Source organism: Trachypithecus francoisi, unplaced genomic scaffold (genome assembly GCF_009764315.1).
Source record: "Trachypithecus francoisi isolate TF-2019V2 unplaced genomic scaffold, Tfra_2.0 Lachesis_group19, whole genome shotgun sequence".
Taxonomy (NCBI): Eukaryota; Metazoa; Chordata; class Mammalia; order Primates; family Cercopithecidae; genus Trachypithecus; species Trachypithecus francoisi.
Window position 1 is genome coordinate 22,500,380 of NW_022681464.1, and position 72,089 is coordinate 22,572,468.

Genomic DNA, 72,089 nt, shown 5'->3' on the forward strand with positions numbered 1-72,089 from the left:
GCCTGATGGTAGTCAGAATAGAGCTATGGGTATTGAAAACTTTTTCTATTCACCCTGATCTAAATTTTGCTCAAATTATTTTTAGTGCAACAGACTGTGTAGATAGAATGTGTGTGTGTGTGTGTGTGTGTACAGCTTTCTGGGTAGGAATTTTCAAATCATATATGCAGGTGTCAAATGTAACTTTTTGCTTATCAATTAAATAATCTCTGTTTTGAATACTTGGTTGATGGCTCACAATTGAATCTAGTATATTTCAATTGAGCTAATATATTTTAGTACATTTTATTTCAGTTGCACTTAATTAACTCAGAGTATACTCAAGACTCCTCTACTCACCGTGTTTTATGGAGTTCCTTGTCATCAATGGGTGTCGTATGTCCTCTATCTTATGCCATGCATCTGAGTAGGAGCCCACCCTAAGGTCTTTGGTTGTTAGCATCAAGTACCACTGGCATCTGAGGCCATGTTTAAGGTTCCACTGTAGCTTTTATACGTTGGTTTTTTGGGTTCCATAACTATTTAGGGGATTTCATCAATTCATTTCACCATCTCAGATGTCCTATGGCCCTCTGAAGAAGAGCAGTGAACATGGGAAAGATTCAGTCTCACTTTCTCTCTTTTCTGTGTCTGTGAGAGAGTTAAGCATGATGGAGACTTTCTCAGACTACCTCTACATGGAATTGCTCTGGCGCAGTTCCTAATCTATTGTTATAATACCATGCTGGTTTTATGGACTGCTCTCTGAGGGTCGGCTTCTTCTTGGGTTTCAACCAGAAAGTAACCCAGTGACTTCTGTATCCTTATCAAAACTATCTGGAATTTCTGCTATTCCCTATCATCTTTTATCCTAAGGCTAGACCCACATTAGCTCAGGTGGGTTTTGGGCACCCTCCTAGACATCTGTAGAAGCATTTAACACCCTGCTGGATACTTTTATTTGCTCATCTGAATCTATTTCTCCACTATTCACCACCCTGCTCTGTGCTCTAAATGGTTGAATTATTTGGAATAAATAAAGGAGAACCCTTGCTTTCTGGCTTCCATCTCTAATGGAGATTCCAGCATGAGATTGGAGGGCAGAAGAAGGGTGATATTTGGTGGAAACTGATTTTCCCGTTTCACTCTTACTACTCTACTGATGGCTAGAACTCCCTCTTCTAGGTATACAGTTGATACTTCTAGGTTCTGCTACCTCTATTTCCCATTACGCGCTCTGGCTATGGATGGTAAAAACTCACCATTTTGTTATTCTCAGGATTTTTCACCAATTATTTGATTTCCCCAAATCCTGCTTATATGTTGCATGTTATCCTTTTATTTAGCTCTCTACAGTACCTATTTTTAATGCCTTCTTTTTATTGATAGCAGTATTTGGTAGCATGTGTGGCCCCAAGAAACAGAACTTCAAATTGGGATTCTGAGATTGGTTTCTCATATAGCTAGGAAGCACATGGTCAACACGCTCACTAGAGAGAAATATAACACAGTAGTCTGAGTCAAGGGATAGCATCGTTACTCAAATCATTACGAGCTGTAGTGTGAAAGGAAGTCCATGCAGAATGTAAGGTGTTAGGAATCAGCTGGTTTGTAAATTAATCACTATTGCAACAATAATGATTATAAAGGCTGAGTGGTCAACTAACTTTGTCACATGACCCTGCATAGTATATACAGAGAAAATAACAAACTGAGGCCTTGAATACTAATTCAGAACATGAATGGAAAATGAGAAAGCTCCTATGTCAGCTTTTGTTGAAGTCCTCATCTCCTCAAGTTTCAGGACAAATATGATTAAGAATCAAGCTAATGGTTTGACTCTAATGAAGGCAGGGATTCAGCACCAATTCATTAATGGAGGCAGAGAGCCAGCACTTGGAAGAAACTTCCGGGTCTTTTATGCTAAGTTTAGGGCAGTGGTGGGGAAGCAGACTCACTGAGTGGTCAAAAGGGCAATATTGGGCAGAGATGAACAAGGCTATGCAATTGGAATGTCCAAATCTCAAGGAATTTCTATTGTTGACTGAGTCATCCCTTTTTCTGCAGAAGGCTGGTGGATGCACTTTACTGTCAGATATGAGGTTGGAACAGTGATCATAATGAGCTTCACAGACAGAGTGACAGCAAATGAAATGTCCCATGGGAAACTGTGATGATGTTCAATTGCTCAGGGGGTCTCTAGGAATAAAATAGTTGGACAGCCTCTGAGGTGTTTTGTGACATAAACCGAGTCTCTAGATCTGGTGAACAAAACATAGATCAAGTCTCCTTAAGGGATTAATATACTTTTACCAAGTTTCAGACCTCAGCTTCCCAGACAAGCTGACATAAAATACATTAACTGAGTAGCTGCTGGCAAAGGCTATGACTCTCTTTCTAAACCTTGCCTTGAAGGGCCTATAGCCTTTACCATATATATTGGGTAAAGGAATGTACCCAGAACTTCTGGTATTATTAAGTCCTGCCTCTGAAATAATGCTAATCTTCAGAGCCCCTAAATACCACCAAAGTATAATAGGGTGAGGGCAGTAGGGGATGTGGGGACTCTTGGTCCCCTTTCTCCTTCTACTGGATTCTTCATGACCATCCACGTGGTTATTTCCCCAAATCCAGGATGTGTATAGTGTAAATAAATATATCATATATTTAGCAGAATCCTCACGTCAATACTATGCCCCACGAAGTGTGAGTAATTATGTATAAAAGCCAATCCCACCTCTCACCAAGAAAATAAACCAACAGTCATACCATGTCACTGAGGGAATTTCAGAGTAGTGCCATGATCAAAGACTTAAAGGAAGCAGAGTACTGATTCCTATTATAACCCTACTTTACCTCTGTTTGGTGCAAAAGTCACTTAGGTTCTAGTGATTGCAGAATTGCTAAAAATTCAGTTGGTGAATCAGATGTGATAGCTTTGCTGCAATGTCAACAGGGCCCCTGGTTCGGGATATATAATGATGAACTTAGCAATGCTTCTTTTGTTGATTCACATCAGCAAATATAATCAGAAGCAAATTAGGTTTACTTGGAAGATGGCAATACAGCTTACCATAAGGTGTATTGCCATAAGAATATGCCAAATCTTTACCTTTCTATTCTCATATAGTCTAGCGGGCCCTTTAACATTTTGACATTCTTGAACTAATATGCAGGTTCATTATGCAGGTAAAATAGGGCTAATTTTACTGGTGATAGAGAAGAAACAATTTCTCTAGATGCCTTAGTAAAACATTAATTCTGGAGGAGGACCTACATCTTGCAAATGCTCTGAATTTTGCTATGCTTTTGAAATTTCTAAGGGCCCAGTGGTGTTGGGTACATCAAGATATATTTTTCTACAGAGAGATGCAAATGGTGGCACCTTATATCACTAATCAAAGAGGCAAAATACTTGGTGAGTCTCTTTGGATATAGAAGAATACATATACTAATTTTGTGTGTGTTGCTCTGACCTGTTTACCACGTAACCTTTAATGTGGTCAGTTTTGAGTTGCACCTGAAGCTGTAAACAGCTGTGTGGCATATTCAGGGTGTGGGGTGAACTGTTCTGCTTCTTGCCTTTTGTCTTACTAAATGCAACAGAATTAGGGATGTCTGTCACAAGTTGAGGTGTTTTTCAGAGTGTCTGGCAAATGGCACTAGGAACCAAATTGCATTTGGTTTGTCAAAGGTCAAGAACTGTCCTGCTGAAAAGTATTATCTATTTAAATAGATAACTTGATAACCAGGCTTCTTTAAAGGCATACATTTTCAATAGGACACCAAACTACACAAAATATAGTACCTTCAAAGCCATAGGCATGCCTAGCTCAGATCTCCTGAAAAAAAAAAAAAAAAAAGAACACACTACAAGTAGTATAATTAGTCGACAGCCTCCAGTTGATGCACCTTAGAGGCGCCTCATAGCATTCACACTGAGGCCATGATCTCTTTAGGCTTCTCCCAGTCAATGCCTGAGCATGGCAGAAACACTAGAGCCAGGCCATATCTACCCAACATGTGACTCCTATATTAGACATTTTTTGCTTTGGAGTTTTGCATTGGGTTGGCTGAGACATTCTCAGAGCTGCACTAGAGCCTGGGGTTCATCCTACTACTCTCCCTTCACAGGTATCAGACACGTACATAAAGTACCTGTTCAGATCTTTTGGACTTTTTTAAAGATTAAGTTGCTTGTTTTCTTATTGTTAGGTTTTAAAGCATATTTAGATAGTTCTTTGTATCTTTTATCACATATGTGTTTTGAAAATGTTTTCTCCTAGTCTATAACTTGTCTTTCCATGTCCTTAACACCATCTTTTGAATAATAGGGGTTTTTAATTTTAATGAAGTACAACTTATCAGTTTTTTTCTTTCATGGACTGTGCTTTTGTTATACATAAAAAGTCATAACCATAATCTAAGGTCACCTAGATTTTCTCCTATTTTATAGCTTTGTGTTTTACATTTAGGTCTATAATTTATTTTGAGGTGGCCTGTGTTTTACATTAAAGTCTATGATTCATTTTGAGTTAACATTGTCTAGATTCTTTTTTTTTTTTTTTTTTTTGCATGAGATGTCCAATTGTTCTGGGACCATTTCTTGAAAAGACTGTTCTTTCTCCATTGAATTGCCTTTGGTTCTTTGTCAAAGACCTGCTGACTATTTGTTTTGACCTTTCTCTGGGGTCTCTCTTCTGTTCCATTGCTCTATTTGTCTGTTCTTTCACCAATACCACAGTCTTGATTATTGTAGCTTTGTAGTTAAAGTCAGGTAGTGTCAGTCATATGGCTTATTTCTTCTTCAGTATTTTGTTGGCTATTCTGAGTCTCTTGCTTTTCCACATAAACATTAGAATAAGTTTGTTGATATCTACAACAAGGATCAAGTCATAATGAACTTTCATCTTTACAGTTGTGAATATTCTCATCCACAGACATAGAATATCTCTCCATTTATTTAAAATTTTTTAGATTTCTTTAATCAAAGTGTTATAGTTTTCTTCACATAGTTCTTGTATATACTTTGCTAGATTTATGCTTAAGTACTTAATTATGGGGACGCTTATGTAAATGTTGTTACACTTTTTATTTCAAATTCCAATCATTTATTCATGATATATAGAGAAGCAATTAATTTTTTATATTTTAATTTGGTATCTTGCAACCTTGCTATAATAATTTATTAGTTCCAGGAGTTTTCTCATTCACTGTTTGGATTGTTTTATATAGACCATCATAGCATCTGCAAACAAAGGTGACTGTATTTACTGCTTCACAATGTTCATACCTCTTATACCCATTTTTTGCAATAGTTAGGAATTCCAGGATATTGTACAGGAGTGGTGGGAGGAGGCGTTCTTGCCTTCCTCCTGATTTGGGGAGGAAAGCATCTAGCTTCTCACAATTAAGTATGATGTTATATGTAGGTTATTGTAGGTTTTCTTTATCAAGATGAGGAAGTTCCCCTTTATTTCTAATTTGCTGAGAGTTTAAAAATCATTAATAGGTGTTAGATTTTGTCAAATGTTATTTTTCCACAGGAAAATAAAATTAATGATAGGATCATATAATTTTGTTCTTTAGCCTGCTGGTGTGATGAATTATAGTAATTGATTTTCAAACGTTAAACCAATCTTACACACCTGGAATAAATTCCATTTGATATTAGCATAGAATTCTTTTTATAAAATTGTTGGATTGAATTTGTTAATATGCTGGAGGAGTGTTACGTTGATGTTCGTGAAAAATATTGGCCTATAATTTGCCTTTCTTATAATGTCTTTTTCCGGTTGGGTACTAGGTAATGCTGTCCTCATAAAATGAGTTGCCTCTGCTACTATTTTCTTGAAGAGGTTGTAGAAAATTGTATCCTGTTTTCTTATGTTTGGTAGAGTTCACCAGTGAAAACATCTTGATGTGGTGCTTACTGATTTGGAAGATTATTAATTAGTGATTCAATTTATTTAATAACTATAAGCCTACTCAGGTTATCTATTTTCCCTTATGTGAGTTTTGGTAAATTGTGTTTTTCAAGAAATTGATTCATTTTATCTAAGTTATCAAATTTGTGAGTATAGAGTTGTTTATAGGTGTCCTGTATAATTATTTTAATGTTCATGGCATCCGTAGTGATGGACTCTGTTTAATTTTTGATATTCGTGATTTATGTTTCCTCTTCTTTTTACTTGATTAGCCTGGTTAAAGGTTTGTCAAATTTGTTGTGCTTTTAAAATAACTAGCTTTAGGTTTCATTGACTGTCTCCATTATTTTCTTATTTCAAATTTCACTGATTTCTGTTTCAATTATTATGATTATTTTTTGTTCTGCTTGTTTTATGTATTAATATTTCTCTTCTTTCTCCAGCTTCCTAAGGGGAAAACTTTATTTATTTATCTAATATCTTTCATTTTTCTATTCTGTGCATTGCATGCTGTAAATTTCAATCTATGCACTGTTTTCAGTGTATCCCACAGATTTTGCCAAGTTATGTTTTCATTTTCATTTGTTTCAAAATATTTTTTAAATTTCTCTTGAGACCAATTTTTTGACCAATGTGTTATTTAGAAGTATATTGTTTAATTTCCAAATAATGTGAGATTTTCTAACTATTTTTTCTGTTATTGATTTCTAGTCTAATTTCATTGTGATCTAAGAACATACTTCATATGATTTTAATTCTCCTAGACTTGTCAAGCTATATTTTATGGCTCAAAATGTGGTCTATCTTGGTGAATGTTCCATGTAAGCTTGACAATAACGTGTCTTCTGTTGTTAGATGAAGTATTCTGTAAATGTCAATTAGATTCAGTTGATTGATAATACTATTTAGTTCAACTATATCCTTACTGATTTCTACTTGCTGGATCTCTCAATTACTGTTAGAAGTGTGTTGAGGTCTCCAACTATAGTCGGACAGCACATAACGATGGTTTGGACAACGCTGGACCACATATACAGTGGTGGTCTGATAAGAGTATAATGAAGCTGAAAATGTCCAGTGATGACATAGCTATCATAAGCTTGTAGCACGATGCATCACTCACGTGTTAGTGTTGATGCTGGTGTAAACAAACCCACTGCGCTGCTAGTCTTATAAAAGTACAAGAAGTACAATTATGTAAAGTACATAATACTTGATAATGATAATAAATGTCACTGATGTATGTGTGTATTATACTATTTATTGTTACTTTAAAGTATACTTCTTCTACTTATAAAAAGAAGTTCACTGTGAAACAGCTTAATGCAGGCCTTTCAGGAGCCATTTTGGAAGAAGGGATTGTTAGGGTAGGAGATGACAGCTCCATACATATTATTGCCCTGAAGAGCTTCTAGTAGGATGACATGTGGAGGTAGAAGAGGTGATACTGATGATCCTAAACCTGTATAGGCCTAGGTTAATGTGTGTGTTTGTGTCTTCATTTTTTAACTTGAAGAGTAAAAATAAAATTAAATAGAAAAAATAAAATTAAATAGAAATACAATTAAATAACATAGAAAATTAAATATATTATAGAATCTATTTTTGTACAGCTGACAACGTGTTTGTGTTTTATGTTATTATTACAAAAGAATCAGAAAGTTTTTTAAAAGTTACAAAATGAATAAAGTTAAAAAGTTATAATACCCTAAGGTTAATCTATTATTGAAGAAGGAAAATATTTTATAAACAAATTTATTGTAGCATAAGTGTACAGTTCTTAAAAAGTCTACAGTAGTGTAATGGCCTAGGCCTTCACATTCACTTACCACTCACTCACTGACTCACCCAAAGCAGCTTCCAGTCCAGCAAGCTCCTTCATGGTAAGTTTCCCTATACAGGTGTACCATTTTTATCTTTTATATCATATTTGTACTGTACTTTTTCTATATTTTGATAGACTTAGATACACAAATACTCAGCATTGCTACTATTGCCTATAGTATTCAGTAATGTAGCGTGCTACACAGGTTTCCATCCTAGGAGCAATAGATTATACCATGCAGCCTGGATGTGTGGTTGGCTACATCATCTAGGTTTGGGTAAGTACATGTGATGATGTTTGCACCATGACAAAATTGCCTAATGATGCGCTTCTTGGAATGTATTTCAATCTTTACATGACACATGACCATATAATAGTGATTTTTCTATTTCTCTTTGCAGTTATATTAGTTTTTGCCTTATGTATTTTGATGTGGATACACATCAAGGTGCAAGCATATTCAGAATTGTTATGTCTTCTTGCAAGATTTACCCCTTTATCATTATGGAATTCCTATCTTTATATCTTATAATATTCCTTGTTATAAAGTACGCTTTGTCTGACATTAATAAAGTCAATCAATTTTTCTTTTAATTTGTGTTAGCATGGTATATCTTTCTTCATCCTTTTAGTTTTATTCTATCTGTGTCCTTATATTAAGAATGTGTTTCTGTAGACAACATATAGTTGGGTCTGGCTCTTTAGTCACTCTGTCAGATTCTTTTTTAATTGGTGTATTTAGACCATTTATACTTGAAATGGTTACTGATATACTTGCAGGAATATCTAGCACTTTACTATTTGTTGAACGTTTTCTTAGTTTCGTGTCTTTTTAAATCTTCCCCTCTGATTCTGTCTTTTCTGATTTTAATAGGGCATTTTATATGATTTCATTTTGTCTTCTCTCTTAGGATATGAGATATATTTCTTAATTTTTTAGTGGTTGCACTAGAATTTGCAGTATAATTTTATAATTAATGTAACTGTACTTTCAAAAAATTCTGCACTGCTTTATGGGTAAAACAGGTAATTTATTCCTAATATTTCCCTCCTGACACTTAGGACATTGCTGTCATTATTTTTTCATTTATCTGCACAGTAAAATCATTCAATACGTTGCTTTTATTGTAATTTTGAATAGCTATCTATTAGACCAATTAAGAATACAAATAAATATTTATTTTACCTTTACTTACTCATTCCCTGATGCTCATTTTTTAAATGTAGATCTGCTTCTGAAATATATCATCTTTCTTCTCTCTGAAGAACTGCTTTTAAAATTTCTTGGCCAGGCGTGATGGCTTATGCCTGTAATACCAGCCCTTTGGGTGGCTGAGGCAGGTGGATCACAAGGTCAGGAGATCGAGACCATTCTGGCTAACATGGTGAAACCCCGTCTCTACTAAAAATACAAGAAAAATTAGCCTGGGGTGGTGACGGGCTCCTGTAGTCCCAGCTACTCGGGAGGCTGAGGCAGGAGAATGGCGTGAACCTGGAAGGTGTAGCTTGCAGTGAGCAGATATCCCACCACTGCACTCCAGCCTGGGTGACAGAGCAAGACTCCATCTCAAAAAAAAAAAAAAAAAAAAAAAAAATCTTCCAAGGCATGTCTACTGGCAACAAATTACCTCAGTTTTAATTTGTCTGAGAAAGTCATTATTTTCCCACTTTTGAAGGATAATTTTGCAGGATACAGAATTCTAGGTTGGTGGGTTTCTTTCTTTTAAACCTTCATGTATCTCAGTCTACTCTTTTCTTGCTTACATGGATTTTGAGAAGTCAGCCGTAACTCTTTGCTCCTTTCTAAGTAAGGTGCTTTTATTCCCTCTGCTTCTTTTATGACTAAAAAAAAATTGATTTCTTCGCAGTTTGGATATGATGTGCCTAAACTTGGCTTTTTTGGGGGCATTTATCTTGCTCAGTGTTCTCTGAGCTTTCTGGATCTATTGTTTGGTGTCTGACATCTATTTATGACAATTCTCACTCGTTATTGCTTGAAGTATCTGTTCCTTCTTTCTTCTGGTATTCTCATTATGAATATGTTACACCTTTTGTAGTTGTCCCACAGTTTGTGGATAGTTGGTTCTGTTTTTTTTTTTAATTATTCATAGTTTTATTTAAAATATTTCCTTAAACCTGAATTACAATAACACAGGTGTTCTGTTTTTTTTTTTTGTAAGTCTTTATTCTCCCAGATTTTCAATTTTGAAAGACATGTTATCAAGCTCAGAGATTCTTTCCTCAGTCATGCTCAGTCTAATAATGAGCCAGCAAAGACAATCTTTAACTGTTACAGTGTTTTTTATATCCAGCATTTCTTTTTAATTATTTTTAAAGATTTTCCATCTCTCTGCTTATATTAACCATCTGTTCTCGCACGTTAATTAAAGCCTCTTCAATTAAAGCCCTTAGCATAGTGATCATAGTTGTTTTAAATTCATGGTCTGATAATTCCAACATCCCTGCCATTATCCTGGTCTGGTTCTGATGCTTGCTCTGTCTTTTCACACTGTGTGTGTGTGTGTGTGTGTTTTTTTTTTTTTTTTTTGCTTTTTTTTGTATGCCTCGTAACTTTTTATTTAAAGATGTATTTGCCTATCACTCTCCAATCTGAGGGGCCATGGTTTTCCCTGACCTCACTTCTGCAATGTATGTAAGAAACTTGTCTTTTTTAGGGTAAAGTGGTGACTTCTAAGCTCTTTATGTTCCCGAGTCCCTCCTTGCTTTCTCAGCTCCCGGAGTGGTGACAGCTTTCAGCTATTGGTAGCCTTATACAGTAGACCACCCCTGAGGATTCCCTTAACTTTGTCACATTTGGTAAACATTGTCTTTATGAGATTTTGCTCAGTGACCTCACTTGAGCATTTCATCTATTTCTTTACAGAATCCCAACTAATGAAAACATTGTTCTTTATGACACTCGTCATCCACCTCCCTCATGATTATCATGACCATTTTGTTTGGCTCAATTTTCACAGGACAAATGGAGTAAACCACACTTAGTCGTTTGAAGATGATTTTTTATGTATCCCTATAAAACAGGCTGAGTAATATATTGTGAAGTGCACTGATTTGAGTCGCAGTTGGGTTTGAGTTTAATTCTACTCATTTCAAACTGTGTGGCTCTTGATAAGTCACTTAACTTGTTCCAAATCACATTTGCTATGAAAAAGAAAGATAATATATATTTTTTCAAGAGATAGATTTGAGGAGAGGAAAATGTATAATCTGACATGTGACAAATGTTCAATAAATAAATAGTAGTAAAACTACTGTAATTATTATTCAGAATTTTTTTGGGAAAAGTAAATCACCAATGAATAAACTTAGAAATTAGCAAGTGATTATGCTAATTGATTATAGAAATAGCCATGAGCAAAGATAAGTGTTTCTCATTTTCTTTTAGTAGTTTTTCAGTGAAAGACAATTCAGGAGACCTAGTCATGATATGTGTGTGTGTGTGAATATATATAGACACATATGCATATATATATATAAAGAGAGAGCGAGATAGATTCATGCATATATGTGTGTGTATATATATATATACACACATGTATCTATATGCATCTCTGTTCAAGTGTATTCTCTATTGACTTGTTTTGACAGTTAAAGAAAATTTTATACCAGAGTGCTAGGTTCCTACCATTAAGGGGAACAAATGAAAAGTCAAAGGAAATGAAGACTATCAAATATGAGAGGATGCTTGCTGACTAAAACGACTGTTGTGCATGGTAGTTGAAGTAGGATTTCTGTCATAGATAATAAGCTTAAGCCACCAGAATAATTTTTCACTACAGGATTTAGATCTATTTCCATGAGGAGTCAGAGATGTAGAAACTATGCCTGTAGCAGTTTGTGAGTCTGCTACTTTCCAAAATCATGAGAAATTCTAGGACAATAGGTTCAGTTTTACACAATGTTATCTTATAGGAAATATCTGGATGTGCTAAGAGTGTTATGAATCAAGTGACATCATGACTGTCTTAGAGAATAACAATTTAATTTTCCCCAAACAGTGCAGAAATAATATTGACAGCTTATTAAATGACATGAATTTCACAGGCTGTATCTTTATTGAGCATTCCCTTTATATTCACTTTTATTTTTACTTTTCTATAACTCACTTCTTTTCACAAAAAATTTAAGGCCAATACAACAAAAATATGTAATGAAATACTGATATAATGTAAGTATCAGTAGAAAATCAGGACCAAAGAGTTAACATAATTGCTTATATTAAGCTTAACATCTGGTAGAGAAGACATGGGGGATATTCAGCTATATAAATCTCACAATTTATACATGATTTGCACTAGTTTCTTGGGTTAAACAACTGCTGTCTGATTTGTCCTTGCACTCAACCTCCTTAAAACTTTCTCACTTTTTCCCTCTCTCTTCCCCTCACACTAGCCCATGCCCATGTGTGCACACACACACCCCAGTTTCTTACATAGAATTTTTCATGGGACCATTGAATGATATGATTGACAATAGCATTTAAAACTTTTTAAAGTGTAGTGGTATGTTTCATATGTCTTTTTAATATAGTGCTCTTTGATAAATTAGAAACAGTGATGGAACACAGTAAAAATGACTGTAATGTAGTAAGGTAATAATGTTTGAATCAATAATCTGGTGTTGGTTTCATCTGATTCAGAAAAAGAACTGGAAGCATGCCCAAAAGGCACAGTACTTTACATCTTTAAAACAACTTATATTCTGTAAATTGTATCCTTTCAGGCAAGCTTTATTAAAACTGCCCAGAGAGAGTCTGAGGCTGTGTTCTCTGATGAAGTGTTGGGGCCTAGGTATTCTAAAAAGCATACAGATTGAGAGCAGATCCACATGCTTTATGACAAGCAGATGGGATGAATTAAAGCTTATGATGAAACTTGAGGCACGCTGGCCTGGATAAATGACTACAACTTACTCACAGAGGGTGACAACAGGGATATCTGTAGGAACGTTTAGCATTTAGGATCATTTAACGTTAGCTTTAGGAAGTTGTAATGGTAGTCTTTAGCACATAAATGGGGTTAAGATTGTCTCCACATTCTATACCATTTATGAAAAGGCAAAATAGTCTGATTTTGAAATATTTGAACGAATAGGCCAATATAGGGAAATATCAGTAACACTCATTCAGAACTTCTTACTTTCGCATGGTGTATCAGTGTGAGTTACAAAATAAAAACGAATTGGTTGCTGTAAGAAGTAATCCGATGTAAGCAAATTGAATTTTGGAGAATGGCTGCCAAAGACAATTTTTAATTTAGAAAAATTGATTATCATGTCACTCTTTCAGATATAATTAGATACCAGCTCCAATTACCTACTGTGGACCCTTATGTTCTATCTTAATAAAACATTATTATTAGTAAGAGGACTTAGCTTATTCTCCATGACAGGTGTGATATGCATTTAGTTACCCTAAAAGTGGCTGCAAATAATTCTGACGTAAGTTTTAAAAGGAGCATAGAATACTCATTGTTAAATCTAATTCATGAAATGGTCTAGCATTGTCAGGAAATATATTAAAACATAAGCATGCTCAGGTCCTAAGGACTAATTGGATAAGAGATGGTTAGGAAGACAATTGTATGGCTGAAAATGTTTCATATACTGAAAGCTTGCTTAGATTTACCTATACGTCTGTCCAATGTCTTTACTCACTATTTTCTTTCTTCCTAAAGTACATTGTTCAGTGTAGGTCGGCTAATGGTAAAATTTGTTTTTTTTTTTAAATTTGAAAATAGTTTTAATTCTGCTCCTGAATGATAGTTTTGTAGGAAATGTATTTTTATTTGATTATTACCTTCTTTACGCATGGTTATTATATCACTTTATTCTGTCTTGTATTGTTGCTATAGAAACATTGAATATTTATGTTTGTTCTGCTTTTGTGGAAAATCTGGTTTGCTATTTGCTAATAAGATCACCTTGCCTATTGCACAGAAGGAAAAATATCCTTTCCTTTATAGATTTAGGTTCATAGCTGAGGCCCCTATAACAGAAAAACATATTAACAAGAGAAAAGCATACATACCGAAGTTTTACATGACCGTGGAGCCTTCATAAGGAAACAAATATCCAAAGAATCAGTTAAACCTGAGTGATTTTTCTAGTAGGTTTGATGAAGAGTGAATAATGGTGGAAAAATATTACACACAGAAAGGGTATGAGCTAATGGTAATAAACTAGGGGAAACCTAACAAGGCCTGTTTGGTTGGATTCTTCTCTGTGTCCATGTGTCTTCAGCAATAAGGAATAAGGATGCTCCTTTTCTCCAGGTATAGAGAGGGCACCTCCCATATGAGGGTCTTATGACCTAAGCCTGGGGAAGGTCAGAAAATCCTTTCTAGGTTTTATGACCTTCTTCCAGGGAGATGGATGGAGAGGAAGGTCAGAGTGACCTTCCTGCTTCTGCAATTTTCTAAAATTTCTTCAGGTTAAAAAATTTTAGGGTAGCATGTCCTAAACCCCATCACTACTAGATTCTTGTTTATGATGATAAGTCTGGTATTGATTTTTCAGTGTCCGATTTCTGTTCTATTTGAGTTTCAGCTACAATCCTGCACTGGGTTTACTGAGACACCCCTACATTTTTTTATTTTAAAATACCCACTTTTATGTGAAGTAAGTTAATATGTGTATTAGCTTTCTATGGCTGTGTAACAAATTACTATAAGTCTAGCAGTTTAAAACAATGTCCATTTATTAGCCTCATGGTTCTCTAAGTAAGAAGTCCAAGTGAAGTTGCCTGGATTGTCTGCTCAGGGTCTCATGAGGCTGAAATCAAAGTGATGGCAGGACATAATCTCCTTTTTTTTTTGTAAGATGGGGTCTTGCTCTGTTGCTCAGGCTAGAGTGCAGTGGTATAATCTTGACTCATTGCAACCTCTGCCTCCCAAGTTCAAGCAATCCTGCCACCTCAGCCTCCTGAGTAGTTGGGACCACAGGTGCGTGCCACCATACCTGGCTAATTTTTTCATATTTTGGGTAGAGACGGGGGTTCACCATGTTGGCCAGGCTGGTCTTGAACTCCTGGCCTCAAGTTATCTGCCTGCCTTGACCTCCCCAAGTGCTGGGATTACAGGCGTGAGCCACCGTGCCCAGCCAGGACATATTCTCATTTTGAGTTCAGTCTTCTCTTCCAGGCACATTCAGATTATTTGTAGAATTCAGTTCCTTGCAGTTGTAGGACTGAGGTCCCCATTGCCTTGCTCACTGTCACCTGGGATCATTGTCAGCTGCTAGAGGCTGCCTGCCTTCCTTGCCATAGGGTCTTATCAGTCTTCAAAGCTGACAATAGAGAACATTCCTTTGATAAATCGCTCTGATGCTTCAAATCTCCGACTCCAGGAAGAGGTCAGTCCCTTTTAAGGGTTTACCCAATCAAGGCCAACCCATCCTGGATAATTTCCCTTTTTCAAGTCAATTGTGTCATGTAACAAACTAATTAGGAAAATGAAATCCATCATATTTAAAGTCCTGAGGATTATGCAGGTGTAGGGTTCTTGGGGTCCATTTTAGAATTCTGCCTGCCACTATAGGGGTTTAGCAATTATCAATGAGTTCTAATTAAGAGAAACTTGTCAAGAATGAGATTTCTAGTAGGTAAAGTTTTATTTTATGAGAAAAATCTAGCTATTGTTTTAATACGCACATTTACATATCGTGAACCTTCATGAATACATATTTACTGGCAGGCAAATGATTCATTTGGTTTGTAATTTAACATTGTATTGAGAACAAGTCAAAGTTTAATAATTAATGGAGGGAGATGGGAAAGTGGAGTGCATTCTTGAATCTATTTTTTAATTACAAAAAGAGCTCTGCTTCTGCATATATTAATTTAAGATTAAGACCTTCCACCAGTTTGCTGGTTATTGCTTCCTTCTTTTCTTTTTTTTTTTTTTTTTTTTTTTTGAGGCGGAGTCTCGCTCTGTCGCCCGGACTGGAGTGCAGTGGCCAGATCTCAGCTCACTGCAAGCTCCGCCTCCCGGGTTTACGCCATTCTCCTGCCTCAGCCTCCCGAGTAGCTGGGACTACAGGCGCCCGCCACCTCGCCCAGCTAGTTTTTGTATTTTTAGTAGAGACGGGGTTTCACCGTGTTAGCCAGGATGGTCTTGATCTCCTGACCTCGTGATCCGCCCATCTCGGCCTCCCAAAGTGCTGGGATTACAGGCTTGAGCCACCGCGCCCGGCCTGCTTCCTTCTTTTCATCTGTGTCTGAAAGAATCACATTCCAGGTACGGACTTGCTGGTTTTCCCCTCTTAGAAAGGATTACTAATTAAATTGCCTCTTAAAGTAATAGATTTTGCTGATTTAACCTTGGCAGGCAATTGCCTGTTCTCAGTGTTGCCTGGAAAAATGATTTCTCTGGATGAGAATGTGAATCTTCATTCTGATCCGGTTTTTTTTTTTTTTTTAAAACTGTCTTCAGTTTATAGTCCAGTGTTTGTTGTCATTCAGGATGGCGGTGAGAGTAGTGTAAGACACGACTGTCCTTCTCTGAAGCCTATCTCAGTTCACAGTGTATATTAACAGATGAAGAAACAAAATGTAGGGGATACATTTTGTGCCACTGATTTATTTATTTATTAATCTGTCGCCCAGGCTGGAGTGCAGTGGCACGATCCTGGCTCACCGCAGCCTCTAACTACTGGGCTCAAGGGATCCTCCTGCCTCGGCCTCCCAAAGTCCTGGGACAGGACACGCCTGGCACAGGGATGTGCCACCACACCCGGCCTGCCATTTAGTATTTTGTCATAAGGATCAATGCTTCAAAAATTTGGTTTTGAAAGAAAGAGACCCTTAGACAAATGGCTTGAATTAGTCATTTTCCCCACTTTCAGACACTAGGAAAAGTTCTCCTTTCCTCCTTAACAGTTGAGGTTTCTCAATACTGAAGTCACAACCAAACCATAAGGGGTTATCGCATGGAGTCCTGGTTGTATCGTCCCAAGTGGCAAGAAAGACAGAGGCCCTGTGGTCCTCCCGAAGGTGGACGAAGTCTGTGATCACTTCATGTTCTAACCTCACTGTTGTACGAAAGGGCGTTGACTCTTCTCCACTCCTTCCCTCTCCGGTAAAGAGGGAAAGGAGTCGGCTGGCAAATCGGTTACAACAGAAACGGAAAGGCACCGGGAGGAGGCGGAGCGGCGGCGGCCTGGAGCGCTGATCAGGCGCGGAAACGCGGGGAGTCAGGGGCCAAGGGCTCCAGTCAGGAGGCCCGGGAGCAGCAGCCGCCCGCTCGCCACGCCGCCGCCGCTGCCCTCGCGGTTGCCTGGATACGGGATAACCGACTGGGGGCCTCGAAGGCAGCTGAGGCGGAGGTGTGAGCAGGCGCGGCTCGGGGAGACGGGCGAGGAGACGCGCGAGGAGACGCGCGGAGCCGGTGAGTCGGGGACGCTAGCCCCTCGGCCCGGGGAGCTGCCGGGCGGCGCCCACTCCGCCTGGTCGCCCGCCTGCGCGACTCCCGCGGGAGAACCAAACGCAATTCCCGGCCGCCCCGCGGGAGTTAGAGTCGCCTAGTTCTTCATCCCTTCCGGAGGCGGCGGGGAGTCCTTGCCCCGAGCGTTTGAAAACAATCCCCCAAATCGCCAGTCCCATAATTCCCCAGTCCCCTAGTCCCGCTGTTCCCCTGTTTCCCTGGCCTCCAGTTCACCAATCCCCCAACCCCTGTCCCAAGTCCCCTAGTCCCCTAGTCCCCAGTTCCCAGTCCCCAGTCCCCAGTCCCCCAGTCCCCCAGTCCCCACGTCCCCACTGCCGGGAAAGGGAAGCAGAGTCTCCCTCCTCTGGCCGCCTAGAGGAACTTCATCTTGTCTGTAACTGCGTCTCCAGCGTCTTTTCCATTAAAATAATTATTTCGACTTTTATTTTGCTTATAAGGCCGCCTTGTGGTGGCTCATGTATTATTCCTTTGAACTGTTATTGATTTCTTTTCTTGATATTTCATTTTCAAGTGTCTGCTCAATCAAGTCAAATAGTGAACAGCTTCCTGGCGGAGAGGCTGAGAATTGTATACTTGCTTGCTTTAAAGCATCCCAAATAAGATGATCCACTCCAACACCTCCCTTTTACAGGTGAGAAAAGTGATATTTAGAGCTGATTTATGACTTGACAAAAGTCAGTTCCAGCAATCTTCAAACTCAGGAATATAAGAATCTCCCGATTGCCAATTCAAAGCATTTTCTATTATTATTTTCTTGACATTCATCCACTACTCAATAAATATTTGTGAATTGACTTGGTAGCTTATCACTCCTATTTATCGTTAATCTGTTGTGTATTGATTGCTCTGGGCATCTTGACCCAAATACAGCATTCTTGACCACTCCTACCCTCAAAATATTGTTCCTTTGTCCTGCTGTAGTAATAGGTTTTAGAACACCACTTACCAAGTTTAAGAACTCAGAGACATGACTAGTTGCAAGACAAATCCAAGAATCCAGAGGATTTTCAGCTATTTGTGTTCAATTGTTATTTAGACATTCGTACAGAAACTAGTGTATTTCTATCTTGAATATATAATACTTTTCACTTTACTGTTGTAGTTATAAAATTTTATTATAAACTATATCTGGCTAATTTCCAGAACTATCGAAAATACGAGTTTGTTAGTCTACGCACTATCCCTGAATGGGTTGGGATTGCTGCCAGAGCTTTTATCCACAACCCAGACTTCTCTCTCCTGCTCCCACCTCAGATTCAACACAACCTCAGACTCAACTAATTTGTTACTACATCCTCAGAATTTTTCTTCCTGTTCTATATTCCATAGCAGTGAATGGGATAACTGCATATATTCTTCTTTCTTTTGTCTTTAGAATATGGACTTCATTCTCACACTGGCTTATTCCACCAGTCTAGAACCATGATTTCCAAGAGCACTGGACTCATAAATTCCCAAACTTGCACCTAAAAAGAAAATCTAGAAACACTCGATGGATTCTTCTTGACCTCAGTTGGTTCAATTTGTCTGTCCCAAGAACATTTCTGTTGGGGATAGGACTACTACAATTGGCAGCAATGTCAGACTATGTGGATGGAGTGGGAAAACAATTTCACAAAAAAAGGAGCCCTCTAGGAAAGAGAATTGCTGGGGAAAAATCCGTATTTGTCTACTCAGAGTTTATCTAGGCTTATGGGACTGAAGATCAATGAGAATATTGGTTGCTAAAATGCTAGACTGCGGAGTACAGACAAAATGGAAAGGAAGATGATGTATGGTGAATGAGCAGGGAAAAGCAGAAAGATTAAGCACTGGAATATTTAAAGTAGTTGAAGAATTTGTATTGAGGAAATGATACAGGGAGAGAATTGGATTATTTTATAAGCATCTGGGTTATATACCTGGTGGAAAATTAGAACATCTACAAGCAGATGGTTGCATGTGTGTGAGCTCTAATGGCCATGGTAACTTCTGCACAATGACACTAATTATGTGTGTATGTTTGCCGTGTGTGTGTGTGTATGCTGTATATGGCATTTTAAAATTGATATTGAACTTTTAACTTCATGTATAATGCTGCTGAAATAGAAGAAGACCACTCACATTAGAAGAAGCAGAGGCTATCTATTCAGATCTTGCTGTAGGAAGGGAGTCAGCCACTGTCACTTGCATTGGAGAGAGACTCAAAGGCAGACAAGGGAGTGGGAAAGCTATAAAGCTTCAGGTATGTTTTGATTGGAGGTTATTGACATGGTGATGCTGAAGGAGGGCTAACTAGAAGCAGGATATTTTATAGGACTAGTCTGAGGATCTTATTTGGCTTTCTCTGCTTGGTCTTGAATTGGAACCAGGAGCAATAATTAGGAAAGCTGGCAGTCATCAACAAAGTCCTGACTGTTCCAGGCTGATCAGTGTGGAAGTTATGGTTTGGCTTTCTGGACTGGTTGATGCAGACATGTGGATCAGAGTTTTATTTTCATATGTGGTCTGGCCATAGTCCCTTTATATAGTTAGTCAATGTTCATAAAAATTCAGTTAGGTAAATTTAAACTAACCTTCATATTAGAAAACTGATATTTGCATGCATTGTATTTATGGACATGTAATTTGTTAATGAACCCTAGTTCACTGAATTTAAATTATTACCATGTATTAGTGGACCTGTTTGTATTTTTTCTAATCTTTGTCTTCTGTTACTTTTTGGAAACTTGACTCCAGGTTGAAACTCCTTTCTCTTGTTTTCTATGATCCCATTCATTTTTTTTCCTTCAATTTCTCTAGAAATTGTTAATGTTAATTATTCTTGACTTTAATGTCTAAATTCCTTTTCTTCACTGCTGTTGTTATTGTATGCTGGTGACTGGACTAAATATTCTATACACATTATCTTATTTTACATTTTTTTTTTTTTTTTTTTTTTTTTTTGAGACGGAGTCTCGCTCTGTCGCCCAGGCTGGAGTGCCGTGGCCGGATCTCAGCTAACTGCAAGCTCCGCCTCCCGGGTTCACGCCATTCTCTCGCCTCAGCCTCCCGAGTAGCTGGGACTACAGGCGCCCGCCATCTCGCCCGGCTAATTTTTTGTATATTTTTTTAGTAGAGACGGGGTTTCACCGTGTTAGCCAGGATGGTCTCGATCTCCTGACCTCGTGATCCGCCCGTCTCGGCCTCCCAAAGTGCTGGGATTACAGGCTTGAGCCACCGCGCCCGGCCACATTATCTTATTTTAACCCTCACAATGACACTGTGAAATATTGTTATTTTCACCATTTTCCACAGCAAAGACTGAAGTTCAAATACATTAACTACCCTTCCCAAGGTCAGATAGCCAGCCAATAATGGGCCCGTGAGGAACTGAATTCTACATCTAACTGATTGGAAAACTATGCTCTTTGGCATTTGATTGAACTACTTTAATCGTGATATGTCTATTTTGTGTTAGTTTACATCTATGAACATTACCATCTGGCCTCACTTTCTGGGTACTTAATGTGTGTGTGAACAGAGATAATTAGGTCTTTCATGTGAACCGAAGGGATTCAGCCTGCCCTTAGATGCTGGAAAACCTTTGGATTTAACCACAAACCGATGAACTGGGTGAGATACCTGGGCATGTTAAATAGAAAAGCAAAGGTGGAGGGGCGACAATATGGTTGAATAGACAGTAAAAGAGCACAGCCAACAAGTTATAGTTTGTATGGAAATTAGTTATTTGAACATCCCTGTACTGATGGTAAGTTGTTTAATGGACAAACTAGACAATTATTTTTGTTTCTTTAAAATTTTTCTTTGTGTAAATGAGACTTATTTAAATTTATCTTCCTTGAGGTTAAAAACTATCCTCATAAATTGTAACTGTTGAGTCTACAAATTACACTTGTGACAAATTCTTTGAGAGGCTGCAAAAGCTGAGCATTTTTGTTGGAGAAGTTATGTGAGTCAGAGGTAATTACACTTTAATCACCCTAAGTGTTCCATTGCTTAGGAAACTCCATTTGCTCGGTTTGTGCTCCCAGAACAACTTGATTACAGGCAAAGGATATAGCATAACACAGAAACAACACAAGAAAAATATGCATGAAAAAGGACCTAGAGGTTCCAGGCACAGGTTTCTTTTGCTCTACCACCTCTGGGTCACACAGGTGCCCTTAGCCTGTACCAGACTATAACCACTACTGGTGTGCATGTGGAGCACTTCTGTAGCAGGAGACCCAAATCTCACAGTGGAGATCCCTTATACTAAGATTTTCATATAGATGTATTCTAGCTATGTTACCAGCCTTTACTTTGAATGTCTTCCTTCCCCAGACTCCACTGAAATTAGGTGCAATTACAAATTCAATTATTATTACTAAACAGTGCTAGCAGACTGATACTTCTTGCTCTGAAACAATTCATGGATCCATGGTTATAAAACATCATTTATCTTTAGTTAATACATTTTACAGCATTGGCCAAGGGTCAGTAGCTCTGGAAATAAACTGCAATCAATCCAAACCAGCTAAGATGAACCTATTATATGCATAGATTATGGATGCAGCAATAAATGCTCAATTCTTTTCCACATTAAAACCAGTAAACAAATAGCATCCTCCTTTGCATCTACATCTCACTTCATGTCTAGCTCTTTCCAGCTTGTATCTGCTCAAGTCCTAGAAAAAGTGGTCTATGCATGTCTTTCATCATCCTCATTCTTTCTGTCCTGGACATCTTGTTACCTAAACTCTGCCCCTATCACTTATGGGAAATGTTTGTGTTAAGGTCATTCATGACCTTCTGCTAGATGAAATGGACCTGTTTGTATTTTTTCTAGTCTTTGTCTTCTGTTACTTTTTGGAAATTTGACTCCAGGTTGAAACTCCTTTCTCTTGTTTTCTATGATCCCATTCATTTTTTTTCCTTCAATTTCTCTAGAAATTGTTAATGTTAACTATTCTTGACTTTCATGTCTAAATTCCTTTTCTTCATTGCTGCTGTTATATGATCTGATCCAACTATAGTTCTATAATAATAATTCCCAAAACTCTGTTTCCAGTCTAAAACCTTCTCATGAGTATTGGACACACATACACCATCGTCATTAAAAAGCACCCATAAGTGAAGTTTCAGTAGTCTTCTCTCCTCTATCAACCCAGTTTTCCTCACATAGATCTGATTTCAGATAATGGCAGTGCAGGCTATTCATTCTTTCATGCTAGAGATACGGGAGTCATTCTAGATCCCTCTTTTTCAGTTACTGCATTTAATTTATCATCAAATCACACTGTTTCTGTCTCTTAAATAGCATTTGACTCTTATTTCCTCCTTCCCATTTCTACTTCCTGTAGCTTATTATAGTATTATATAATAAATACTATTATTATTATAAATAATGTTTACTAAGATCACTTCAGTAGTCTTCTCTCTTGGTCATTTTTTGCCTCTAATCATGATCTTCTCCAATAAGCCCTCCATCGTATAGCACTTGTTTCTCTCTGTGTTGTTCCTGTTGACTGATACGTTCCTACAAAAGATTTGAAGTAGTTAGAAAAGGGTCTCATTTATTCTGGCATCATCAGTGCCAAGCATATAATATATATTGAATACATTTTTTGAATGAATAAATTAACATACACTTTAGAAAAATATGCATGGGAAATGAGGATATGCTGCTTACATGCTCTAAAACAACATTGTCCAGAAGACTTTTCTGCAATCATAGAGCTGTGCTATGATGCAGTAGCCTATAGCTACATGTGTCTATTGAGTACTTGAAGGTGACTAATGTAGCCAAGGAACTGTATTTTTAATTTAAAATTGAACATGGCTAGTGGCTATGATAGAAAACAGCATAGCTTTAAGAAAATAGGCCCCGAAATTGCTCTTTTTAAAAAATATAATTAACTCTTAAGTGGAACAAACTAAAGCTGTTTTTTTTTTTTTTCTGCTCCAATAATTATGACCACTTTAAAATTCTGCAGATGGTCTCTCATTCCTAGTTCAACAATTCTGTTCAAGAAATATTTTTGAGCACATAATATTTGCCAGGTACTGTGGATTCAAAGAAAAACAAAATAACAATTTCTGCGTTTGAAGATAACAGCAGGAAAATGTCACCTGTTAATGGAATTTGATTTCTGAAATATTGAAAATTAGCTGAAAATTTGAAAATTGATGAAGACACGGGGAAAGAACATTTTAAATATTTTTCCCTCTTCCTCCTCCTACATCTAGATTCTGAAGTAGCAGATGAGAGTTAGAATTGTCAAAATGAATCTTATGATGATGGGAATCATTTCAGATCCCCATGTGAAATATACAGCCCTCCTGAAGTACAGTAAGGATGAACTTTTGCTTGTTTCTTTGACCTAGATAGTTTTAATTATCTCCTTTCCTTTCTACCTTCCATTTTGTGTCTTCCTGATACCTCAGTTGCTTTCAGATTTATTAATTTCTCTGAAACAATGTTGCAGACAGCCCAATGTCACAACCTCTGGCTCTAGACAGTTCCATCAAACTGTGTCATTTCTGGGGACTGACTGTGGTGTGATAGCAAATTTTGCATCAGTATGACAGCATTTATAGCCAAGCTAATTTAGATTACTTAGCAAATATTATGCCATGAAATCATGTATAAAATGGTATCAGTAGGGTCCAAATATATAGTATAAAATGTATTTCTTTACCCGCTAATTTGAACATGTCCTTAGAAAACTGCTGTACAAAGTTGTTGGCATAATTTCTTTGTCATAAATTCCCAGTGCTGCTTATTACTTTTGATTTTCTTATTCTCCAGATGGCTACACATTTGCACTCTTATTTGTCTGTTATTTCACTAAGCACAGATTTCTTACTGGGTGCTATTATTTATTTATATTTATTTATATCTTTGGTTTGTTTTGCAGCAACAAAAACTGTTTCTCTTAATGAAGAATTTAAGAACAATAGGAAATTAGTGGAAAGCTTAATTTTCCAGCTTGATTTAATGCTTCTCAAAAGCTATACTGTTGGATGAATTTTGATTTCTTTACTGAATACTAACAAATTTCTAGAAAAATATTAAATATTGCTTGTATTGAGATCTTTGCTTAGTCATAGTGATTTAAAAGAGGCCAAACATTTATACTTAAACATATTTCAATAATAGAATTACTAATGAAAGCATTACTTCCTTTTTCCCTCGTGGCATAATGATAAACTCAGAGTGATATCCATTTTGATTTTCTTTGTGAAACGTATAAGAAAGTATAAGTATCTTTCCACACACACACACACAAACTCACACACACAGAATATCTGCTATTGAATTATTGGTCAGTCATGGAGTGGGAAGCTATTAAGGCGCTTTACTGTTTAGAATGAAACATAATAGGAAACCTTAGCATTTTATTACATTTTCTCAACTAACAGCTTAAAACTATATTTATGGATAAATAAAACCACGTTGTGAAATTTCACCCTATTCATCTTTATTTTCTTATTCATTTTAGTCTCATATTTTCCTTCCCTATAGATGGCTTACTGGCCTCTGGTAAAGATCATAAGTGGAAGAACATTGAGTGACTAGTGGTGATGGGTTGGGGGCAGGGCAGCAGTACATTACCTGTTTTCAATCTAGTGTTTGAAGGCCTCTAGTAGGAAAAGAAAACTCATGACCTTTTGACAAGATCATATTTAAGGGAGACTTAGTCTTTCCATTTTTATTAAATTTTAATTTGGTAGCTCATATGAACTAGAATTTTTTTATTTAGCAACATATGCTTTGTATTAATTCAGTAGTTTGCATTTTGAGGAAGACCATTTAGGGAATCTGGATGAATAAAAATTGGATATACTCTGGAGATGCCATGCCAATGCATGGATATCCTTTTGCAGAAGCAGAAAAATCAGCCCTAGGTAACAATTCTCAATAGAATTTTAGATGTATCCTTTGTGGGAAAACTCGATATACCCTTCACGTTATCCAAACTTTAAAGCCTACAAGGTTTATAAAAATGACTAGTAGAGTGGAGTGTTATGCTTTAGAAGAATAAACAGAACTTGGTGAGTGTTAAAATTTCTAAACTAATGTTAACAGACACTGAGTAATTTCTTTGTTATTCAAACATAACCTCAGAATAGTTGATAATATCAGTCTCTCTTACAAAGGCAATAATTAAGCCTCTAAAAGATCATATTTCATATGCCTTACTACCACATTAATCAATGTAACTGTGTTCTCAATATTTAGTTTCTTAAGAGGTGGTAGATTTGAAGAAGTTCAAGGCAGCTGTTTCTTGATACCTTTAAAAATGGTAATTAAATTTATGGACAAAGCCATGCAATTAAAAAAATATTTCTGATGTTTATCTTACAGAGCATCATAAATAATCCATAGGTAGAAACAGCATGAAGATAGTGTTTCCCTTATTGGGAGGTTCAGTCCTTCTTTAGATAAGTTACTGGATGTGTTTCTCAAGGAGATGTGTTTCTTTGCTACTGAGAGGAACCTGGAGTGTGTAAAATCAGAAGGAAGAGCATCACAGGGTATCGGTATGTGCATCAAGGAGTATTCAATTTGTGTGTTTGTGTGTGTGTGTATAGAGAAGGCATGGGAGATTTATATTAAAACTTGGGTTGGAGAAATCTATTACTACCATCTTTAAGCAAAACTTACAGTTCGCTTAGAAAAACTCTGCTAAAAATGTTTAGGCTCTACTAATATACTTTTGCTGGTATAGAAAGCATGAACCATAGCCCAGAAACTGAGTGTGTAAAGAACACCACACTGAAGTTTTTCTCTAAGTCAACTAAATTCCAATTCTGTGGCGCCTTTCTACTAGTTTAGCAGCAAATTTACCCTCAGTCAATCTTGATATCACTTGTATCCCCCTCCCCATACCCAGCCAAACCCTCCTGCCACGTGTCATCTCTTCCACTGAGAGTACCAGCCTTCTCATGGATCTTATAGATCACTGCTGACTTGATGTGGCCCCTAGGCCCATAAGAAGCTGACAGTTGGGAGCTCTCATGCCTGTGATGCAGGCTGCAGTGCACCCAGCAGTCATCTCTGCAAAATCTGGTCACCTCCTTTGCTGCTACCACAGCCTTGCTGGGCTCACAGACCTCTTCCATCACCACTGGGGAATACTTCTACACACCTCACTGATCCTACATTCCTCTCTAGGATATCCCATGAGTTAAGATCAAAGAGATTTCAGACTGTTTCTGCTTTTCTCCAGGTCAAAAACCTTTAGACAAAAAACTACAAAGTCTTGTTATGATATAAAAATGGGAGTAGATGAGCTGGGGGTCTGAATAGAGAGAACAGATGCAATTAATAATTCAATATCTTCAGCTGATAAAATAATGTTTTAACAAATATGGTGTTATTTGGGGTAAAGGAGGGTGTAGTTTGATTACCTGGGAACCTACCGTCCTTTATTATAGAGTGGCTCCTAGTAGGAGTGTTTGTATCCCTGGCAGTAACAAGATTAAAGTTTTTCTCTAAGTCAACTAAATTTAAAGTTGTACATGAAAATTTGTGTTATAAAAGCTATGTATTTATTTTCATATCTACCAGAAAATATGTCATCCTAATGTGAATTGGTGTAAATTGACTTAAATAACACCACAAACAGTAAGTGAAAATAACGAAAAATATGATGGTGGCATCCAAATAACCAGATGTGAATAGCCAGTATGACCTGTGAAAAATCATGTTACTGGATTTTAAAAAAATTGTTATGTTTATAATTGAGAATGCCTATAATTCAGATGTTCTAAGGAAGATGTAAAGACTCTTTAGTATGCAGGAAGTTTTCTTGGCTTTCAACACAGAAAATGTCCCAAATAATATAGATGGTTAGTTTTCCATGCTCTACTACTCCACTGTTTAAAGTAAAATCATTTGTATTTCACTTATGTAGACTTCATTCTTTTGGTTTTGAGGACAGTGAATCATCACTTGAGCCATTTCCATTATTATTGCTCATGTTCATTTTTAAGCAATTGTGATTTTAATCTACTGATTAATATTTTGATTAGTTAACAAACTTAATAGTACAGCCCTCTATTATAACAGGTTAGACTATGTTTTGCAAAAGTCCAACATCACCGTGGTTTAACAAAACAAAGATCTCTTCTTTGATGATGTTAGTGAGGTGGATAAGGCAGCTTTCCTTGATAGGGTCCTCTTCAAGGAGTGGTCTAGGGATCTGGCTTCACTGCAGCTCTACCATCTGGAACACATGGCTTCTAAGGTTCCATGGAAAGGAAGAGGGCTGGAGAGGCAAATGGAATGATTTTAAGGTCAAGATCTACTCTACATTTCATTGGCCAGAATCCAGTTATGGTCCTGAAACTGTCTGCAAGAGAGGTCAGCAAATGTAGTTTTCCTATTTCTGAGAAAGAGGAAATTGTGCAATGAACCCATATTATTACTTCTACCACAATCCCAAAATATAATCCAGAGTAGTTAAGATATAAAAGACTATTTCATCAAAAGTGTTTCATTGTGCATTTCGTATTATATTTACTGCTAATGAGCAGTTACACATTGACAAAAAATAATGATTAATAATAAAGCTCCAAATAGTTTTATTATATTTAGATTTAGAAGCTATCAGAGGCTTACTCTTACTTTACTCAAGTAAAGCTCTTGTGGCAATTTTTTGATTTTAGAACAACAAGAGGCTATTTTTTTGTAGATAATTCTTTGTAGGTACAGATGTATCTGAAGTGATTAATATAAATACAGTTTCTGAACCAATATCTCCTAGCTTTGTTTTTATCATGTCACATAATTATCTAAATACATACTAGTGTTGAAAACAAATTTTCCATTTTAGATGGAAGAGAAAAGAGAAAGTAATTTTACAACATGAAAGTATTGATCATTTTACACAAAATGGCTGGAACATAGCATATATAATCTACCTTTAACAGTAATGCTATCTCAAGTTTAAGCTTACTTTTGTTAAGAAATAGCTTCTTTCTTTGTTTCCTTGGGTTGCAAATACTCTATATTCTCTAGTTGCAATGACCATTGAAGATAAGTGATTTACAACATGGTTACCTGAATTTACAAAAATTGCTAGATAAAAGTGATTTTTCTTTACATTTGTTATTTCATTAAGGAAGTTTCCCTGAATTAAAAGAGGTTCTTTTTATTTCATGCTTTCCTTTCTCAAAGAGGAATGTGTAATATTTATATCATATATTATTTTTTCTCCCTTATAGGATTTAATATACACATTCACAACATAAATGTTATTACTTTTTATGCCACTCTTTTGCAGTTTGCATGTCTCTACTACATTTTGCTATGTGATAATTTGATTCTTCTATTACTTTATTATAACTTCTGCAAAAATGGTTTCATCTTGTTATTGTTTACTGAAGACTGACTTTTGTCCCTATATTAACTTTCTCTCTCTCTCCCTCCCCCACCCATTACCCCCACCCCCCGCACCACCCACCCTGCTCCTTCTCTCCTTCTTTCACTCTCTCCCTCTCTTTCTCTCTCAGTTTTTGTAGGGGTTGCCAGTTCCAAGTCGTTAGTTCATCTTTTCTGTTTGGATATTTCATTTCTAATTACTGATTTTTCTAACTACTTATATATTAATCCAGAAAGTCTTTGTTATCCACATTTGCAGTATCTTTTCCTGACTTGAGTGGTAATGCTGAGAAGCTTTATATTTTTATGAAGTCATAGCTCTAAAACATTTTGTGGTTTTGGTGTTATGCTCAAGAATCTGATCTTTTATAAAAACATTTTTCTCTTGTTGTTCATTTTGTTTTGTCCTTTTAAACTTTTAATCTATTTGACTTTGAGCCTAATTCTGTGGTCTCAAGCACAGACTTTGTAATTCTTTCTCCTGATTCCGTTCAACCAGGCTTACAATTTAAAGCTTGATTGAAAAATACTGCACATGTTATTCTCATTTAAAAGCATTACTGCACCCAATTGCACATTAAAGGACCCTGAGAACTCTTTTTTTACTTTTTTTCACCCTAGGAACACGTTATATTACCCTTACTCCATCCGCCCCTTAATTCTTTTTTTTTTTTTTTTTTTTTTGAGACGGAGTCTCGCTCTGTTGCCAGGCTGGAGTGCAAGTGGGCGATCTCAGCTCACTGCAACCTCCACCTCCTGAGTTCAAGCGATTCTCCTGCCTCAGCCTCCTGAGTAGCTGGGATTACAGGCATGTGCCACCACGCCTGGCTAATTTTGGTATTTTTAGTAGAGATGGGGTTTCAGCATGTTGGCCAGCATGGTCTCAATCTCTTGACTTTGTGATCTGCCTGCCTCAGCCTCCCAGGATGCTGGGATTACATGGTGACACACTCCTGGGCTAAATCCGACTCTGCACTGCCCAGGGATAGCACCTGGTAAATGGTTTAACTTCTCAGTGCTTTAGGGTCTTCTCTACAAAATAGGGCCAGTAGGCTGCTGAGGAGTAAATGAATACCTGGTATGTTTTAAGTGTAAGCTATCATTTTTGTTTTTCTTGGGTTAAGACTTTTCTAGATATTTTATGTGTTAGTAATTTCTCCAAATAAATAAAAACTTCTGGAGGAGTTGTCTCATTATTTTCTTATATACCTCCATGTGTCTATCAAACATGTGCAGAAGTGTTCAATAAATAGTTATTGACATTCTTAAAAAATAGAATTGAAAGAAATTTCTTCAGGAACAACAGCTATGTCATAATAAAACAGGCATAGTACTTTCTAATTCACAAAATAGTTTTTTCATAAGAATTTTGAAGCTTCAAATTTATCAAAATTTGTTATTTTACATTTGAGACAAAAAGTACTTATTCAATATAAACGATGTAAGTACTTTATATTTTGTCAGAAAAAGTAAATGCTTGTAGGATATTCACTGCAAAATTGTTTGATATAACTCAGAGGTGAAATAATAACACATGATACATGATATTGACCTAGGAAATAATTTAACATCGTGAAAGCTGATTTGAATTGCCTGTCACTCTTTAAGTCTCAAGTAATTACCAGAAGGTGAAAAGCTCATCTCTTTACTCAGACAAATTCTGAATACTGTATGAGATATCTTTGTAGATATATGGGTAGAAACTGACTCTGTGAGTTCTAATTTGATTTATGTGAGAAAAATGATATTTAATCTTTCCAAAGATGTGCTTGGCTTTAGCAAAACCATGAGATGTAATATTTAAATCATCTTAACTCTAATCTATTGGATGTAATACAAATATAATATAAAGTCAATAGGACTTTACCAAAGAAAGAGAGGAGAGATTAGGAATCATAGTTATAGAGTTTAAAGATTTATAAAATAAAGTATTGTAACTGTGTATAGGAAAGATGTGGAACAATTATCTTTTCATGTTTTTTACTATTTTGTAATACCTTTGCAATGTTACAAAAAATCTAGTCTATTGTATAATAAAAAAGATGGTAAAGAAGATATTTTTGTAAAAGCAATTCTTAAGGCATGATTTATTCTTGTCTCCTATTAAGTTACTATATATTTTCTAAAATAAGATTTTTACATTTTGGAACTTAAAATAACAGTCAATATTTGACAAGTACATTTTTGGTATTTCTGTCTGCTTTTATTGTTTTTGCTTTATTTGCAAATCGTTTTTCTTCATTGTTCCTTGAAATAACTTCGAAAATAATTGTTAAGAATGAATCATAGTGATTGCATCTTGAAAACTCGAATATTTTCCCTAGAAACTGTAATTAGAATATTGACCTATAGTTTATTATAAAATGTGAATCTTTTCTATGTTTAAGGCAGGATTATGCTCCTTCACATTAGGAACAAATATTAAGTCTGGAAACTTTTTAAAATACATGTAAATGTTAATTATTTTACTTTATTTTATTAACAATAACTCAAACTTGGATTTTCAAGATCACGTTTCTCAGAAATTTTCCCATTGTTGACAATCCTCATTTTATTATAATACAATTAAATAATTTTATATTCTGTTGGGCTTTCATTATAAAAAATAAAACACAAAGCCCTTGCCATTTCAGATCTCTTAATTCAGTGGGAAAAGTAACACACATGCACAATTATTCAAGAGACTATAAGTGCAATATGATACTGAATTGGTAAGAAAGTACAAAGAAAGAAGAAAGCAAATATGTTTTGTAGTGAGAAGTAAAAGGAAACTTTATATTAGTTAGAGACCTAAGGAAAGGAAGAGTAAAGAGGCTTTGCAAAGGAATGGCTTCATGGAAGCAGATGGCTTGTCTTGATGACTGGTGTGGTTAGAATATAGAATGTAAAATAGAGAGGCAAGAGATGGCAGGAATTAATATTTTTGTTGTCTCATGGGCATGCAACTTCTATGCCCTGTGAAAAAATTCCTTGCTATTACCAAAAAAGGTGTGTCTGGTCAAATTGATGGATTCCTTGAGGGTGCAAATTGCCTTATTCATCTATTCATCTTTGTTTCCTAAATAAGTCACAGTGACATAAACATAAAGCTACAAGCTAATGTTACTAAAGGAAACAATGGGTGGCTGAAATGAAATAAATCAAGCATTATAGAATATTGAAGTGGATCTTACAGAATAATTCAGTTAAGTCTCTTAGACATTTATTTAATCCTTTCAATATCATACTTAATAAATGATTTTGTAGCTTCTCCTTTATGACTTCTAGTGATAGAATCTTTGTTACCTCATAATATAGCTTTGTTTTCTGTTGAAAAACTCTGCTTATCAGGAACATCCCATCTCCAGGTGTTTACAGAGATGCGGAAAAAAAGAAAAAAGAAAAAATGAATCGGGAACATCTCTACATGATATCCAAAATATTTTTCAGCTGGGTATAGAACCACCACCTGTTAGTATGACTGCTATTTTTGGAAGAGAGCCTCTAGAAATGTCGACTTAGACTTGCTTCTCTCTCCTCTCCTCGGCCCCACCAGCCCCAGTATCATCATGAGGGCAGCCATGTTAGGAGACAGCATCCTCATCCTGGCCATGAATGTAGCCAGGGCCAGAGAACAGACTCAAGCAGTACAGTACAAGTATCCTGACTTCCCAGGAATGATTGATTGGATCAGATACGACACCTGATCTAAGTAAGGCTAATTAAAATCCTCTAGAGATAATTGGAATCAAGTGTAAGAAAGAGTCAGCTTTCTCTTTGGTGGCTGAAGCTTTATATTATAAAACTCAGGAGGTGTCAGTAGCTAAGATTTCTGAAACACGGAGAAGTCAAACTGCAGAAAGAAAATTGAAATGACTGTAAAAAGAGAAATCTGAGGCCACGGCAGGGAGAATGCTGACAGCATGTGAGTTCCTGTAATTCTGCTTTTCTTATGGATAGACTACTGAAATTTCCCAGTATCTTTTCCATTAATATTGTGTTTCAGGTTACATGTTTTTTTTTTTTTTTTTTTACATTTTTGTTTTTAAATTAATTGAGGACAGCCAATATAACTGGCAACCTGATTTAGACATTTTAAACTGTTAGTCTCAGTAGTGGTTGGTCATTCTTCTGTTTCTGTTAATATTGAAATTCCTGTTTTCAGACCTTGGTTGAGATTCTGTCTCTGTTTCCTGTTTGCTGCCTTGCTCGGTTGTTTGTGTATTCTGTGGTCTTATGTGTTATGTTTAACCTTGCATAGGGGTTTAGAAGCTGTATGGATAAAATATTGGACACTTTAATTTTTTACTTTCAGTTCCAGAATACATGTACAGAACGTACAGATTTGTTATATACGTATACATGGTGGTTTGCTGCCCCTATCAAACAGTCATCTAGGTTTTAACTATGTGTTAGATCCACGACTACGCCAAATGTCACGCCCGGGGTCAGGTTCGAGCCCATGCTGAGGTTCAACGGGAGTGAGTGGATGGGCAGATAGCTGAAAGAACACTTGGGGGGCTGTAGGCAGGTGAAATGCAGTTTAATTCAGCAGCTCTCTCATCAGTAGCTCTCTTGCACTAGCTCTCTCATTAGCAACTTTCTCACACTGTCTTTATCTGAGTTGTCTGCTCCAGCTCTGTGGCTCCTGCCACCCCCACCCCTGCATGTCAGCCTCTACCTTGCCTTTAGGGTCAGCAGCTTAACTCTTTCTCTCTCTGGGCCATGCCATGGCTCCCTTGTGTCTATATGCAAGACAGACAGTTGTGGTTCTTGATTTGCTTTCTAGGAAACTGATTTGCTTTCCAGGCTCACCAGGGCGAGTATTAAAGGACCAGCGAGTAGGCAAGGCTAGGAGCAAAACTGCAAATTTATTTTTTGGTCAGCCAGTTTTGTGGGGGAGTGGTGAGGTCCATAGGTCTCCAGCAGGGGAGGCCAAGGGAGTCGCCGGTGGAGCTCTCGGGGGAGGTTCCTAATGCAGTCCCGACAGGAGTGGGGACTGAGGAAGTTGGCGCCGTGTGTCCCCTGGGAGCGGCTTTTATGTCCTGGGCCTGGGAGTGGGAGGGCAGTGGGCGGGACATAGGCGGGTCGGGGCCAGGTGGTAGGCGTGGCTAGGCGGGTTCCGGTTTTTCTCCGTCGGAGGTCGCGTTGCGCCTGCACAGTCAACCTGTGTCTTTCCCGGGTGCGGGGAAGTTGACGGTGAAGAAGGGGGAACTGCGCCATCTTGCCTCCGTTCGTCCAAACAGTTCTCTCTCTCTCTCTCTGTGGGTGCCAGCGCCCCGTCAAGTCCTATGCACAGCGTCAGAAGGGTAGTTACACCTTCTACAGACAATAGTGACTTAGAACCAAGTATGAACTTACACAAATAGTTGATATAACAAGTGGAGGTGTCTGCCTGTGCACCAATCCCACTGAGTCACACAGGCCTGGATGTCTGCTTTGGCCTATTCCTTGACTAAAGCACATCCACGTACCTTACACATTGACATTAAGTGAGTTCAAAATTTCAGTTATATTATAGGTGTAAAGCTGGAAAAAAACAAGTAATTATTTTTCAAATATTCTATAGATTAGGAAGTATTTTCCATTCTTAAACCATTTTTATCTTCTTTACAAAAGACATGTAGACCTCTAACTAATACTGGGCATATTTGGATAAAGTGAATCAGCTAAGCTATAGATAAAACCAGTAAAAGTAAACAAGTGAATATGATTTTTATAATTACTGGAAGAATACCAATATATTTGCACTGTTTCCTGGAAAAAATAAAGGAGGGAATAATGGCTACTGAAATTATTTAAGATGAACTAAACTTTCTCAATATTTTCAGGAGACTATGAAAGAACAGGAAAGTAGTGTATTATTAATTGCATAGCTATATCAAAGCTATTAAAATAACAGATAAAAAACAATATGACAAATATAAAATCTATAAATACAGATAAGTATTAGGTTTTACAAGAGTAGGTGGCACTTACCATCATTGACTTTAAGGCTTTAATTTTTATGGGTGTTTGGAATGAGTTTTCTAAGTTGTCTAGTTGCTAACTTTAGTTATTAATTTGTGGATTTGAGCAATGGATGATCCAAACTGATGCTTTTTTTTCCATTAAAAAATCAACATTTTGTCAAAGAAAAAACATGGAATAAAGTGAGAGAAGATCTTCATAATGCAAAGAATTAACAAAGTACTTTATCTAGAACTCTTGGAGGTAAAACACACATACACACCCCAACATGTGTTTCCCCACATGCTTACACATGTGGATAGAGATATTCTAGTGCTATACACAAAGAAAAGTGTACAAGTATCCTTAAAACAAAATTGGTTACAATAGAGAAAATATTTAAAAACAGTGGAAATGTTCATCAATAGGATAATAGATAGACTAATACAATAAAATTCTATACAGCAGTGAAATAATACTATATAGCTGTGTGTGGCAACATGAATACACCTAAAAACGTGCACTGAATAGGAAAATATTATGTAGAATTTTTTTTACAGTACACTATTATTCAGATAGTATTAAAGCTAACTCTACACAGTATTTTGTTTGGAGGACATATATGTGGTAAAAATATACTGAAATCATTGGATTATGATTTTTGATGGCTGTAATTTCTGATGAGGCAAGAAAGGAAATGTGACCACTGAGGACTAAATAGGAATTTAAATTGTATTATTGACTATTTTTTAGGCTGGGTTATAGGGTACAACATTATTTTTATACTGTTTTGCAATTTTTCACTATAAATAAAACAAGACAATTACCAATAAAATTGTGAGAGAAAATGGGTAAAGTGAGGTTTTCTGACCAGAATGATAGACAGATCAGAATTTTTGCTTTAGCTATGAAGAAACAAACAAAATTAGAGCAATATAGTGACTTGCTGAGATGCTAGCATAAGAATGGTGAAACGAAAGGATGTATATATGTTGTATACTCTTGAAATGTGGAAACAAGTAAATATTTGAGTAAAAACTGGATAACAGAACCAATACTAGAAAACTTTACTAGACAGAGGGAAAAGTGAAGTTCCAGGCAAATCTCAGATTATAAACAGATTGCAAGTATTTCATTCATTCATGTGTTTTTTCATCATGCTTCCTTTCATTTTCAGCCAGACTTTATGGATGTGCCAGGCATTGTATGGATTTGTGCTGTCCGGTATGGTAGCCAATAGCCACATATAGCTATTTAAAGTAATTAAAATAAAATACAATTAAAAGTCAGTTCTTTGGTTGCTTTAGCCAAGCGTATTGATATTCAAGGGATCAGAAGTGATATCAGGTGATACTGTGGCTAGTGCTTACCATTTTGAACAGTACAGATTTAGAACATTTTCATCTTGAAAGTTCTATTGGATGGTGCTGCTGAAGATGCTAAGATTAGAGAAGTGAATAACATAGATTGTATATTCTAATGAAAAAAAAGAGAGTAAAGGAAAAGATCGTAAAAGTGTAATGTAATGTTACTGTGTCATTAGAAGAAAATAGAATAATTGGCCAGAGAGGAAAGGAAAATGGGTAAAGACAATCAGACTGTAAATACTAATGAAATGGTTTCCTTCAATCATAACAATGGGGAAAAAAGCATTTCTATTTATTGTAATGGGGTAGAAAAGTAAAGAATGTGTGGCTTCATGCATACCAAGAGAAACAATTATTCTAAGAAAAGAGCACAAAAGAGATTTCTAGTAAGATAAGAATTTTAAAATGGTAATTGAAGTAGTAATTCAAGAGGATGTATGAGCTCCCTAGCACAAACAGAAGAATAAGAAACCAGTAGAGGAAGACCCCTGCATTGCCAAAGCAGAGGCATGTAAGGAAGGGCACAGATGTCTTTGCTTTTTGGGTTTTGGGATATGAATTCAAATCTACGTCTGATTCCTTCTGTTTCTTCTCTGAAATAGGAGGTGATATATTTCAAAAGAGAGAAGTTGGAAATAGAGAGTTTAAGAAGATATGTTTTGAAACCATTGATGTGTAAACTTTTTAGACAAAATAGTACCTTTCCTTTTCTACCAGTCCATTTTTTATGACTCTATTCATTCTCATAACCCTGTTTCTAGAACCACCAAATTATCTATTCATTGTTTTCTGACTGAGTGTAACCCATTCCAGCATTGATTACCTAACCCAGCTCAGCCATTACATCTGGAATTCTCTCATCTGCTCTTCCAGTGACCTTATGTTCTGCCAAATGATACAGCTCTTATGCTGTTTTTCATGAATCTTTCTCTGGTTGTGGTATATTCATAAATGTTTAACAACTAGCTCTCAAGACAAAAACAAAAACAAATCTTGATTTGTAGCATTTGCTGATTTCCATGTTATAAATCTATTCACTGTGGTTCATTTTGAGCCACCACCATAACCACAACTGACGCAAAATTCATAAAACTTTAACAATCAGCTTCCTGGCAAGAACTGCGAAAGATCTAAGATTTTACCCTGGCAAGTTAACAAGCCAGGCTACTGCCACATTGATGAAAACAGCCTGAGGGTTGCAGGAAGGAAAGCTGGGGCCAGGAGGATGGAATGCTTTGCAGCAATATCAGCTGAAATGCAATAGATCTTTTTGTTGTTGTTGTTGTTGTTAGTTTATACTTTTGTGCTAGAACTGGTTCTAGAATTAATAATTACCTATCATTACTTTATCTCGGTCACTCTAAGCACATTCTGCTATAGGACCTTTGCATATTTGTCAGCAATGCCTGTAAACTCTTCCCTAAAATCCTTTGGCACATTCCTTCAGTTAATTATAGGCAGATGTCACTTCATCAAAGAGAATTTCTCAGAAGAACCTGTCTAAAATAGACTCCCTCCCACCTCCACACCATCTCCTCTAATTGCTTCTCTGGTTATTCCACATGTTATGATATGATTATATTCATGATCATTGTCCAGAATATTTTCTAAGCTCCATTGTAATATATTCTTTTATATAGGTTATTTATAGTATATTTTTTAATTTCCACATGTGTGAGGATTTTCTAGCTATCTTTTTGCTTTTCCTTTATGCCTTTATTTTAAGCTTTTTATAATTTTTTTTTTACCTTTTTAACTATTATTTTAATTTCAGTGGTACATGTGCAGGTTTGTCATATAAATAAATTGTGTGTTACGGGGGTTTGGTGTTCGCATTATTTCATCAAGGTAATAAGGATATTAGCAGTACTCGATAGGTATTAAAAGTAATGGCAGGCCGGGCACAGTGGCTCATGCCTGTAATCCCAGCACCTTGGGAGGCCAATGCAAATGGATCACCTGAGGTCAGGAGTTCAAGACCAGCCTGGCCAACATGGCAAAATCACGTCTCTATTAAAAATACAGAAAATTAGCCGTGTCTGTGGGTGCATGCCTGTCATCCCAGTTACTCAGGAAACTGAGGCATGAGAATTGCTTGAACCTGGGAGGCAGAGGTTGTAGTGAGCCAAGATCGTGCCACTGCACTCCAGCCTTGGAGACAGTGAGACTTGGTGTAAAAATAATAATAACAATAATGGCAAATCCACAATTATTTTTGCACCAACCTAATAATTTTTTGATCATCACCTTCCTTCCTCACAACACCCTCAAGTAGGCTTCAGTATCTATTCTTCCCTTCTTTGTGTCCATGTGTACTCAATGTAAGTGAGATCATGTGATATTTGCTTTTCTGTTCCTGTGTTATTTCACTTAAGGTAACAGTCTCCAGCTCCATCCATGTGGCTGCAAAGGACGTGATCTCATTCTTTTTATGGCTGTGTACTATTCCATGATGTAAACATTCCATGTTTTCTTTATCCAGTCTACTATTGATGGGCATTCAGGTTGACTCCATGTTTTTGCTATTGTGAATAGTGCTACAATGAACATATGTGTACATGTATCTTTATGGTAGAATACTTTATATTCCTTTGGGTATATATGCAATCATGAGGTTGGTGGATTGTGAGAGGTGGATGTTGCAGTGAGCTGAGATTGCACCACTGCACTCCACCCTGGGCCTGGGTGACACAGTGAGACTCCATCTCAAAAAAAAAAAAAAAAAAAAAAAAAAAGAAAGAAAGAGATTGCTGGGTTGAATGGTAATTCTATTTTGAGTTCTTTGAGAAATCATCAAACTGCTTTCCACAGTGACTGACTAATACATAAGTGTTTCCTTCTCTTCACAACCTCACCAGCATCTGTTATTTTTTGACTTTTTAATATCCATTCTGACTGGTGTGAGATGGTATCACATTGTGGTTTTGATTAGCATTTCTCTAATGATTAATGATGTTGAGCATTTTTTGATATGCCTGTTGGCCACATGTATTTCTTTTTTTTTTTTTTTTTTGACAAGTCTACATGTCATTTGCCCACTTTTTAATGGAATTCTTTGGTTTGTACTTGTTAGTTTGCTCAAGTTCCTTATAGATTCTGGAAATTAGACCCTGGTCAGATGCACAGTTAGAAAATATTTTCTCCCATTCTGGGGGTTGTCTGTTTATTCTGTTGATAGTTTATTTTGCTATGTAGAATCTCTTTAGTTCAATTAGCTCCCATTTGTTAATTTTTGTTGCAATTGCTTTTGGCATCTTCATCATGAAATCTTTGCCAGGGCCTATGTCCAGAATGGTATTTCCTAGGTTATCTTCCAGGGTTTTTATAGCTTTCAGTTTTATATTTAAGTCTTATTTCATCTTTAGTTGATTTCTGAATATAGTGGTGTAGGGACAGGGTCCAATTTCCATCTTTTGCATATGGCTAGCCAGTTATCCCAGTACTATTTATTGAAGAGGGAGTCCTTTCCCCGTTGCTTGTTTTTGTCAACTTTGTCAAAGACCAGATGGTTGAAGGTGTGCAGCTTTATTTCTGGGCTCTTTATTCTGTTTCATTGGTCTATGTCTCTGTTTTTGTACCAGTACCATGCTGTTTTGGTTACTGTAGCCTTATAGTATAGTTTGAAGTGGGGATTTTTTTATTTTTTTGGTTCCATATGAATTTTTTAGAATAGTTTTTTCTAATTCTGTGAAGAATGTCATTGGTAGTTTTGTAGGAATAGCAATGAATCTGTAAATTGCTTTGGGAAGTGTGGCCATTTTAACAATATTGATTCTTCAAATCCAAGACTATGGAATAATTTACCATTTTTGTCATCTGTGATTTCTTTCAGCAGTGTTTTGTAATTCTCATTGTAGAGATCTTTCACCTCCTGGTTAGCTGTATTCCTAGGTAATGTTTTGTGTGTGGTTATTGTGAATGGGATTGTGTTCTTGACTTGGCATTCAGCTGGGATTTTGTATCCTGAAACTTGCTGAAATTCTTTATCAGATCTAGGAGCCTTTTGGCAGAGACTATCGGTTTTTTTTTTTTTTTTTTTTTTTTTTTAGATATAGAACATATTGTCTGCAAACAAGGATACTTTAACCCTGTCTCTATTTGGATGCCTTTTATTTATTCCTTCTGCATGATTGCTGTGGCCAGGACTGCCAGTACTACGTTGAATAGAAGTGGTGACAGTGGGCATCCTTGTCTTGTTCCGGTTCTCAAGGGAAGTGGTTCCAGCTTTTGCCCATTCAGTGTGATGATGACTGTGGGTTTGTCTTATTAGATGGCTCTTATTATTTTGAGATATGTTCCTTTGATGCCAGGTTTGTTGCAAGTTTTTAACATGAATGGATGTTAAATCTTATCAAAAGACTTTTCTGCATCTATTGAGATGATCATGTAGTTTTTATTTCTGTTTGTGTACTAAATGACATTATTGACTTGTGTATGTTGAACCGGCCTTACATCCCACTTAAAAAGCCTACTTGATTGTGGTGGATTAGCTTTTTGATGTGCTATTGAATTTGGTTTGCTAGTATTTTGTTGAGAATTTTTGCATCTATGTTCATCAAGGAGAATGACCTGAAATTTTTCTTTTTCATTGTGTCTCTGCCAGATTTTGGTATCAGAATGATGCTGGCCTAATAGAATGAGTCTAGGGAGGAATTCCTCCTCCTTGATTTTTTGGAATAATTTCAGTAGGAATGGTAACAGCTCTTCTTTATATGTCCGGTAGAATTTGGCAATGAATCTCTCTGGTCCTGGGCTTTTTCTGGTTGGTAGGATTTTTATTACTGATTAAATTTTGGAACTCATTATGGGTCTATTCAGAGTTTCAATCTCTTCCTGGTTCAGTCTTGAGAAGCTTTTTATTTTGAAATAATTATAGTTTTATACGAAATTGCTTAGAAATACACAGGAAAGTCCTGTGCTCCCTTCCACTATCAGCTCCCAATGTTATGCTAACATCATATATAACTAGAGTACAACAGTAATACCATAAAATTTATATGATACAGGTCATGGAACTTATTCAGATTTCAGCGGTAATACTTGCAGTTATTTGTGTGTGTATGTGTGTGTGTGTGTGTGTGTGTAAACAGCTCTGTGAGCTTTATATACCATCACCAACATCATGAGACTTACCCCACCACAGCATTCCTTGATATTACTCCTCCTCTATCTCTAGGCCTAGGCAACTGCTAATCTGTTCTCCCACTCTGTAATTATGTTGTGTCATGAATGTAAATGGAATCATGCAATGTGTATCCTTTTGAGATTGCAGGTTTTTTCACTCAACATAATTAGTGTGGAGTTCATCAAAATCGTTGCATGTATCAATAATCTTCCTTTTTTTCTGGATTGTATTCCATGGTATGGATGTATTGCAATTTGTTTAGCCATTCACCCACTGAGAGACATCGAGGTAGTGTGCAGGTTTTGGCTATTGTGGACAAAACTGCTAAGAATATTCATGTACAATCTGAATGAAAAGTTTTATCTGGGATATATGTTTAAGAGTGCAGGCCGGGCGCGGTGGCTCAAGCCTGTAATCCCAGCACTTTGGGAGGCCGAGACGGGCGGATCACGAGGTCAGGAGATCGAGACCATCCTGGCTAATACGGTGAAACCCGTCTCTACTAAAAAATACAAAAAACTAGCCGGGCGAGGTGGCGGGCGCCTATAGTCCCAGCTACTCGGGAGGCTGAGGCAGGAGAATGGCGGGAACCCGGAGGCGGAGCTTGCAGTGAGCTGAGATCCGGCCACTGCACTCCAGCCCGGGCGACAGAGCAAGACTCCGTCTCAAAAAAAAAAAAAAAAAAAAAAAAAAAGAGTGCAATTGCTGAGTCTTATTAAGTTCATCTTTAGATAGAAAAGGAACTGCCAAAGTATTTTCCAGAGTGGTTACATCATTTTGCATTCTAACCAGCAATGCATAAGTGACCCAGTTTCTCCACATACTTGCCAGCATTTCATGTTGCAACTATTTTTTTTAAATTTTAGTCATTTTCATAGATAGATATCTCATTATGGTTTTAATTTGCACTTTGCACTTTTACCGCTGGGCAAGGGTGGGAGTTCCAGCTCCTTCTGGCTGGAAGGGGTAGGAGGAATGCCTTGTTACTTCTCTCTTAAGTGGCTTCCACTGACACCATGAGAGTGGTGTAGCCTTTTTACTGCTGGGTTGTGGTGCAAGTAATGTCTCACACTATCCCATGGGGAAGAATAAAGGTACTTCTTTACTTCTGGGTGTGGGTGGAAGTCTAGTCTCCCCACATAGTTTTCACATGACCTTGAAGTGGTGGGAGAGTTGGGGAGTAGGGTGTGGTGCTTGAGTCCAATCAGTAAGGACGAAAGTCTTTAATCCCTACTGTTTCCTCTGATACCACCCCGGTAGGAAATTTGGGGTCCTCATTATAGCCTATCCAGGGTAGATATAGTCTAGGCTTCTGATTCAGTCTTTGTGGGGGCAGTTTTTTCCCTTGTTTTTTTTTTTTTTTTTTTTTTTAATTTTGTTTTGTTTTGTTTGTGATGGAGTCTTGACTGTTGCCCAGACTGGAGTGCAGAGGCGCGATCTCGGCTCACTGCAAGCTCCGCCTCCCAGGTTCACGCCATTCTCCTGCCTCAGCCTCCCGAGTAGCTGGGACTTCAGGCGCCTGCCACCACGCCCGGCTTTTTTCGTATTTTTAGTAGAGATGGGGTTTCACCGTGTTAGTCAGGTTGGTCTTGTGATCCACCCGCCTCGGTCTCCCAAAGTGCTGGGATTACAGGCGTGAGCCACCGCGTCCGACCAGGTCAGTTTTTTTCTGATGTGTAGTAGAGATGTTATTGTCTTAATGTATTCTCTCTTACTAAACCGCCCTTTTACTGGTCTCTTGGCTAAAGAAAGCAGGCTTTCGTTGGAGCTTTATTTTGTCTATACCCACTAGCATTTCTGGGTTGCTGGTCTCTTCTGCTTCACGTTTGAAATATACAAAGCATAGAGAAAATCTCCGAAATTTACTACCTCCTTATTTCTCTGGTAACAAGTCTTCTAGCCAGTCTGTCTTCTTCTCTACACCTTTCAGTCTTCTTATGTCGATTTTATATATAATGCACCCAGAGTTTTTTCTTGTACTTACAGGAGGGAATAAGTACAAGTGTATCTATTCCATCTTCCCAAAAGTAGAGGCCAGGAGTGTTGAACTTATGCTTGCTTGTGAATTTTTTTTTTATATACTTTAAATTCTAGGGTACATGTGCACAACATGCAGGTTTGTTCCATATGTATACATGTGCCATGTTGGTGTGCTGCACCCATTAACTCGTCATTTACATTAGGTATACCTCCTAATGCTATCTCCCCGTCCACCCACCCCAGGACAGGCTCCGTTGTGTGATATTCCCCATCCTGTGTCCAAGTGTTCTCATTTTTCAGTTCCCACCTATGAGTGAGAACATGTGGTGTTTGGATGTTTGTGGTTGTGATAGTTTGCTGAGAATGATGGTTTCCAGCTTCATCTAGGTCCCTGCAAAGGACATGCACTCATCCTTTTTTATGGCTGCATAATATTCCATGGTGTATATGTGCCATATTTTCTTAATCCAGTCTATCATTGATGGACAGTTGGTTCCAAGTCTTTGCTATTGTGAATAGCGCCATAATAAACATAATGTGTGCATGTGTCTGTACAGCAGCATGATTTATAATCCTTTGGGTATATACCCAGTAATGAGATGACTGGGTCAAATGGTATTTCTAGTTCTAGATCCTTGAGGAATTGCCACACTGTCTTCCACAATGGTTGAACTAGTTTGCCATCCCATCAACAGTATAAAAGTGTTCCTGTTTCTCCACATCCTCTCCAGCACCTGTTGTTTCCTGACTTTTTAATGACTGCCGTTCTAACTAGTGTGAGATGGTATCTCATTGTGGTTTTGATCTCATTTGCATTTCTCTGATGGCCAGCGATGATGAGCATTTTTTCATGTGTCTGTTGGCTGCATAAATATCTTCTTTTGAGAAGTGTCTGTTCATATCCTTTGCCCACTGTTTGATGGGTTGTTTGGTTTTTTCTTGTAAATTTGTTTGAGTGCTTTGTAGATTCTGGATATTAGCCCTTTGTCACATGAGTAGATTGCAAAAATTTTCTCCCATTCTGTGGGTTGCCTGTTCACTCTGATGGTAGTTTCTTTTGCTGTGCAGAAGCTCTTTAGTTTAATTAGATCTCATTTGTCAATTTTGGCTTTTGTTGCTATTGCTTTTGGTGTTTTAAACATGAAGTCCTTGCCCATGCCTATGTCCCGAATGGTATTGCCTAGGTTTTCTTTTAGGGTTTTTATGGTTTTAGGTCTAACATTTAAGTCTTTGATCCATCTTGAATTAATTTTTGTATAAGGTATAAGGAAGGGATCCAGTTTCAGCTTTCTACATATGGCTGGCCAGTTTTCCCAGCACCATTTATTAAATAGGGAATCCTTTCCCCATTTCTTGTTTTTGTCAGGTTTGTCAAAGATCAGATGGTTGTAGATGTGTAGATGTGAGGGCTCTGTTCTGTTCTTATGTAATGGCATGCTTTATTCAAGGTAGTTTTTTTTTTCTAAATTTGCTTTACTGATTCCTTCTTCAGCCTAGTCACAGCTACATTAAAATTAAACCAGGGAGTTTAGAATTGCAGTTAATGGCAGTTGTCAGTTCACAGATTTCTAACTGGCTGCTTTTCAAATTTACAATATTAATTTTTATTATTTTTAGTTCTGACATTTTAAAATTTGATGTTATAAACGTGATTGATTTATAAAGATGTTAAGCAAAGTTGTCTAGTGATATATTATCTGGTAATTTTGCTATTTAGAGTAACTTTGGATTAGTTTATGTTATCTTTTGTTTCTGTTGATTTTGGTTATGTAGTCATTTTGTATGTTGAGTGACCTTTGAGTGAACACACAAAATGGGCAAGAATGCCCTTACTGAAGTTTGGAATTACCCAGGTAATTTGAGGCTGGGCTTCAGTCTATGGGCAGTCATCTCATAGACTTTATTTCTGTTTAATTCTGTTTCTTAAATTACAGACTTTTGGGGTCTCAGTCCTAGGAATGGGTTAATTTCTCAGGGCACCTACACTTGGCAGAATCTGGATTCCATCTTCTGTTTCCAAAGTTTTGTGTGGCCCTTACAAGTACTGCCCAACGTCTCAGCTGGGTCAGATGTTGCCCCAAGGGAAAAAGTGGCCTAAAATGTTAGTCTCACTTCTCTGGATTTTTGACTTCTATTAGATCTGAAACTATGTATTCCTTATTACCTTGCTAATTCTTAGATGCTTTTTTGAAGATTCAAAAATTATATTTCAACCAGATTTTTTAAATAGTAGTAGAAGCACTTTTTTTTTCAATTTACCCAGTTCTATCTTACTGGAGGAATTAATTTTCTTATTATTTAATTTTTCTGGTAATTTTGTGTAGTAGAGAAAATAAAATTATATGTTTCAACTATAATCTTCATTGAATTAAAAAAGTTAATGTCCATAAAACACTGTTATATTCTTTCAACATTTAGTTATGCTCTTTTCTATAGCTAACTTTTCTTTAAAAGTTGGTCTTTATGAGGTAGAGTGGTTTATTTGGAAGAGCACTAGGCTTGAATTTAGGGTTTTCTTTCATAGCACTTTTGTCTAAGAAGTTTTTTTTCATTGCATTAATTTACTAATTTCAGTCAAGATTTTCTGACTTGTAAAACAAACAAACAAAAAATAAATTAGATGATTTCCAGTCTCTAAACTCTATAATGATTTAGATCTGCAAATTAAATGAGACAATTGTTATTTCTATGTTTATAGAATTATTTTCTTTCTGTTCAGCACTTTAGGTTTCTAATTAATACCAATTTGCAGGAATTATAGGGAACAGAGAAACTTGTTAAATACAGCACAGGGAGGTTGCCAGCGATGTGGAAAAATCTATAGGACAAAATATTTGATATTTACATAGGTAAAGTAGAGTGAGAAAAAAATGGAACAGAGAACACATAGACTAAAAGATAATTAAGAGACATTTCACTTAAATGCTATGTACGGACCTTGTTTGTATTATTACTTTAAACCATTCTTAAAAACAGAAAATATGAGACAAAAATGTGAACACAAAAGATGTTTAGTGATATTAAAATATCTTTAATTGTGTTAATTACATTATTGGTATTATGGCTATGTTTAAAATTTTTTTTGAAGTATTTACAGATACAATAATATGATACTTGTGATTTGCTTAACCATTATCAGAAGTAGGGGAGACAGGGCAGTTGGTGGGTGTATAGAATTCAGAATTGACCACAAATTGATAATTGTTGAAACTGGTTGATGGACATATAGAAATCCATTGCACTTTTTGCTCTACTCTTAAAATATTTTGAAAAGGAACTGAAGGAAGGTAAAGAAGAGATGGTAGTAAAGTTAAACTTTTATTATATGAAATGAAAACATCGTAGGTTCTAGAATCTCCCCAGGGCTTTGAACCCATAGCTGCAATTGCCAATGCTAAATTATCTCATGGTCAGCCTAGGTATTGGTTTAAGTCACCAGCAAAGTAGAATATCAAAGATCCCTCTTTAATGAAGATTTTTATATTTGATATTTCTGAATGAGATCATAATAGTCCTAATAAGAAAAAGAGTACATTGTTGGACTTCCTTACATTTTACATATAATTTAGTACTGATACATAATATATATAAGAATATATATAAGAATATATATTATATATCTCATATCTTTTATAGTAGAAATTTTTCCTGACAGTCAGTTCTTGAATTGCAAATTTTTAGTAAAATTAAATACAAACTAATTTAGATTCATGATATTTAAATATTTTTCTTTCTAATTAGGTTTTAAAATATTCTGATAACTATGCCTGAAAACGAGACAGTTTCCTCTTCTTCCACTAGAGATGATCAAACCAATACAGGCAAGTTCGTCATAAATTGATTTTCTTTGAAAATAGTTCATAGATAAATGGGATTCAAATCACTTACAGAGGAGAGCAACTGCAAAGATAGTAATCTTTTCCAGGATAATGGTCACAAAACCAAAACTTACTGGGACCAGTAAAGTGAGCTAAGAGAAAAGAGTGAGTCAGTGTAACAAAAACACATGATCTTAATTATAATCAGTTTCTTTTATAATTATGGCTGAACTATGTTATGGGTAATAAAATAGGCAAGCAGTACAACAACAGTGTGCTGGATTCAGCTCTTGTATATATCTCTTCTCAATTCCATTCCACTGGTAACTTCAAATTGGCCCTGGTGGTAGTATTTATTCCCAACTAACAGCTGGATATTAAACTTTTACCAGCATACCACTGAAGCTAAACATGGAAAATTAGAAATGAAAATACTAATATAATTCTATTTTTAAAATTATAGGATTTTATTGCATTAATTTGCTCTATTTTCTTTGCGTCTTGAGCTCTGACATCTTTTATTCTGTATCATGTTAGCAATGTCATATCTTTGCATGGTATAAAAAGAGGTCAGCAAATTATAGCCCATTGCCCAAATCTGGCCAGCAGCCCTTTATTTACAGACCCCAAATTAAGAATGGTTTTTATATTTGTAAGGAGTTGTGAAAAGAAAAAAGAAGACAATAAGGAATATGCAACAGAGACTGCGTTTGGCCTACAAAATCCAAAATTTTTACTATCTGATGCTTTCCAGAAAACATTTGCCAACCTTGGTGTAGAACTTAACCTTGAATACTTTGAGAACAATAGGTAGTCTTTGTATCAGTTATCCACTGCTGCACTGATGCTATGTAACAACCAACCCAAAAAATGCAGGTGCGTGCAGCATCATAAACATTCATTTTATGCTCACTTGTGCATGAGTCTGCTGGATGGTTCTGCTGATATCAGGTGGGCTCAGTACAGCTCACTCATGCATCTGCACTAAGCCACAGGTTAATTCAGTACCATTATTGATCTTACTTATTTTGGCTGAGCTTGTTTACAGGTCTAGGGTCTTGGCTGGGAAAATTAGGCTGATTCAGCTTTGCACTCGCTTGTCTCTCATATTCCAGCATACTGTTAAGGGGCTTGATCTCTGGGTTTTGGCAGTTTCAAGAGGAGGGACAGAAGCACAGAAGGCCTCTTCAGGCCATCGCACAGAACTGGTGCACTATCACTTCTGTCCCATTTTATTGATCAAAGCAAGTCACAGAACTAGCACAGATCTATGGGTAGAGATTAGACTCTACCTCTTGATGGAAGATGATGCAGTGACATTGCAAAGGAAAATGAATACTGGGAGGAGAAAATTATTGGGGTTATTATTGCAATCAACTTACTACAATTTTCTTCAGGGTTATAATTGAAAACAGTCATTTAGTAATTCCAGACATGGATGAGGTCATGACACAATGAATTTTATTTAAAATTATTAACCTTGGGTAAGAATCTTATTTCATCACCACATATTTTCTAAATATTTGAAAAACCTTGGTTTGTAGCTCTTTATTTCTTCTATCAATATTAATTGAAAAAAATGTTATTTCATTTTCATTTATAGAGTTTGTTTTGTAAAGCTTGAGCAAAAGCTTGTTTTTATTTCTGGAAATTGATCCCAATCTCAGATTAGTAACATGGAACAAGTTATTTATTTAAAATAAGTTCCCTAAAAACACAATTTGGGATGAACAGAGTAATCAAATCATACAGGTGTGTAAGTCATATTTAAATAGTTGAAAGAACTACTGAAAGTTTTGGGGTTGATTATAATGTGAATTAAAAAGACTAATAGTTTGTTCCAAAACTTCCAAGAGCTGAGCTGATGATTTTCCTTTGAATGACTTGACAAAGCCTATTTTAAATTGGAAAAGAAAATGATTCAGTCTATACTCGTTTGCAAGCAAAAGCTAGAAAGTTAATCATATTAAGCATGACTTAAGCCTCCCACAGTCATTTGATGCAATAGATATATATAGCAGATAAAACTATATATCACATGATTTAATGGAATGTAAGTCTTCTGTGATATAGTCTTCTGTAAAGGCATAAGAAATGGAAATATGTCTGTTTGGCTAACACTTTGGAAAATAATATAGTTAATACATTGTCTTTTAAAATGTGCCTGGTTAGCAAATTTAGGACTTTTGTATTTAAGTGACATTAAAAACCGTATTTGGAATGCTAACATCAATAGGGATTACCAGTTAAAATTTACTTTTATGGCTTCACACCATCATCAAACTTCCTATTCTGTATGTAAGACAACCAACCGTTATAAACAACATTCAGCTAATCCAGCAAAGCATTGAAATGTCTGTGTTTAAGCCACAGGAATTTATCAATCCTGTGTATTTGTTGCCAGTGTTTATTACTATGTCTTCGAATATTTTAAACTTTTAAGTCCAAAGTCCATCTTTGCTGGATAATGTACTCAACCTATTTATGTACTAACTTTTGAAAAAGTTTGTCATTAATTCTATCACAAGAACACAGTGGGAGGTCGTATTTACTAACTTCTGTGAAACTACATTCAACATAATAACACTTTTAAAAATATCCAAAATAAATCATTTTTTGATGTTCTTTTGTTCATGATGTAACTACTACAGTCATATGGAAGCTGTCACTATTCTAAAAATAATGGGGCCAGGCGTGGTGGCTCATGCCTGTAATCCCAACACTTTGGGAGGGTGAGGCGGGTGGATCACTTGACACCAGGAGTTAGAGACCAGCCTGGGAAACAGAATGAAACCCTGTCTTTCTAAAAAATACAAAAAGTAGCCAGGCCTGCTGATACGCGCCCGTAGTCCCAGCTACTGGGAAGCTGAGATAGGAGGATCCCTTGAACCAAGGAAGCAGATGTTGCATGTGGCACTGCACTCCAGCTTGGGTGACAGACCAAGACCCTGTCTCCAAAAACAAATGGGTGATTATTCTGTGTTCTCAGTTGACAGAAATCATAAAACAAATTACTAATCTTTTTCAGATTGTTCTGTCAAGTTACAGCCATATATCTTAAACAAGCTGACCAATAGTATTTTCATATGACTCACATTTACAAATGGTTAGCTCTGTTTGGGATAACAATTTTTATTACAATTAACAGGACCTTTTAACAAACTATAATTTTTGGCTTTGCAGGCAATATTTTCTCTAAATACAAAACTGCATTTCATGGCAGCATCACATTTATTTGTATCAAAATACCAATGGTACGTTTATTTATTAAGGTTTTCCTAATGTATCTTTTCCATAACATGTGTTTGTATAACAGGCAGAGAGTGAATTTTTTTACAGAATGGTATTTTGATATTTTAAAATAGAAAATACTTTGCATGCGTAAAAATATCTGAAAAATACATGTGAAGTTTAAAGAATATTGATAAAATTATATATTTGTGCACTTAAAATTTGGCTTAAAGAATAGAACCTGGTGTTTACTCATCTCTTCCAAATCGCATTTAATTTTATATATTACATATAAATATTAATATAATACATATACAATTCTATATATTTTATTTCGTATAACAAGTTTAACTCTCCTATTAGTTCACTAATGTTTGTTAAATCATTTGAAAATAATAAGTTTTAATTTTTACTTTCTTCTCAATGTAATTGTTTTCCGTTTCCTTCTCTATCACTAGGCTGATTTTTTTGTGTGTGCACCCTGTTGAATGAAGGTGACTAAAATGTGCACGCATCTTCCTATCCATGATTTTTAAAGTGAGACTTCTAATGTTTTGTCCTTAAATATGAGTTTTTATGGTTTGTAAAGATCGTTCTTTATAAAATTCTATAAATTGTGACCCTGTTGTGAATTTTATTAATGCTTTTTCTACATCTGCTAACATTTTTCTGGACTTTTGTTTCCTTTAATCTTTAAATTTAATGACTTGCGTACATGGATTTAAAATTTTTAAACAAACTTCATTCCTGGGACAAACAATTTTTTAAATTTTATTGTAATATAATATATTTCTAGATCTTTTATCATAATCATTTGTTTAGGATTTTTGCATCTTTCTTATTCAGTAACATTGGCCCCTATGTTTTCTGAACATTTCTTGTCTTGTTTTGGTAATAAGGGTTTTATAACTTCAAGATTGAATTATAGAGTGCTTCTTTATTTTCTGTTCTTCAAAAAAAGATAATATATTTTTATTATTATTTTCTGGAATATTTGGCTAAAATTACCTCTTAATTTGGAGGGATATAATTATTGATACAAAATATTGATTAACCTTAGTACTATTCAAGTTTTATGTTTATCTTCTATTCACTATTGATTAGCGAGTTATAATTCTTTCTTTTAAAAATCTGTTTGGTTGAATATTAAATGTATTGGTACAATACTGTTAATAATAGTCTTTATTTTTATATCTGTATGCAGTTGTTTCTTCTTTACACTCATAATATTGTATTTGTTTCTTCTGGTTCTCCTCTGTTTAGTCTTGACAATCTTGCCAGAGGTAATTCATTTGTGTTAAACTTTTCAAATTGCTAAGATCAAAACTTTTTGATTATCTCTAGGTTTTTGTTGTTATTTTGCTTTATATTTTATTAATTTGGAATGTTATTACCTTCCTTCTCTTCCTTCTACTTTCTTTGTGTTTGCTCTCCCACATGTTTTAAATTTGGTTACTTAGATCACTAATTTTCAGACTTTTTTCTTTTTTAATATAGTTATCTCAAGCTGTAAGTTCCCCTTGAAATAACAAAGAGATAATAAAAAGGATTGGAGGGTCAAATCAAATCAGACTCATATAAAGTGTGTAGCTTTGCTAACAATTTTAAGGTTATAGGAAATTCTCAAGTACATTTGAAGCAGGGAGATACCTGGGACCATCAGAACAGCTCTCCACATCCTGTCTCACCTGGTTGGATGTGCTCTGCTCCAGATTAAAGAATGATGTGTTTAAGCATGTATGTGCAGCCATGCGACTCATTCAGAAGACTGCCCTCTAGTCATGAAACAGCTTCATTTTTTATTAAGGTAGTTTAATAGTTAACATGATGTTTTTCAGGGAGCCATATCCCATAAACACATAGGTTCAGATTTGTTTATGGTTATAATTCAAACAGCCAAAAACATCCTGCTAAAAGCTTTCTGTTGATAAGAACTCTCCAGTTAACAAATGTCAATTAGTATGTTTGCCAGAATGTCTGTTATTAGCATGTTTGCTAGGGAATTTGACCTGGTCGCCTGTTTCCTTTCTTTGGGGACCTCTCCTTTAGTCCCCATGGGGAAGTATGGATTATAGACTTGCAATAACTTTTAGATTTAATTGGATTTTGATTTACTTTTGACTCATATTATTTAGACCTATGAAATATTTTGGTTAAGAGTTTAATATCTGTAAGATCTACCTCATGTTTGTGACTGAGATCCGCTATATGTTTTCACTAATTTTTTTTTTCTTTCTTTCTTTTTTCTTTTTTCTTTTTTTTTTTATTGAGACGGACTCTCGCTCTGTCACCCAAGCTGAATGGAGCGCAGTGGCAAGATCTCGGCTCACTGCAAGCTCCGCCTCCCAGATTCACGCCATTCTCCTGCTTCAGCCTCCCTAGTAGCTGGGACTACAGGCGTCCACCACCGCGCCTGGCTAATTTTTTGTATTTTTAGTAGAGAGGGGGTTTCCCCATGTTGGCCAGGATGATCTTGAACACCTGACCTTGTGATTCACCCACCTCGGCCTGTCAAAGTACTGGGATTACAGGCGTGAGCCACCGCGCCCAGCCAATTTTTTTCCTTTCAATCTTTATTAGATTGAGAGTAATCTGTTAATTTACCTACCTTTGGTAGATTTTTCTGTTTCTCTTTTCGTCTCCTCAAAGTTGGTCCCTTGTAATTAGGAGCATAAATGTTATGAATTGTAATACTATTATTTTGTATAGTAGTCTTTACTATTATAAAATATTTAAACTTGCATCACTTAATGTTTTTTGGTCAAAATTCTGCATTGTCAGATACAAAGGTCATGACAATTGCTGTATTTTCTATTCATTTGCCTAGTATATTTCTGCCCATCACTTAAATTAAAACTTTCTGAATCACTTTGTGTGATGTATACAACATATTTTTTTCACTTCACTTTATTTTACTATTGATGATTTAAGCCCATTTACAATTACAAATAAAACTCATAAAGTCTCATTTTCATTACACTTTTATATTTAAATACATTTATATATATGTATTATGTACATTATTTGCTGTCCTTTTTAACACTTAAAGTTTATGATACTACTAATACCTTACTTCTCTCTCTTTTAGATAATGTGTATTGGATCTTTATTATGAGCAATACCAAAATCAGCTAGGAAGATTTCTTGCCTTTACATTCCATCTTCCTATCATTTAATTAAGGAATATTGTTTTATTCCTGATTTATACTTGTATTCTTATTGTATTTTGCATATACTCTCCCACTCCACACCCAACACCATATTTTTGGTACTAGTACTTATCTGCATCATCAGTACTGTGTCTGCATTGTCAAGTACATAAGCCTTCTAATCTATTATACTTTTCCCATTCTTCAATATTAGTTAAAAAGCTAATATATTCAAGGCTCACTGCCAGTACTATGCCAAATTTCTCCTATCGTTTTTGTTGTGTTACATTTACTTTCTAGTGGATTCAGGAAGGGGGATCCAAGGAAATATATTCTTTCATTTCTTGAATGTTCATAGCAATTATCTCTGGACTATATACTTGAATGACAGTTTTATTTGATAAATTATTTGGCTTACATTTTTTATATAATTTATTTTTTGTTTATGAGAGTGTCTTAAATGTATTATCTAATTGTCATTTGACATCAAATCATATCAATTTTATTTTCATCGAATTATAATCAACTTAGTATTCTTACCTAGATTCCAAAGGATTTTTTATTTTTTTTTTACAGTTTAAAATTTTACTAGAATATAAAAATTTTGGAAATACAAAAAATGTGACATGCCTAATAGTAAAACACTACTCTTTTCTTTCATGTACATTATCTTTTAATGGATAGACACGCATTTATACGGATGCATTATAAGTATAATTTTAATGTTTATATAATTAATTTTTATACATTTTTGGCATTCTTGATAATTACATTTTTATTGAATAATAGTACTCAGCCTTCTTTATCATAATTTCAATAACTATTGTTCCATTTTGGCATATATGCTGTGATACTGTGTTTAGCTTTTTAAAATTAAGCTACAATTCACATAGCATAAAATTTACCTTTTTAAGTTTACAATTTAGCATCTTTAGTATAAGTTTGTGCAGCCATTACTGCTATCTATTTCTAGAACACTTTCATAACTCCTGAAAGAAACCCTGTACCACTAGCATTCTTTCCCCATTCCTCCTCTACCCAGCCTCTGGTAACCACAAATCTGTTTTCTTGCTCTATGGATTTGTTCACTCTAGATATTTCATATCAATGATTTTATAAACAGTTGCCTCTGCATGCCTTTCACCTTTTCAACAAGGATAATGCTGTTAAGGTTGATCCATGTTGTAAATTGTATTCATATTTAATTCCTTTGTATGACTGAATAATATTACTCTTTAAGAATATTCTACATATTGTTTATGCATTCATAGGTAGATAGATGTTTTAGTTGTTTCTATTTTAGGGCTATTATGAATAATGCTGCTATGAATATTTGAGCACAAATTTTTGTGCAAACATATGTTTTCATTCCTGTTGGGTGTATAGTTAGGAATGGAATTGCTGGGTCATTTTGTAATTCAGTGTTTAACTTGCTTAGTAATTGCCAAATTGCTTTCCACAGAAGCACCCATAGTTTACATTTCATAATAGAAAACACGTGGACTCCAGTTTCTCCACATCCCTACCAAAAGTTATTAGTTTCTTGGTTTGTTTTTGCTTTATTATTATAGCCTCCTAGTGGCTGTGAAGTGACGTTTCACTTTTTTTTTTTTTAAATTAGTAGACTGTCTTTAGAGTATTTTCAGGTTTATGGAAAGCTGGTCCTAATACAGAGCTCTCATATACTCACTATTTCCTAACCTACATTCATGGTTTCCAGTATTATTAACATCTCGCATTAGTGTTGTATATTTGTTAAAGTTGATAAACCAATATTGATACATTTTTATGAACTAAGGTCCGTGGGTCATTCTTTGCGTGGTACAGATCTGTGGGTTTTGACAAATGCGTAATGTTATCTCATGCTTCTCAGACTTCTTTCCACCTTAGGTTTAACAAAAAGTCTAGAGGGGCTGAAGTGAGTATTTTCCTTCTCTCAACTGGTTAGTCTCTGTTAAGGTAGTTTCCCTTGAGGGGTAGTGATAGACAGAACCTTCCAGGCATATTTCAAAATGGCAGTTCTTACCCTGGGAATAATTGAAAATAGTTACTTTTCCCCTTCTAGAAGTAGGAAGTATTATTCCCCAAATTTCAACTGTGAGAATATGGTGGAGCTGGAGATAAAAGTAAAAATATACTTGGCCCTCTAAGACTGACTCCCCAGAAATTTTTAACTCTCAAACTAGTCCACACTCAGCCTCCAATAGTTAATCAATTAGATTTTACACTTTTCTACCCATTTTTGGCTCCAGCAACTTCTGCATTAGCCTGACCCTCCAGTTTTTGGGGTGTCAGTTTGCATTGTAACCTTAATTCCCTGATGGACCTAAGAAAAATTGTTGAGTTTTTCCTTTCAGTTTTTTCTTTTAAGAAAAACCGAATGCTGACTTTCAAGAATTTTATGTGTCAAAGTGTAACTGTAATTTCCAAACTGATTTTGACAGAGGTCTATTTGCTTTATTCCTCTATATGAACCATTTGTTAGGTTTTGTTAGGTTTGGTTTGGTTTTGTTTTGCTTTGATGTCATACATTTTTGTTGAAAACTGGGCATTTAAAATAATAGAATGTGAAAACTTGTGGACATCAGATTCCTCTTCTTCTCTAGGGTTTGCTTTCCCTGCTGATTTTTGTAGTTGTTAATTTAGCAACTTTTCGGAATTAGTTCTCTGAAGCTCATATATATATATATATATATATATATATATATTTGTCCTCTGTGGCCACCCATTGAAATCTCTATCCAGTTGGCTTAATGGTCAATTAATGATTAAACAGATACTTCTCTACATTGCTGGAATCAAATCTCTCAGTCTTTGCTAAGCATCTTTATGTGCATGTTAGGATACATCTTCAACACTCATCCAAGGACTTGACAGCTCAGCCTTAGCCTTTCCTTCTGGCACATGCAGAGTCTCAAGGTCAACCAGAGGTGAGAAATTAAGGCTTTCATGAGTCTTTTTGTGTGTGTGTTCCAAATCCTCAAGGGAATTGGTCATACGGGTGAGAGATGAGACTGAAGTAATTGTCTGTTGCTCTAGTTCTCAGCTAGAATTTGTATCACAATAACCTGAGGAAAAAATTTTAAAAATCTACAAGATTTTGATAGAGTAAGTCTAATAAAGCCTGGACATGTATGTTTACGAATATTTCCTTGAAGCCAGGCATGGCAGTGCAGCAGCTGTAGTCCCAGCTGCTTGGGAGGCTGAGGTGGAAGGATTGATTGAGCTTGGGAGTTTGAGTATAGCCTGGGCAAATAATGAGACCCCTCCTCTAACAGTAACAACAACAACAACAACAACAACAACAACAAAGTCCTCAAAATCCGGATACTATTCTGGTTACGAACCACTGAATAGATAAGTGTAATACGTAAATTCTCATTTCTCAGAAACGTAAGATATCTCTAGAAGAGTTGGATTTTGATAGATGCTAATTCCTTTAAATCTATTCTTTCTCATAATATTAGGCTGACTTTTTCCTGATCATGCTCGCAGTTTTGGAAGTGAAGTCTTGCAGGACGTAACCAGATATGTCTGAAAGTGACGATTCTTTAGGAATGAGGCTTGCAGAAAACTCAAACTCTCTTCTTCCTCCTCTGATGTCATAAATGTGGACCTTTATTTTTCAAGGCTCTGTTGACCTTCGGAGTCAGGACTGGGACCAAGGAAAGTTAAAATGCCACAAATATTTGTGTTCTTACCAAGATTTATCTGTTTTTCTTGAATAGTTGCTCACACGGTTGCTGGAAGCCTTTGCTATATTTCTGGAATTCTGAAAATGTTTATTTTGACAATTTTGCCTTTTTTAATCTTTGCATTCATGGAGAGGTAGATTTTTCAAAGGTCCTTACTTTATCATTTTCTCTGATATCTCTTTTTAACTTTTGTCTTTTATTGGTTTTTGTTTCAAGTTAAGTATTCAGAATTGGAATTTGGGGGACACAGGCTGTGAACATTTGTATGGCCTTCAATATTTATTTTATATTGTTTTCTACAAATGTACCTCACATTCAACTGTGTATCACTATTACCACAACATATTAATACCAGATTTTATTTGACTATGATTAAATAGCTAGTTTATTAAATAGAAAATGACCACAATTGCTCTACTTTACATTTTTATTACCAAAGAATATAAATAATTTCCATGTGTTCATTTAATTATTTAATCTTCTCTCATTTGGACCTTCTGATGATGGATTGTTAATAGGTAACATTTTCAACTTATATAAATAAAACCTGAAACCTTTATATATTATTTCTTTTTGTGTCATATTTAGTGAAAATAATTGCTCATCTACCTTATGAATTTCTATCTTGAGTCAAAGAAGATAAAATTATCATGTTTCATATATTATTAAATTATTAAATCTAAATGCATCACTAAATGTTGTATATATCATGTTAACTTTTATAATTTTAGTATCTTTTGAAAAATTTTAAATTCTGGAGTTCATCAGGAATTTACATTAGAAAATTTGTTTACTGATAGAGTGGTTTTGATGAGCACATGCTGTTGGAATTTTGTTCCTGGAATATTATGTAACAATACAGTTATCCACCAAGGAAGAAACATGAATTAGTGCATGAATTTATTTGAACCAATGTTTTTCAGGGTCTGTTTCTTGTGCAGCTCTTTGTAGAAACTGACTATAGGCACATCTCATTTTATTGCACTTCACTTTATTGCACTTTACAGATCCTGTGTTTTGTTTTGTTTTGTTTTGTTTTAATTTGAGGTTTGTGGCAACCCTGCTTCCAGCAAGTCTATTGGCAGCATTTTTCTAACAACATGTAGAGAAACTTCATGTATCTGTGTCACATTTTAATACTTCCTGCAATATTTCAAAAACTTTTTCATTATTTGTCTATCTGTTATGGTGACCTGTGATCAGTGGTGTTTGTTGTTACTCTTGTAATTGTTTTGGTGTAACATGAACTACACACATATGACACTAACTTAATCAATAAATGTTGCATGTTGTTCTTACTGTTCCACTGTCTGTGCCCCACATCTCTTTCTCTCTCCTGTAGCCTCTTTGTTCCCTGAGACACAACAATATTGTACTTAGGCCATTAGTAACCTTACAATGCCCTCTAAGAGTTCAAGGGGAAGGAACAATTATGTGTCTCTCACTTTAAATCAAAAGCTAGAAATAGTTAAACTTAGTGAGAAAGACATGTTGAAAGCTGAGATAGACTGAAGGCATAGTCTCTTGTGCCGAGCTGTTAGCCAAGTTTAAATGCAAAGGAAAAGTTCTTGAAGGAAATTAAAAGTGCTACTCCAGTGAACATATGAATGATAAGAAAACAAAACACCTTTGTTGCTGATATGAAGAAAGTTTTAGTGGTCTGCATAGAATATCAAACCAGACACAACATTCCCTTAAACAAAAGCTTAATCAAGAGCAAGGCCCTAACTCTATTCAATTCTGTAAAGGCTAAGAGAGGTGAAGAGGCTGCAGAAGGAAAGTTGGAAGCTTGCAGAAGTTGGTTCATAAAGTCTAAGGAAAAAAGTCATCTCCATAGCATAAAAGTACACAGTGAAGCAGCAAGTTATCCAGAAAATCTGGCTAAGCTAATTGATGAAGGTGGACGTGCTGAACGACAGATTTTCAATGTAGGCAAAACAGCCTTTTATCAGAAGAAGATGCCATCTAGAACTTTTATTGCTAGGGAGGAGAAATAAATGCCTGGTTTCAAAGCTTGAAAGGACAAGCTGAGTCTTTTGTCAGAAACTAATACAACTGGTGACAGAAGTTAATGCTTATTTACCTTCCCCCAAATCCTAGGGCCCTTAAGAATTATGTTAAATCTCCTCTGCCTGTGTGCTATAAATGAACCAACAAAGCCTAAATGACAGTACATCTGTTTGTACCTTGGTTTACCAAATGTTTTAAGCCCACTGTTGAGACCTACTGCTCAAAAAAAAAAAAAAAAAAAAAAAGAAAAGATTTCTTTAAAGTATTACTTCCCCTGACAACATATACATCCAAGAGCTGAAATGGAGATGTACAAGGGGATTAATGTTGTTTTCATACCTGCTAACACAATATCCACTCTGCAGCCTGTAGATCAAGGAGTAATTTTAACTTTCAAGTTTTATTAGTTAAGAAATGCATTTCATAAAGCTATAGCTACCATAGATAGTGACTCTTCTGATGGATCTGAGTAAAATAAATACAAAACCTTGAGGAAAGTGTATACCATTGAGAATATTCATGGTTCATGAGAGAAGGTCAAAATACCATTAACAGGAATTTGGAAGAAGTTGCTTTCAACTCTCCTGGATGACTTTGAGGGATTCAAGACTTTAGTGGAGGAAGTTACTGAAGATGTGGTGGAAAGAGCAAGAGAACTGGAATTTGAAATGAAGCCTGAATATGCAACTGAATTGCTGCAATCTCATGATAAAAGTTTCATGGATGAGAAGTTGCTTCTTGGGAATGGGCAAAGAAAGTGGTTTCCTAAGATGAACTCTATTCCTGTTGAAGATACTGTAGACATTGTTGAAATGACAACAAAAGATTTAGAATACTGCATAAACATAATTGATAAATTAACAACACGGTTTGAGAGAATTGACTTCCATTTTGAAAGAAGTTCTACTGTGCATAATATGCTATCAAACAGCATCACATGCTACAAAGAAATCTTTTGTAAAAGGAAGAGTTAATCCATGAGGAAAACTTCATTGTCCTACTTTGAGAAATAGCCACAGACATTCCAACCTTCAGCAACCACCACTTTGATCAGTCAGCAGCCTTCAACATTGAGACAAGACCTTCCATCAGTGAAAAGATTATGACTTGCTGAAGGCTCACATGATCATTAACTTTTCTTTTCTTTCTTTTTTTTTTTTTTTAAGACAGTCTTGCTCCGTTGCCCAGGCTGGAGTGCAATGGCATGATCTAGGCTCAATGCACCCTCTGCCTCCCGGGTTCAAGCAATTCTCCTGTCTCAGCCTCCCGTGTAGCTGGGACTATAGGTGCCTGCCACCAGCTAAATTAGCCCAGCTAATTTTTGCATTTTTAGTAAAGACAGAGATTCACCTTGTTGGTCAGGCTGGTCTCAAACTCCTGACCTCAGGTGATCCACCCACCTTGGCCAATCATTAACTTTTTAAAACTGAAATATTTTTAATTAAAGTATCTTTTTTTTTTTTTTTTTTTTTTTTGAGGCGGAGTCTCGCTCTGTCGCCCGGACTGGAGTGCAGTGGCCGGATCTCAGCTCACTGCAAGCTCCGTCTCCCAGGTTTACGCCATTCTCCTGCCTCAGCCTCCCGAGTAGCTGGGACTACAGGCGCCCGCCACCTCGCCCGGCTAGTTTTTGTATTTTTAGTAGAGACGGGGTTTCACCGTGTTCGCCAGGATGGTCTCGATCTCCTGACCTCGTGATCCGCCCGTCTCGGCCTCCCAAAGTGCTGGGATTACGGTTTAGATCTAAACAATATTTAGACAATGTTTAGAAATATTTTATTGTTTTAGATATAATATTACATACTTTAATAGACTACAGTATAGTATAAATATAACTTTTCTATGCTTTTGGAGACCAAACACTTTGTATGACTCACTTTATTGCAGGTGTCTAGAACTGAACTTACAATATCTCGGAAGTATGCTTGTATTCTTGGTGTGGTCATTATTTCACTCTAATGTGTTCCCTCATTCCTCCTGTTACTATATTTTTCATTCAATAAATATGTATTAACACTTACTATGTCTGGGGTTCTTTGCTACTTGCCAAAAATACAGTGGCTGTAAGTAGATATAATCCCTGCCCTCATGAAACTTGTGTGTTGAAGGATAGAGACGTCATAATTTATCTTGGTAATTTAGGAAAATCATTATGAATGCTGAACTTTGGAATATTCTGTTTTTGCATTTCATATGATCATTTCCTATTAGCACAAATCTCAATTTTATAATTGTAAATTGTAGATTTTCTAGTGTGAATCTAAATTTTTTAAAAGAATTCTTTGAGATACCTGAAATATTTGTAAAATTATCTGATAGCTTTTTAAAATTTTTAATTTTTGTGGGTATCATATCTTATGGAATATAATTTATTTTCATATGTCTGTTTTTGTATAGAGAAGAAACTGTTTCTTTTCGTTGATCTACACATTTATTTCTTGCAACAGTCTTTGAAATATATCCCTAGAATACTAGTCATATTCAGATATTTAAAGGACGAGGCCCTCTCTCCCTCTCTCCACTACAAACATGTGTACATATTTGCCATGATTTTTAGATTTTTTGATATTATTGCTCATTTTAAAAATTTAAAAATATTGAGTCACAAATAAAATAGGCCTAATATTTTTATGGGTTATTAAACTGGAAAAAAGTGATACTTTTACAATGTTTATATTCCTAATGTGAACCATAATTTACATTCTTGTTTGTTTCAACATTTTTTTATGTTCTAGTAACATTTAATACTACCACAATTTTTTTAAAGGCTAGATATAATTATTAAATATGTTCCTACATAGGTTATACTTTTGTAACTATAGTGATATGTCTTTAGGGTTTATTTTTATGTCATTGGTGTTGGCAATGCTGTCTTTTATAAAAATGCTATATTATTTGTGACATATATGTAAACTCTCTTTAATCAGTTTGATTTTTTACTGAGGATTTTCTAGAGATGCAGTTATGACATGCATAAATAATTGCATTTACCTTTCTTCATGTATTGTGTTTTTTCAATAAACTGGGCTATGTCACAAGGCCAATCTTACCATACTGTTGGATTTTTTAAATCCATATATAATATAACATTGGAAATTAGATTAAACCTTCATTTAAGTTCTCTTGAACACTAAACCGAGAAATTACACAGAAAGCTTCTATTAAAATTGTGAATCTATTTATCATCCCAGAATGTCACCCAAGATGACCTCCCATTTCCTTCCACAGTGTTTTCTATCAAACACCCTTTTGCAGAGAAACAGCATCAAACACTCTTTTGCAGAGAAACACCATCAAACTTTGTCTTTCTCTTCTACTTACCCCCTCAGCCCTTTCTTATGTAATTTAGCATATATGTCTTTATTTTGATGCTTATTTTCTTCCTGTACCCTTACTAGTGCAATATAGGGCAGAGTATTTGACTCAGGAAGCAAATATTTTACTTTATTTTATTTTACCTTTTATAGGTTTAACATGTCAGAAAGTAAAGGCTCTCAGAGAAAAGGCATGGTCAAGGACAAATGAAGGTATCCAAAAGCTACTATGTATAATTTTTATCTCTTTTTTTCTGTCACATATTTATTTTTTTCAAAAAATTATAAGCATGAAAATAATTTCAGGCATTCTTCTGTTCTTCCTAATTGATGTTCTGTCAATGATTATAATTGTAACACTTCTTTAAAAAAATACTTATCTATTGCTAGTGTATGTTATATACTCCATTTCCTGTGTTCTCTTTTTCATTTTGAATAATGCATACTTAAGAGTGTACAAACTTAATATGTGGGTTTTTTTCATAAATGATTATGAGGAAACATCTGTGTCACCTTCACTCACTCCACACATAGACATGCCCGGCGTTTCAGATGGTCTCCCTGTACTCTCCTGAATAATACTTTATGCCCTCTACTACCTGGGCTTTTGTGGTGCTAATTTCCTTTTCTTTTTAATTTTAACTGTAGTGTTCCATATATATGCATCCCTAAAGATATAATTTAATTTTGCATGCTTGTTAATTGAAATTAAACTGAGTTAATATATGTATGTTGCTGCCTTTGTTCAACATTACTTGTTATCTTCATCCTTGTTGTTACCGTTTTTGCTCAGTGTAATTTGTGGCTTTCATCCATTTTGCTGTCCCATTGTCCAATACCATTCATTACATTTTTTGTTATTTTGAATAATGCTCCTGAAAACATCCTTGTACATATATCCTGTGTGAGTTTCTCTAAGGCATACCTATCAGCAGAACTGATAAGTATATGGTATATCTGTCGTTGTCATTATTTGATAATGCCACATTATGTTCCAAAATAATGACATGAATTTACAGTGACATAACAGTGTAGGAATATTCAAGTTGCTCCATTTTCTTCCTACCACTTGACGTTGTTAGACTTTTAAAGTATTGACAGTCCCCATACTATGTAGCAATGTCTTATTGTGGTTTTAATTTAAATTTCCCTGAGTATTACTGATGTTGAAAATTTTTTCATGTGCTTTTTTGGCATTTTGAGTTCCACTTTTGCAAATTGACTGTATCTTTGTTTTGATTTTCTAATGAGTTGTTTGTCTTTTTTTACATTGATTTTTAGGAATTTCTTGTATAGTATGAATACTAGTTCTAAATCAGTCATATATTTAACTAATTTTTTTACATTTATGCCTTTTATTTTTAATCTATTTATATTGCCTTTTGATGCACAAGGGTTCTTATTATTTTTTCAAGTCAAAGCTTTTTACGTATTATTCAAGGAAATCCTAGTCTAAGGTCATGCAGATATTAGTCCAAATCATCTTCTAAGCATTTTGGAGTTTTGACTTTTACACTTAGATTTTCAATCCACTTGGAATTGATTTTTGTATGTTATTTAAGTTATGGTTTCTACCTTTCTTTTGTGTTTGATTACTTTGACTCTGTACTCCTTATTGCTTTTAAAAAATTATTCATGGGTATTCCATGATGCTTAAAATACAGATGACTTCTTCCAGAGTATACTTGTTTTTGCTTCTGTCAGGAACATAGTGCTGTACCAATATGGCACAAACTTAAAACAAATTCAAGCATAGAGGCTTCGGTGGAGTGTCCAATGTTGAAAACTCAATCTGCAAATTTAAGTGATGAACAGCCAAAGTTTTAATGTCACAGGGGTGAGGTTTTCTGCTTTTGTTTTTATTTTTGTATGTTTAGTGTATACTCAGAGAAAATATCTCTACAATGTCTTGAGTTCTAGTAGAGGCCATTGGGGTGGTTATTTCTGGTTAACCTTTACTCTGAGACTGTAGCCATTTGCTATCCAAACTTAAAATGAGTTTTACAATTTAGTTGGGAATTAAGGCATTCTAATTTTTTTGCGCTATAGACCCTTTTGAAGCCTGTTGAAGCTGATACTCTCTGAATGAAAATTATATTTTTATTATTTGTCATTAAAATTATATTTTAAATATATTATAAAAGGTACAGAAATATTTTGAAACTCGAGTAATTTTTTCCCCATCCGATTTCACAAATCACTTAAATTTTGTCTATGGACCCTGAGACTAGGTTGTCTTTTTATTTTGTAAAACTTACGAGTCATCAAACCCAGCCCAAACTTTCTAGGAATTGTCAATGACTTTTGTGTCAAATGTCATTTTGCATCCTGTGCTCCACTTAAAAGTATAGTTTCTGCTCTTCTTTAGATTTTTGTCCTAGTAGTTTGTAACTATCTTGTTCATATATATGTGTGTGTGTGTGTGTGTGTGTATATATATATATATCCTATTTTCAGTGGAAAAGTAGATCTGATAAACCTAGCCTGCCATTCCAAGAAATATGTGTTATATACAGTACTATTGTGTATTGAATTATACATTTATAATAAGAGGAATTTTTCTGGTTTATATAATTTAACAAGTTTAATCCTCTTCTGAATTCTATTTCTTCCCAAATTTGGGAGATAATGTGCTTTGGGACATATTCAAAGAGTGTGCTATTTAATATATATTCCAAGATACGCTTAGGGAAAAAATAATTCTGAGGTAAAATAAAACTGAGAAATTTTGTATAATTTATATTTTTCTTGAAGGTTTTTTTGATGAAGCTTAACAGTGAAAACTCTAACAAGTCTTGCAATGAAAAAACCTTCTTAAATAATATGTTATTTGAGTATAGAACTGCATCTTTCCATACTTATAAGAATCTCTTGGAATTATATATTGTAAACAGGTTTTAAAGAGTGCTAGTGTAGTTGAAAGACTGGAACTAGAAACAAAGTTTAAATTTTAGTTCTATCACTTGCAAACTTTGTCAACCTGGTTTGGTTCACTACCTTTCTGGGCTACATTTTACTCATGTGTAAAATGAAAATTAATATGTGTTATTGTAAAGATTAAGTATCATAGTATAATAAATATGAAGTTGTGGTTACAATGCCAGAAGCTCAGCAGCTTGGAAAATTGGACATTTGCTTCTAGTGCTCTATAGTAAACAAGCCCCTGTGGGTTGGAGTGGCTGATACATAAAGGAGACTTTTTTGCAATTTTAGGATTGTTTATTTCTGGCCGGGCATGGTGGTTCACGCCTGTAATGCCAGCACTTTGTGAGGCCAAGATGAGCAGATCACCTGAGGTCAGGAGTTCAAGACCAGCCTTGCCAAAATGACAAAACCCCATCTCTATTAAAAATACAAAAAATTATCCAGGCATAGTGGCGCGCACCTGTAGTCCCAGCTACTTGGGAGGCTGAGGCAGGAGAATCGCTTGAACCAGGAGTCGGAGGTTGCAGTGAGCCGAGATCACACCATAGCACTCCAGCCTGGCAACAGAGCAAGACTCCACTTCACACAAAAAAAACTTGTTTATTTCCTATGTTTCCTTTTAATGTCTTAGTACACATACATACTTCACTTTTACCAGTATTTTAAATATTATGTATTTATAATTAAACATTTAAGTTCTGAATGTGTTTCTGTTTTAAATACATTAACATTTCTTTACCAAGTGTTTCCTTTTTAATACATATTTTGTATGACATGGAATTCTTCCTTGACATATTTGTTATTTGGAAATATACATTAAATTTCCAAATACCTTTGAATTAACTTTATGTGACAAATTTCTAATTGTACAGTAGATTAGTTATATAGTGCAGCTAGTTTCTACTTATTAAACTTTTTTGAATTATTGTTGTCTAAGATACCTACTTTTACTACCTTTAAATGATATAATCTGTATCTTTTTGCGATTCATAATCTGTATATCAATATTACCTTATTGTATTCATCACATCCTGTATGTTATTTCGTTATTCTGAACTTCATATGCCACAGATAAATGGCAGTGATTTAGATTTTTCCTCTATATTTTTTTCTCTAAATTTCTCTTTATGTTAAAAAATAAGATTTTTTTCTAATATAATGTGCTGTTTTATTACACACATATAGATTTTTTTATTATTATCTATAACTTCAGTTGTAAAGTAATAACTCTCGGTGTTCTTGAGCTTAAGTTCTAGATTTGTTCATGTTTAGTCACATCAAGTTTTCTTTTTCAGAAAATAATTGCATGTATTTTATTTATAATGTTTTTCTGTATTATTTTATAATTGGTTCTTTTTGAGCAAATTTAGTCATTTATATATCATAATAGTTATTTGATTAGCACTATCTTTTATCATTTTTATATGTTTTGAACGATTTCCTATTATTGAATATTTTTGCTATAAACTTTTGCCTTCTTTTATGCTTTCTTTAATGCTTTAGTGTGCTTTGACATAAATATTCTATCCGTAACTGTTAGTATATATTAACATAAGTTATTCTACAAGCATTTAAACCTTATATTTATGTATGTATGTATATATGTATAATATATAAAAATATTTTAATGGTTTTAGAGTAAAACACTATTTTTTATTTTATAGCATACATACAAGAAAATGCCATCTTAAATTTATAATTTAATGCATTTTGATAAGTGCGTACATAAATGTAACTACCATGCCATTCAAGCTAGAAAAAATTTCCATCACCCCTGAAAGTTTCTTGCCTACTATAGGCAACTGTTATTTTGATTTTTATCACTATAGCTTAGTTTTGTCTTTTACTTGGACCTCATAATAATGAAATTAAATGTATCAATATATTTTTGAGATTCACCAATGTTACTCCATGTATTTGCAGCTCATTCTTTCTCACTGGTCCACATTATATTATTGCATAACTACAGAGTATTTATTTAAATCTATTTTTCTGCCGATGGACATTTAGGTTGTTTCCAGTTTTCACTGTTATGAATAAAGCTATATAAATGGCCTGGGGTAATATTTCTGTGGACCTATACTTTCATTTCTGTTTGTTAAAAGCTTAGGACTGGAGTTGCTGCATTGTAGTGTAGATATATTTAGCTTTATAAGAAAATGTCAAATAAATGATAATATATTCTTATGTTCTAGAATTTTGAAACACTTCCTCAGAGATTGTGAAATGAAACATTTCCCCTGTCTCTATATGTCCTCTTTCTAAAAACAACAGTCTCTTAATCTAGCAATTATAAATCCTACATATCTTATGTATTTATAATTATAAATCCTACATAACATATAGAATATATAATTGTAAATCTACATATCAATAGTTAACATAGTTAAGATATATGTGTGTGTGTGTAGATACACACACACACACACACACACACATCACATTTTTTTAAAAAATGGCGACAAAGCTTACACACAAATCTCTGCCTTGCTAATTTTCACATAGTGTATCCTGGATACATTCTGTATCAACACATAATGACTTACCTGTTTGTTTTTAACAGTCTCATGCTATTTTGAATACCTTCTTATGAAAGAGTCAAATCAATTGAAGAGCAGAGAGAAAATATCTGAAGATATTATGCTGTGGGTTTTGATTAATATTTGTATCATAGTTGTTTTTCTTTTAAGGAGAGCACTTCCCTAAAGTAGTTTTTACATGGTGGTGCTTATTTAAAAATTTTCTATAACATTAAGTACTCACTAAAATATGTGTTTTTTCTTTTTAAAAGGCAATGCCACGTCTCAAAGTTTGGTTCTATATGGAGCCTCTAAGGAGAACAGTGAAAGTTGTCATGAAAGTAAAATGACAAATACTGAAGGTGAGGACTGAACGTAAATCATATAGTAAACTATATAAGCTATATTTATACTCCATCATTAGTTTATGATGTCAATACTATTTCTATTTTGAACTAAATCCTGCATATCATTAATAGTTAACATAGTAAAGATATATAATAGTAAAGATATAATGTAGTATATTGTATCAATAGTATATTGTTAACATAAAATCTGGGTTTATGATTGTTATGTAATTTCAGAAATGTATGAATTTTAAAATAAATTCTTAATCACCCAAGCTGTGACTGGCCTGTTCTAGATAGAACATTTACAGTTCATTGAGGACATGTTTCTTAGAATAAAAAGAAGACAAATGTTTTGGGGGTGTATTTTTCATTTTTTAAATAATTATTTTATTTTATTTTTTTAAGGTCCAGGGTACATGTGCAGGATGTGCAGATTTTTTACATAGGTAAACTCATGCCATGGTCAATCCATCACCTAAGTATTAAGCCCAATATGCATTAGCTCTTTTCCCTAATGCTTTCCCCCACTCTGCCCTCCCCCTGCAGGCCCCAGTAAGTGTTCTTCCCCTACCTGTGTCCATGTGCTCTCATTGTTCAGCTCCCACTTATAAGTGAGAACATGTAGTGTTTGGTTTTCTGTTCCTGCGTTAGTTTGCTGAGGATAATAGCTTCCAGCTTCATCCATGTCCCTGCAAAGGACATGATCTCATTCCTTTTTATGGCTGCATAATATTCCATGGTGTATATGTACCACATTTTCTTTATCTAGTCTATCATTGATGGGCATTTGGGTTGATTCTATGTCTTTGCTATTGTGAATAGTGCTGCAATGAACATAACTCATGCATGTATGTTTATAATAGAATGATTTATGCTCCTTAGGTTGTATACCCAGTAATGGGATTGCTGGGTCAAATGGTATTTCTAGTTCTAAATCTTTGAGGAATTGCCACTGTCTTTCACGGTGATTGAACTAATTTATGCTCCTAACAACGGTGTAAAAGAATTATTTCTCTGCAACCTCACTAGCATCTGTTGTTTCTTGACTTTTTAATAACTGCCATTCTGACTGGCGTGAGATGGTATCTCGTTGTAGTTTTGATTTGCATTTCTCTAATGATCAGCGATGTTGACCTTTTTAAAATATATTTGTTGGCCACATGTATGCCTTTTTTTGAGAAGTGTCTGTTCATATCCTTTACCCATTTTTTTAACGGGTTGTTTTTTTCTTGTAAATTTGCTGAAGTTCCTTGTAGATTTTGGATATTAGACCTTTGTCAGATGGATAGATTGCAAACATGTTCTCCCATTCTGTAGGTTGCCTGTTCGCTCTAATGATACTTTCTTTTGCTGTGCAGAAGCTCTGTAGTTTAATTAGATCCCATTTGTCAGTTTTAACTTTTGTTTCAATTGCTTTTGGCAATTTCATCATAAGGTCTTTCCCCATGCCTATGTCCTGAATGGTATTGGCTAGATTTTTTTCTAGGGTTTTTATAGTTTTGGGTTTTACATTTAAGTTTTTAATTAATCTTGAGTTGATTTTTGTATAAGGTGTAAAGAAGGAATCCAGTTTCAGTTTTATGCATATGGCTAACCAGTTCTCCCAGCACCATTTATTAAATAGGTAATCATTTACCCATTGCTTGTTTTGTCGAGTTTGTCAAAGATCAAATGATTGTAGATATGTGTTTTTATTTCTGAGTTCTCTATTCTGTTCTGCTGGTCTATGTGCCTATTTTTGAACCAGTACCATGCTGTTTTGATTACTGTAGCCTTATAGTATAGTTTGAAGTCAGGCCACATGATGCTTCCAGGTTTGTTTTATTTTTTGCTTAGGATTGTCTTGGCTATTTGAGGTCTTTTTTGGTTCCATGTGAATTTTAAAATAGTTTTTTCTAATTCTTCAAAGAACGTCAGTGGTAGTTTAGTGGAAATAGTGTTGAATCTATAAATTGCTTTGGGCAGTATGGTCATTTTCATGATATTGATTCTTCCTATCCATAAGCATGATACACTTTTCCATCTGCTTGTATCCTCTCTGATGTCCTTGAGCAGTGGTTTGTAGTACTCCTTGAAGAGGTCCTTCATTTCCCTTGTTTTCCTGGGTATTTTATTCTCTTTGTGGCAATTGTGAATGGGAGTTAATTCATGATTTGGCTCTCTGCTTGTCTGTTGTTGGTGTACAGGAATGCTTGTGATTTCTGCACATTGATTTTATATCCTGAGACTTTACTAAAGTTGCTTATCAGCTTAGGAAGCTTTTGGGCTGAGTTGATGGGGTTTTCTAGATATAGATCATGTCATCCTCAAACAAAGACAATTTGAATTCCTCTCTTCTTATTTGCAAACCCTTTATTTTTTCCCTTGCCTGATTGCCCTGGCCAGAACTTCCAACACTATGTTGAATAAGAGTGGTGAGTGAGGGCATCCTTGTCTTGTACCCATTTTCAAGGGGAATGCTTCCCATTTTTGCCTGTTTAGTATGATATTGACTGTGAGTTTGTGATAAATAGCTCATATTATTTTGAGGTATATTCCTTCAATATCTCATTTATTGAGTTATTTACATGAAGGGATGTTGAATTTTATCAAAGGCCTTTTCTGCGTCTATTGAGATAATCATGTGGTTTTTGTCTTTAGTTCTGTTTACATGATGAATTACATTTATTGATTTACATATGTTGAACCAGCCTTGCATCCCAGGGATGAAACCGACTTGATTATAATGGATAAGCTTTTTGATGTGCTGCTGAATTTGGTTTGCCAGTATTTTACTGAGATTTCTGCATAGATGTTCATCAGGGCTATTGACCTGAAGTTTTTGTTGTTGTTGTTGTTGTATCTCTGGTGTCAGGATGATACTGGCCTCATAAAATGAGTTAGGGAGGAATCCCTCCTTTTCAATTGTTTGGAATAGTTTCAGAAGGTATGGTACCAGCTCCTCTTTGTACCTCTGGTAGAATTCAGCTATAAATCCATCCGAATCTAGGCCTTTTTTTAGTTGGTAGGCTATTTATTACTGCCTCAATTTCAGAACTTGTTATTGGTTTATTTAGGGATTCAAATTCTTCCTGGTTCAGTCTTTATAGACTTTGTAGAGGTGTTTATAGTATTCTCTGATGGTTGTTTGTATTTCTGTGGGGTCAGTGTTGGTACCCCCCTTATCATTTCTGATTGTGTTTATTTGGATCTTCTCTCTCTCTTTTTTTAAATCGGACTCACTAGCAGTCTATTTTATTGATTCTTTTTTTAAAAAATAAACAATTCCTGGATTCATTGATTTTTTTCGGAAGTGATTTTTTGTGTTTATCTTTTTCAGTTCTGCTCTGAGCTTGGTGATTTCTAGTCTTCTGCTAGCTCGAGTTTGTTTGCTCTTTGTTCTCTAGTTCATTTAGTTGTGATGTTAGGGGGTTGATTTGAGCTCTTTCTAGCTTTTTGATGTGGGTATTTAGTGCTATAAATTTCCCACTTAGCACTGCTTTAGCTGTATCACAGAGATTCTGATACATTGTTGCTTTGTTCTCATTTGTTTCGTAGAACTTCTTGATATCTGTCTTAATTTCATTGTTTACCAGGAGTCATTCAAGAGCAGGTTGTTCAATTTCCATGTAGTTGTGTGATTTTGAATGGGCTTTTTAATCTTCACTTCTCATTTGATTGCACTGTGGTCTGAGAGAGTGTTTGTTATGATTTCAGTTATTTTGCATTTGCTAAGAAGTGTTTTACTTCCAATTATGTGATCAATTTTAGAATAAGTGCACTGAGAAAAAATTATGTTCTCCTGTTTTTTGGGCGGCAAGTTCTGTAGATATCTATCAGGTCCACTTGGTCAAGAGCTGAGTTCAAGTCCTGGATCTTTGTTAATTTTCTCTCTCAATGATCTGTCTAATACTGACAGTGGGTTATTAAAGTCTCCCTCTATTATTGTGTGGGGGTCTGAGTCTCTTTGTAGGTCTCTAAGAACTTGCTTTATGGATTTCAGGGCTCCTGTATTGGGTACATGTATATTTAGGATAATTAGCTCTTCTTGTTGAATTGAACCCTTTAACATTATGTAATGCCCTTCTTTATCTGTTTTGACCTTTGTTGGTTTAAAGTCTAGATTTTCAGAAACTGTGATTGCAACCTCTGCATTT

At 35.4% G+C, this 72,089-nt stretch overlaps 1 protein-coding gene and 1 long non-coding RNA gene across 4 annotated transcripts in view; both read left to right on the forward strand.

Annotated features, from left to right (window-relative positions):
* Nucleotides 1-16,424: 16,424 nt before the first annotated feature.
* On the forward strand, nt 16,425-46,764 carry LOC117063997. The gene is made up of 3 exons (XR_004429211.1): nt 16,425-17,135; nt 17,704-17,823; nt 46,687-46,764. It is a non-coding gene; the product is annotated as an uncharacterized LOC117063997 (long non-coding RNA).
* Nucleotides 46,765-62,008: 15,244 nt separating this feature from the next.
* Nucleotides 62,009-72,089, forward strand: part of CCDC178 (coiled-coil domain containing 178) — a 477,586-nt gene continuing 467,505 nt past the window's right edge. For all 3 annotated transcript variants that reach the window (XM_033178030.1, XM_033178033.1, XM_033178031.1), the window contains exons 1-2: nt 62,009-62,372; nt 67,876-67,965. In XM_033178030.1, coding sequence (XP_033033921.1) covers nt 67,950-67,965 — 16 coding nt within the window. In that variant the 5' untranslated portion in view covers nt 62,009-62,372; nt 67,876-67,949. The remainder of the gene's footprint in view (nt 62,373-67,875; nt 67,966-72,089) is intronic.